Source organism: Bos taurus, chromosome 19, assembly GCF_002263795.3.
Source record: "Bos taurus isolate L1 Dominette 01449 registration number 42190680 breed Hereford chromosome 19, ARS-UCD2.0, whole genome shotgun sequence".
NCBI lineage: Eukaryota > Metazoa > Chordata > Mammalia > Artiodactyla > Bovidae > Bos > Bos taurus.
The window spans coordinates 29,329,019-29,401,107 of record NC_037346.1 but is presented as its reverse complement, the minus strand read 5'-3'; the positions used below and the strand labels follow the sequence as shown (position 1 = coordinate 29,401,107).

Sequence of the window (72,089 nt, the reverse complement as noted above, 5' to 3'; positions counted from 1 at the left end):
TATCACTGACACACCTATTACAATGGCTGAAAATCCAAGTGTTAACCGAGAGGTAGAGGAACTGGACTTCTCACACCTGCTAGTGATCATGTAAAACAGCACAATCACTTTGGAAAAAAGTTTGCCAGTCTCTTAAGAAGTTAATTATCCATTTGTTCCCATCATTCCACTTTGATGTATTTACTCAAGAGAAATGAAAACCTATGTCCACACAAAAACCTGAACACAAATATTCACAGCATATTTATCTGTAACAGCCCCAAACTGAAAACAATCCAAATGAGCATCAACAGGTGAACAGGCAAACAGATCATGGTAAATTTATATAATGTAATACTTGTTGTTTAGTAGCTAAGTTATGTCTGACTCTGTGACCCCATGGACTGTAGCACACTAGGCTCTTCTCTCCATGGGATTTCCTAGGCAAGAATACCGAAGTGGGTTGCCATTTCCTTCCTGTTCTAAAGAACAGGTGGGGTTCTTTACCACTGAGCTACCAGGGAAGATTAAAATAAACTGTTAACAAACACACACCCCCACACACAAATGGATGGATTTCAAAATAATTCTGCTGAGTGAAAGTAGTCAGACCACAAAGTGTAGACTCCATTACTCCATTCATACAAAATTCTAGAAGCTAAAAATGAAACCACAGTGGTTGAAAACTGACCAATACAGAGATAGGGATAGGGAGGTGGGATTTATGGGAGGTACAGAAGGGCAGTAGGACATACTGCAAAGGCCCAGGAGAAAACTTTGGAGGATAAGGCACACGTCCATCATCTTGATTCAGATGATGGTGTCACAGCGTACACATATGTCAAGACTCTTTATTATTTTTTTTCTCAATGAAAATAGAAAAGTATTTTATTTTTTTTAATTTTATTTTATTTAACGTTACAATTGTATTGGTTTTGCCATATATCAAAATGAATCTGCCACAGGTATACATGTGTTCCCCATCCTGAACCCTCCTCCCTCCTCCCTCCCCATACCATCCCTCTGGGGATGCACCAGCCCAGTGCACCAGCCCCAAGCATCCAGTATCGTGCATCGAACCTGGACTGGTGACTCGTTTCATATATGATATTACACATATTTCAATGCCATTCTCCCAAATCATCCCACCCTCTCCCTCTCCCATAGAGTCCAAAAGACTGTTCTATACATCAGTGTCTCTTTTGCTGTCTCATATACAGGGTTATTGTTACCATCTTTCTAAATTCCATATATATGCATTAGTATACTGTATTGGTGTTTTTCTTTCTGGCTTACTTCACTCTGTATCAATTATATACCCATAAGGTGTTTAAAATTTTTCACTGTGGGGGAATTCCCTGGAAATCCAGTGGTTAGAACTCCACTCTCTCACTGCCGAGGGCTCCGGTTTAACCCCTAGTCAGGGAACTAAACTCCCATAACATGTGGGGTAGGGGTGGAGGGGAGCAAAAGAAGGAAATTTCACTGGGGAAATACCGCAACTACAGTGCTTTGCAAAAATAATAATTAGGACACTGTATGTCTAAAGCCAGAGTTAAAATTTTGGATAGGAATCGCATGTATTTACCAGTTTGGGGAAAACTGACTTATTTACTATGTTGATTCTGCCAATTCATGAATAAGTTATGTTTTTCCATTTATCTATTCTTTGATTTCTTTCTTTCTTGGTTTATAGTTTCCAGTACACAAGTCCTGTACATGTTTTGTTAGATTTACATCTAAATTTTTCTTTTACTTTTTTGTTTTTAAGCAATTGTAAATGGTATTGTACTTTCAATTTGAGGGCTCACATGCTTATTGCTAGCTTAAAGAAATAAAACTGACATTTGTGTGTGTATCTTATATCTGGAAACCCTACTGAACTCACTTCATAGTTCTGAGTTTGGGGGGAAGGAAGTTCCTTGGGATTTTCTACATGGACAATCACGTGCCTCAGAAATCACTTAAAGTGAATCTAAATTAAAACTAAGTCCAAAATTACACAGTGAGGAAAAAGTCTGATTGGGGTTTTATCTTAAAATCAAGACAAGACTTCACTGGTGGCCCAAAAGATAAGAATCTGCCTGCCAATGCAGGGAACTTGGGCTCTGTCTATGGTCTGGGAAGATCACGCATGCCTCGGAGCAACTAAGCCTGTACGCCACAACTGCTGAAGCCCACAAGCCTAGAGCCTCTGCAACAAGAGAAGCCATCGTGGTGAGAAGGCCAAGCAAAGCAATGGAGACCCAGTGAAACAAAAAATAAATAATAAAAATCAAGTCAGAAGTATTGAAATAAATTTATTTGCTCCTGTACCTCACAGGATTTACACTGTAACTGCATCTCTGCTAACTCTTAGAACAAAGAATAAATCAGTGTTGGAGTTGGGAGGAAAGGGACATAGTTCCCAGGATCTTGTATGATAGGGCACCCTTTATGTTTGATTTTTGCAGTCCATCATAAAGAACGTCTTTTGCAGCAACAACAACAACGAAAAAAAAAAAGTGTGATGCCTTTATTGCCTTCCTAATCCTTTGATCCTAAACTTACTCTCTCCTGAAACACTTATTGGATCATCATCTTTGCCCATTTTCAGATCTTTAATCATTAACTAGTTCAATGCTGCTGCAACACACTGGAATTGTTTTGCAAAATTCAAGCAGATTTCTAATACCACTTTCATCAACTTCAGGAAATTCTGTAAGTTTTGCAGTATTTGTCATTTTATTTTGCAATCATGCTGCATTGACTGTTGTATGTTTCCAACACCTGATGATCAGCATGATCACATACCACAATAAGGAATAAGAAATCTGACTCTATATTAAATGTTTCTTTTACTTTAACATTTTGTATTCTATAGCTTTTGCTACAAGATAAGAATGTTTCCTGTAGCTTGAAATATATAAGATAGCCCACTCCTAAGGCTCTGATCTTTAAGGGTATAACATTTTTCCATTTGTATAGAGATAAAAAGTTGCAAAACAGAGAATAACATTTATCTTTTGGAGGTTCACAGGAACATCATGACCTGACCTACATGGACAGCTGCAAGAACAAAGGAGTCCAACACCAAGAAGTTTGCAACAACCAACCACACTCCCTTCCCTTTTAGTATAAAAGAAGCCTGAATTCTAACTCAGGTAAGATTGTTCTTGGCGGTTCTAGTCCACCACCTTCTCAGTTTGCTAACTTTCTGAATAAAGTCACTATTCATTGCCCCAACTGTCTCTCAATTTATGGGCCTGTCATATGGCAAGTAATATGAGTTTGGACTTGGGACAATCATTAGTGAATACTTTTTGGTTTTTTATGCAATATCATTATGGTGGAGACAGTAATGACAGGCACCGCACTATAGCAAACCCGAAAACATCCATAGCCTTTGCTCAGGAAGTCTATTATATGAATTTCATAAAGATATACATAAACACACGTGCACAAGTTTACTAGAATACTATGACGTAGAACAAGAGTTAATATCATGATAAGAATTTCCATAATCTAATAAGCTGTAAAGGCATAACACAAAACCATGCTTACAAGCTGATATCCCAACTGTGTATTTGTTTAAAAACACGTTTTTTTAATTAAAAAAATATTTATGTGTTTACAAACATAGGGGGAAAACGTATAAAAGGACTCACACCCAATTTAGGTAGAGATTACCTCTATGTTAAAATCTAGTAGTGATTTAAATTTTTCTTTCAGTATGTTTGATTATATTTTTCCACCTTTCTACAATGTGTACCTAAGTTTTGAAATTGTTTTAAATTCTTTTAATAAAATACAATAAATAAAAGGAACTTGCTTCTTAAGATGTCTTCATATCCACTTCTCATCAAAGACATGGGTATAACTGACAAGAGAACGGTGAAGAGGAGTGGGTCATTTGATGGATGAGACCATTAACACAACTGCTAAAAGCTGCTGCCTTTCATCCACACTCTCGCTAAGGATTAACATTCCAGGGCTAACACAGCAGCTGTCAGTGAGCAAACTTAAATTCTACCTCCTGGCTGTGACAGAGGTTTGGGTGCATGTTACACACACCAGTGTCCCCAGGCACCTTCACTGCGGACTTAAGTGGGTCACATTTTCCTAAGTAGGAAGCAGAAGAATCAGCTGTGGGCAGATGGAAAGAACCTTACTTAACGGTGGAATTTACCAGCCTGATTCCTCCCTCCTGGCTCCAAGCCCCACCAAGAGGCTGCTTCCGGAGCCCACAGAGAGAAAAAGAAAACCTCTTCGCTGATGAAGAAGAAAAATATCCCCCTTGGGGAACACACCCCAAACGTGACTTTTCTTAAATTACAGTAGCCTGACCTTCACAAGAGGTCAGGCTACTTTCTCAGCTCCTCATAAAATCTATAGCTTATGGCTCTCGCTCAGGGAAACTGAGGCACAACACAGTGGGAGCTCTCAAATTATAAAAAATATCATTAAGGGTATGGATGGGAAAGGTGGTACCTTCTGAGAAAAAGACTCAAATTTTTTTTTCTAGCATATTCAGCAAAGTAATTCAATTGATACCCACAATATTTAATACCCCAAAATGGATTTAGCTTATCCGAGGTATATGTATAAGCAATGTAATAACATGCCTATAAATGCACTGAAACGCTTCAAATGCAATTTGATGACTTGAAAATTTTCAAAAATTTCCTTGAGGCCCAGTCACCAAGATCTGGGCATTTGAATTCCCTCCCCACGTCTGGTTTCACACCCTCCTCTTTCCACACACAGTTACTCTCTGGAATCTCAGAGAGAATGATGAAGGCCTTCCTCTCTCACATACTCGCAAACACAACACTCACCAGCCAAGCTCCACCACAGGTTCCAGGCTGGTTCCAACAATGGCGGCATTGCTTCGGCCTTTCCGGAAGACATAATGGAGTGCGAAGTCAAGTGGGCCTGAGGAAGCATCACTACGAACAAAACTAGAGGAGGTGAGCTATTTCAAATCCTAAAAGATGGTTGGATGGCATCACCAACTCAATGGACATGAATTTGAGTAAACTCCGGGAGTTGGTGATGGACAGAGAGGCCTGGCATGCTGCAGTCCATGGGGTCCCAACGAGTCAGACACGAATGAGCGACTGAACTGAACTTCGGCTTTTCCTTCCTCCCAGGATGCCCTGGGGCCCAGTCCTCCCAGGATGCCCTGGGCGCACTCCTCCCAAAATGCCCTTGCGTGCACTGGAAATGAATTCCTCACTTCTCTGGGAAATTGAAACCTGATTTCTTCCCAGTTGTTATTGGGGGCTTCTCTCCAAGTCCAGGGCTACTGATTTTTTCATGTGTTTTCAATGTTGTGTTCCACTCACCTACCCCTAACTAGTTCTTAAGCTTTCTGAGAGAACCAACTGCTAATCCCTGATGCCTGGAGCTGTGCCTTTATAAGCCATTTGTTAAATGAAGAGCAGGTGTTAAACTGTTGTTTGAAAGAATGAAGCAAAGCTGAGTAGGAAAAGAGCAGATTAGAAAGAATGAAGAGACCGAGCCAAAGCAAAAACAACACCCAGTTGTGGATGAGACTGGTGATGGAAGCAAGATCCAAGGCTGTAAAGAGCAATATTGCATAGGAACCTGGAATGTTAGGTCCATGAATCAAAGCAAATGGAGTGAACATCGACATTTTAGGAATCAGCAAACTAAAATGGACTGGAATTTAACTCAGATGACCATTATATCTACTACTGTGGGCAAGAATCCCTTAGAAGAAATGGAGTACCCCTCACACTCAACAAAAGAGTCTGAAATGCAGTGCTGCTAAGTCACTTCAGTCATGTCTGACTCTGTGCAACCCCATAGACAGCAGCCCATCAGGCTCCACTGTCCCTGGGATTCTCCAGGCAAGAACACTGGAGTGGGTTGCCATTTCCTTCTCCAATGCATGAAAGTGAAAAGTGAAAGTGAAGTCGCTCAGTCGTGTCCGACTCTTAGCCACCCCATGGACTGCAGCCTACCAGGCTCCTCCGTCCATGGGATTTTCCAGGCAAGAGTACTGGAGTGGGATGCCATTGCCTAGTACTTGGATGCAATCTCAAAAGCGACAGAATGATCTCTGTTAGTTTCCAAGTCAAACCATTCAATATCACAGTAATCCAAGTCTATGCCCCAACCAGTAATGCTGAAGAAGCTGAAGTTGAACAGTTCTATGAAAACCTACAAGACCTTCTAGAACTAACACTCCAAAAAGATGTCCTTTTCATTATAGGGGACTGGAATGCAAAAGTAGGAAGCCAAGAAACACCTGGAGTAACAGGCAAATTTGGCCTTGGACTATAGAATGAATCAGGGCAAAGGCTGATAGAGTTTTGCCAAGAGAACGCACTGGTCATAGCAAACACCCTCTTCCAACAACACAAGAGAAGACTCTACACATGGACATCACCAGACAGTCAACACTGGAATCAGATTGATTATATTCTTTGCAGCCAAAGATGGAGAAGCTCTATAGAGTCAGCAAAAACAAGACTGGAAGCTGACTGTGGCTTAGATCATGAACTCCTTATTGCCAAATTTAGACCTAAATTGAAGAAAGTAGGGGAAACCACTAGACCATTCAGGTATGATCTAAATCAAATCCCTTATGATTTTACAGTGGAAGTGAGAAATAGATTTAAGGGACTAGATCTGATAGACAGAGTGCCTGATGAACAATGGATGGAGGTTCATGACACTGTACAGGAGACAGGGATCAAGACCATTCCCAAGAAAAAGAAATGCAAAAAAGCAAAAATGGCTGTCTGAGGAGGCCTTACAAATAGCTGTGAAAAGAAGAGAAGCTAAAGGCAAAGAAGAAAAGGAAAGATATACCCATTTGAATGCAAAGTTCCAAAGAATAGCAAGGAGAGATAAGAAAGCCTTCCTGAGTGATCAATGCAAAGAAATAGAGGAAAACAACAGAATGGGAAAGACTAGAGATTCCTCCAAGAAAATTAGAGATAGCAAGGAAACATTTCATGCAAAAACGGGCTCAATAAAGGACAGAAATGGTATGGACCTAACAGAAGCAGAAGATATTAAGAAGAGGTGGCAAGAATACACAGAAGAACTGTACAAAAAAGATCTTCGTGACCCAGATAATCACAATGATTTGATCACTCACCTAGAGCCAGACACCCTGGAATGTGAAGTCAAGTGGGCCTTAGGAAGCATCACTACAAACAAAGCTAGTGGAGGTGATGGAATTCCAGTTGAGCTATTCCAAATCCTGAAAGATGATGCTGTGAAAGTGCTGCACTCAATATGCCAGCAAATTTGGAAAACTCAGCAGTGGCCACAGGACTGGAAAAGGTCAGTTTTCATTCCAATCCCAAAGAAAGGCAATGCCAAAGAATGCTCAAACTACCGCACAATTGCACTCATCTCACATGCTAGTAAAATAATGCTCAAAATTCCCCAATCCAGGCTTCAACAGTACGTGAACCATGAACTTCCAGATGTTCAAGCTGGTTTTAGAAAAGGCAGAAGAACCAGAGATCAAATTGCCAACATCCATTGGATCACCAAAAAAGCAAGAGATTTCCAGAAAAACATCTACTTCTGCTTTCTTGACTATGCCAAAGCCTTTGACTGTGTGGATCACAACAAACCGTGGAAAATTCTGAAAGAGATGGGAATACCAGACCACTTAACCTGCCTCTTGAGAAATCTGTATGCAGGTCAGGAAGCAACAGTTAGAACTAGACATGGAACAACCGACTGATTCCAAATAGGGACAGGAGTATATCAAGGCTGTATGTTGTCACCCTGCTTATTTAACTTATATGCAGAGCACATCATGAGAAATGCTGGGCTGGATAAAGCACAAGATGGAATCAAGATTGTCGGGAGAAACATCAGTAACCTCAGATGTGCAGATAACAGCACCCTTATGGCAGAAAGCAAAGAAGAACTAAACAGCCTCTTGATGAAAGTGAAAGAGGAGAGTGAAAAAGTTGGCTTAAAACTCAACATTCAGAAAACTAAGATCATGGCATCTGGTTCCATCACTTCATGGAAATAGACACAGCAACCCTGACAGACTATTTTGGGGGGCTCCAAAATCACTGCAAATGGTGATTGCAGCCATGAAATTAAAAGACGCTTGCTTCTTGGAAGAAAAGTTATGACCAACCTAGACAGCTTATTAAAAAGCAGAGACATTACTTTGCCAACAAAGATCCATCTAGTCAAAGCTCTGATTTTTCCAGTAGTCATGTGTGGATGTGAGTTGGACTATAAAGAAAGTTGAGGGCTGAAGAATTGATGCTTTTGAACTGTGGTGTTGGAGAAGACTCTTGAGAATCCCTTGGACTGCAAGGAGATCCAACCAGTCCATCCTAAAGGAGATCAGTCCTGAATGTTCACTGGAAGAACTGGTGCTGAAGCTGAAACTCCAATCCTTTGGCCACCTAATGCAAAGAACTGACTCATTCGAAAAGACCCTGATGCTGGGAAAGATTGAGGGGAGGAGGGGAAGGGGGCAACAGAGGATGAGATGGTTGGATGGCATCACCGATTCAATGGGCATGGGTTTGGGTGGACTCTGGGAGTTGGTTATGGACAGGGAGGCCTGGCGTGCTGCAGTCCATGGGTTCGCAAAGAGTCAGACACAAATGAGCGACTGAACTGAACTGAACTGGGAGGGCCAGCCCTCAACAGAGAATAAGGAAGAACGCGTGGGTGCATGCTTAATCACTCAGTTGTGTGCCATTCTTTACCACTGGATGGACTGTAGCCCTCCATGCTCGCTATCCATGGGATCTTCCAGGCAAAATACCTGAGTACGTTGCCACTTCCTTCTTCAGGAGATCTTCCTGACCCAGGGATTGAACCCATGTCTCCTGCACTGGCAGGTGGATTCTTTACCACTAAGGCACTTAGGAAGCCCTATAGGAAGAATAAAGCTAGCTTTATAGTAACAGCTGGCATGTAAAACCCTATATCCTTAGCTGCATTTGCAAGACTTTAACTATCTGGCCCATGGCCACTTCTGCCACTTCATTCCTTACTACAGTATTCCTGGCTCCTTCCCCACTGGCCTTTACTCTGTTCCTGTGCAGCCAAGTTCCCCTCCCAAAGAGTTTGTGTTTGTTTCCTCTGCCTGAAATACTGTGCCTGGTTGATATTCTCCTGGCTTGCTCCTTCAATAAGTGTCTGCTCAAATATCACATCTTCAGAGAAACCTTCCTTGATTGATCTATGTAGACACCACACAGCCACTGTTTCTTTATCCTAATTTTTCTTTCCTTCAGAGAATTTATCACTAATTGACACTTGATATCTGTTGTTCCCACATACACACACTCAAATAGAATTTCCAGGAAGGCAAACTTTGCCTGTTCTGTCCTCTAGCACTTAAAATCTTCTCAGCATGTTGTAAGTCCTCAGTGGTTGTTTGGTGAATAAACAATTGAATGAGTGTCTTATAGTTTTAAAATTATCAGTTCCACATGTGATTTTTATCACTATCCTGGCTTGGTGACAGATCTCAGCTCGTTCCATTCAACCTCATCTTTACTATCATACCTTCAACAACCTTTTGGGTAGGGTGATAAATTTATCTGAGTTTGCCAAGGACTGTCCTGATTTTAAAACTGAAAGTCTCAGGAATCTCTTCAAATCCAAGCAAATTAGGGTAAAGGGTCACCCTGCTTGGAGATATCCAGGCTTCATCTTCCTTCTTTTGATTTATTGTTGTGTGTGGTATTGAGGGGCAAGCGGTAACTTAAGAATGTTCTGAGGGGATTCCTTGGTGGTCCAGTGGCTGGGATTCTGCACTTCCACTGAAGGGGACGTGGGTTTGCTCCTTGGTCGGGTAACTAAGATCCTGCATGCTGCACAGAAGAGAAAAAAAAAAAAAAAAGATGTTTTGTGCCATATGAACAAGAAAATGGGAAGACTGGATGAATAATAGTCTGGCTGTGGTCAGCTGGTGAGCCTCACCAAACAACAACAAAAAAGACACGACAGAACAACATAGAACACATTGTCCTGACTTCCAGAGCCGAATGGCACTGCCAGTGGTTGGTACATTCTCTAGAGAAAGCTCCTGGCTTCTGAGTCTCAGGCTTGCCTGTTGACATGGTCTCACCCACTCTGTGTCACTTTCAAAAAGGAGCCTATGATGCATTCATTAACTCAGTTGTCACGAGAAGCCCATGAGTTAGGTATTATTATTAGCCCCATTTTACAGATAAAGAAACTGAGGCCCAGAAAAGCAGAAGAAGTTTTGCCTTATTGCCCAAATTCACACAGTTTAAAAGGTGAAGTCTGGATGTGAACCCCAACATTCTGACTCTCAAAGTCCACTCTAAGTGACTAAATTATCATGCAGATTTTAACCATGTAAATATACATTTGGGCTCTGCCCAGCAAAGTTTTTGATCATGGTTTAGAAAAATGTTTTTATTATAGAATAAAACGGTATGAATTTTTAAGAAAAAAGGTATTAGTCATGAACAACAAGGTTCTACTGTATAGCACAGGGAACTATATTCATCCTGTGATAAATAATAACAGAAAAGAACATGAAAAAGAATGTATGTATAACTGAATTGTGTTGCTGTACAGCAGAAACTAACACACTGTAAATCAAGCATAATTTCGATCAAATAAAAATTTTAAAAAGTAATCAATCATGCTTTCCTTTGTTCTAATGAGGCTTTAAGCAACTGAAGTAATCAAAGCGCAACATAAAAGGTGAAATGATGGAGACCTTAACTCTCACAGCCATCAGTCAAAGTTACGAGGCCAGATTGAGGGAGGTCTTCAGTTTACTGAGCAGACTAATTGGTAGAATTTCTTCTCTGGACACAATGTTCCCAGGTCATGAACACATGCTCTCCAGGATGTTTTTGGAGAAGGATGCCTGGTTTGTGTGTAGTTCTGAGAAGCGTGTATAATTCTGAGAACGTTAGTGTCTTACAGGATCTTGCAAAGCCAGAAGCAGCTGTCTTGTAGTGAAAACACAAACTGGACTTGTTCTAGTTCCCATTCTGTCACTTACTAGCTATATGACTAGTCACTTAATCTCACCAAGCCTCAGTTTTCCCACCTGTAGAAGTGATAAATCTATGTCCTCATTGACTAAAGGAAAATCAATTTAAGCAATTCTCTGGATAATCTCCTATCAACTTTTTTTTTGCAAAACTGAAGCGCATACATGCTAGCAGTGCAGAGGTTATGTATTACACTGGGCTTCCCAGGCGGCACTAGTGGTAAAGAACCCACGTCAGCAGACTCGAGAGACGTGGGTTTGATCCCTGGGTCAGGAAGATCCCCTGGAGAAGGAAATGGCAACCCGCTATAGTATTCTTGCCTGGAAAATTCCATGGACAGAGGAGCCTGGTGGGCTACAGTCCTCGGGGTCGCAAAGAGTTGGGCACGACTGAGCACGCACACACACACACACACACACACACACACTGGATAATCCATCAGCTTTTTTCTTTGCAAAATTGAAGTGCATAAATGCTAGCAGTGCAGAAGATTATGTGTTGCACTTGAAAGTGTTCTGAACTAGCACTCTTGGATCTGAGAGTTAAATGGGGAAAGTTCTGTTTAATTAATTAAGATTAATTAGGTAACCTGTCCGGAACCTCAATTTCTGATTCTGTAATGTCAGAGTTCGATTAGCTAATAATATTCAAGGCATTTTCTAGTTCTGCAAGCTAATATTCTCACTCAGTGTTTTTAATTAGGTGATTAAATATAAATTTATATCCTTCACAAATGTACCTGTCCTGTGACTTTTGCCCAGAAATTTCTGTTCCTGGCGGCGGGAGACCTTCTCGCTGCTTTGTGAAATTTCATCTGTTACATAAGCTTTTAGATGGTTGTGAGGGGTGAGGGTGATCCTCCAATTAGGACAATTAATTGCCCTTTCTTCTCAAGTAGCCCTCCAAGCCACGACCTTGATTACACTTGCTTTCTGGGCCTCTCTAGTTGGCCCTGCTACCGCTTTATCCATCCAAATCATGTCCTCTGAATGCACTTCCTATAGTGATTGGTGGAGAGATTTGCTCCCAGGGAAATGAGGAAAACTTTTTCCTCCTCCTTGACACCTGTCACTCCTTAATCCTTGCCTTCAGGGCTTCCACCCCCACCATCCTGCTGACATTCATGTCAGGATCACCTCTGTGACTGACCTAATGCCCTTTTCATGGTCTTCCTTTTCTCCATCTTGCCTGTAGAGCTTTTTATTATATCCTCTCTCTTGAAAACACCACTTCCCTTGAGTTATTTTGACACAAATAAAGTCCCCGTCACTTTAGAGTTGACAAAATGATTTTGTAACAAGACTGGAGAAAGCCCTCATGGACAGAAGAGTCTTGAAGTTGGGAGAGATGGAACAATGCCGTGGGTGTGAGCTACAGACTACTACTCCAATTTAAAAAATAAATTCATATTTCCCCCTTCAGTATTGCTCCTGGGCTGGTGTCATGCCCCTAGATTTCTCAGCTGCTGTGAGGGCTGGATGAAAGGCAAGATTCTCTGATTTCATTTCCCTCCTCAAACCCAGCGGCATCAAAGTCCTGTTGGTCCTGCCTTCAGGGTATCCCTTGGGTTTTCTCTTTCCTTTTACATCTCATTTCTGTCCTGCTGAATCAAGGCCCTCTTTGTTTTCCACTATGATTATTTTTTTATATTCAATGGAAATAGATATTGTTTGCTTGCTAAGCCACTTCAGTTGTGTTCGACTCTTTGCAACCCTATAGAATGTAGCCCCGCAGGCTCCTGTGTCCATGAGATTCTCCAGGCAAGAATACTGGAGTGGTTTGCCATTTCCTTCTCAAGGCAAATAGATATTACTTGTATGTTTAATGTGGACTTCCCAGGTGGCACTAGTGATAAAGAGCCCACCTGCCAATGCAGGAGACACAAGGGATGTGGGTTCAATCCCTGGGTTTGGAAGATCTCCTAAAGAAGGAAATGGCAACCCACTCCAGTATTCTTGCCTGGAGAATCCCATGGACAGAGGAACCTGGCAGGCTACAGTCCATAGGATCACAAAGAGTCAGACACAACTGAAATGACCTAACACGCATGTATGTTTAATAAATATATTGAGTGGATTTTAAGATATTAATATAATGTGGGGTAGGGCCTCAAAAAATAAGTCTTGAGCTCAGAGAGATCTTATATTGGCAAACATATTCCTTTCACCTCCTAGGGTTCTCTCTCTCTTTTTATTTTTTTGCCAGGCCTAAGTGTGTGTGTGTACATGTGTGTGTATGTATTTACTTTTCTGCTTAAAAACCTTGAAACATTCTCCAATCATCTCAGAATAATGCCCTGATTCCTTCCAGGGTCATCAGGAGCCCATCGGAGACAAGCCCAGCCCACTTCTCCAGCTTCACCTCCGTGTTACCCCCAACCCTTCCCTCTAGGCTTGCCCAGTCCACCTTCCTGAAACACCTTCCTGAAATCTTGTTTCTAACCACAGTCCCTGCAATCCCCCACGATCCCACGATCGCTTCTGGCTCCATTGTGTACAAGCTGTGGGGCCTTTTGGTCAATCACTTAACCCCCTTAGGCCTCAGTTTTCTGTGTGGACAACAGAAATAATAATGATTATTATTAGTACTTAATAATATAAGTAATATAACCCCCTAAGGCTTGCAGAGAAAAATAAACATAATAAAACATAAAATTTGTGACCCTATGGACTGTAGCCCACCAAGCTCCTCTGTCCATGGGATTCTCCAGGCAAGAATACTGGAGTGGGTAGCCATTCCCTTCTCCAGGAGATCTTCCTGACCCAAGGATTGAACCTGGGTCTCCAGCATTACAGGTAGATTCTTTACCCTCTGAGTTACCAGGGAAGCCCCTGTAAATTGGAAAGAACCTAGATAGCATATTCAAAAGCAGAAACATTACTTTGCCAACAAAGGTTCGTCTAGTCAAGGCTATAGTTTTTCCTGTGGTCATGTATGGATGTGAGAGTTGGACTGTAAAGAAGGCTGAATGCTGAAGAATTGATGCTTTTGAGCTGTGGTGTTGGAGAAGACTCTTGAGAGTCCCTTGGACTGCAAGGAGATCCAGCCAGTCCATTCTGAAGGAGATCAGCCCTGGGATTTCTTTGGAAGCAATGATGCTAAAGCTGAAACTCCAGTACTTTGGCCACCTCATGCAAAGAGTTGACTCATTGGAAAAGACTCTGATGCTGGGAGGGATTGGGGGCAGGAGGAGAAGGGGACGACAGAGGATGAGATGGCTGGATGGCATCACTGACTCAATAGACGTGAGTCTGGGTGATCTCCGGGAGTTGGTGATGGACAGGGAGGCCTGGCGTGCTGCGATTCATGGGGTCCCAAAGAGTCGGACACGACTAAGCGACTGAACTGAACTGATAAAAAGCATTATTATCATCATCTCCACAATCACCAGCCCCTTCAGAGCTCTCCTCTCTTCCAAAGTGGTACCATTTCATTAGTAAGAACTCTGATAATATTTTACATGCACAACATACCTTATGGGTTTCAAACACCTTGTCCATACATCTAATCCACTGGGCATCCCACTCATCTTGGCGCTAAAGTTTACCTTGGAAAAATAAATTGTACTTTTTGTGTCTCTGTACTCTCTTCCCATGTCCATTACCAACCACCTCCTTTGGGGCAGAGTCCCTATTTCATGTCTCCATTCCTCAGTATGCCAGCACTCAAAAGTGCTGGGCTTGCAAAAGCGAAAGGTTATAGGCATTGGCTCTAAAGCCAGAGAGGATTTGAATCCCATTTCTGCCACTTGCTGGTTGCATGGCCTCAGGCAGGTTACTGAAACTCTCAATGGCCCAATTTCTTCAGCCATAAAATGGGGATAATGTTAACACCTACCTCCCAAAACTATTACAAAGCGTAAGTGAGCCAATATGGATAAAGCCTGGGTACGTGGTGAGCTCTTAATAAAAATAAACTCTCACACTCATGGTGGATTCATGTTAATGTATGGCAAAACCAATACAATATTGTAAAGTAATTAGCCTCCAATTAAAATAAATAAATTTAAATTTAAAAAATAAATAAATAAAAATAAATATAAACTCTTACTCTTAAGTGAGACTCAGTCTGATTCCATTCTTTTCCACTGTATCACTCTGACCCTCTTTCAACACAGATTCCCCATGAATTGTCTTGACTGGTTTATTCACAGGAACAACATTTACTGAGCATCTGCTACATACAAAAGAGGCTGTCCCTTGAATAAAAGCGGCTGTGTGTTTGCCTGATCGCTCTCTGTTGCTTTGTTCTAGGCCAAATGTTGCTAAGAAACAGAGACAACTCTATGGACTGCAGTCTTCAGCCTTCTGTTCTCGTTTTCTTGAGCAGGGAGTAAGATGGTGTTCCAACAGCACATCACTAGTTACAAGAAAGTTCTTCATGGTTCTTTACTGGTAGGCTTCTCAGATTCCTTACCATGCTAATATTTATGGTGAATTTCCAATAGCAGGGAATAGAGTTGGCCACATTTCCCAAACTCATTTAACCACAGAACCTTTTATTTCACAGTTTCTCTCAGAATCAGCATTCTGTCAAATCTGCTTTAGAAAATGCTATTGTGGAAGTTTTATTCCTATCTGCTTCTTCCTCTGCCTACAGTTTCATTTTCACTAATGCACGTTGTCATTTGGAAATGCCTTACTTACATGAGACTACCCACTGGAAAACTAGAGAATCTTTTTTTTTTTTTTTAATTTAAGGATAGTTGATTTGGGCTTCCCCAGTGGCTCAGGGGTAAAGAATCCACCTGCAATGCAAGAGTCGCAGGAAATGCAGGTTCGATCCCTGGGTTAGAGGAGGGCATGGCAACTCACTCCAATATTCTTGCCTGGAGAATCCCATGGACAGAGGAGACTGGCCGGCTATAGTTCACAGGGTTGCAAAGAGTCAGACACAACTGAAGCGACTTAGGACACAGGCACGCATAGTTGATTTACAATATTGTGTTAGTTTGGGCTATATGGCAAAGTGATTCAGTTATTTTTTTTCAGATTACATTCCATTATAGGTTATTAAAAAATATTGAATAGAATTCAGTACACATTGATCATATACAACATAAACAAGTCAGACTGTATTACTGTAAATGGCTCTAACTTCTAATATGTATGGTTATTCCTACATATTCAAGCATCACTTCCGTCTCAGCCAAAAAAACCTATGCAAACATAAGAGTTGTCACACAGACTATGTATTTTCATTAGAACTTCTAGAACTTTATGACTTTTTTTTTTAATTTAAGCTTGCTCTTAATTTTATAATGGGGCTTCCCAGATGGCTCAGTGGTAAAGAATCGCCTGCCAATGCAGGAGACACAGGAGATGCAGGTTCAATTCCTAGGTCAGGAAGATCCCCTTAAGAAGAAAATGGCAACTCACTCCGGAATGCTTGCCTGGGAAATCCTATGGACAGAGGAGTCTGATGGGCTAAAGTCCATGGGGTCACAAAGAGTTGGATGTGACTGAGAGACTAAGCATAACAAAGCAGAAATCATCATATTAAGTCGAAGTAAGCCAGACAAATATCATGTGATATGGCATATATGTGAAATCTAAAAAAAAAAAATTGATACATACAAACTTATACACAAAACAGAAATAGAGCCACAGACATAGGAAACAAATTTATGGTTACCAAAGGGGGAAATGGAGGGAGAAAAGAATAAATTAGGAATTTGGGATTAACAGATACACACTACTTTATAGAAAATAGATAAACATCAAGGACCTACTACATAGCACAAAGAACTATACTCAATATTTTGTAATATAAGGAAAACAAATCTGAAATATAAATACACACACACACATATATATATATATAACTGAAATACTTTGCTATATACCTGAAACTAACACAATGTTGTAAATCAACTATACCTCAATTTTTTCAATGTTAAAAAAAAGAACGGATATGTTAAATGGCCAATATTATGTTTTCTGGAAATTTCTGAGAAGAGGCACACAGTATCTCATGTTTACAGTCCTTGGTAAAGGAGACGTAATTAGTATCCATGCTATTGATCACCCATTGCTTGACAATTCATCCTGTGTCTCTGCCCTTCACTGACCTTCTCAACACACTCTGCCCCAGTTCTACTCAGTCCCTAGTACTCTCTAAGTCTCAAAGATCTGTGTCCAACGTCAAAATCCCTACGCAGCTGACTTGGCATTACACAGCCTCCGCTGGTCATTTATCCAAGTAACTTAACAAGAGTGAGAGATCAGTGCTACGACGCATTTACATCTAACAAGTAAATGGTGATCCCCAAATATAGCCAAGCTAGAGCGCTGGGCTTGCAGATTTGGGGGTATAAAGGGAGCCCCGCGGGTCACGCTTCTGAAACCGCTTTGACCGCAGCATCGTGAGGTAAGTGCTCACCAGTGCCCACTTTTCTGCTCCATGTCACTCTGATTATACCTGATTAGGTTATGCGGAAAGAAGAAGAGAAAGCAATACAGTAGCCTTTGCTGAGGACCTAGTAAGTGCAAGGAACTGTGTTAAGCGCAGTATGGAAGACAAGATGACAAAGCCTTTCAAGAAGCTTCTACAAGGAGTAAAAAGACAAGAATATAAGCAATTATGAGACCAAAAAAATTACCTTGCAGGATATGAAGCTGAATACAATGCATACTTACCCTTCTAATTGTTTAAGTCAATATTATAACATGCAGTCAGCAAATAAACCTGCTAATTTGTGATATCTCTTCTGCAATTGCCTTGAACTATTATTTGAAATTTTTGTGATCATTTAAATGTTTTTCTTATGTCAGGATATCTGGAAGATAATTGTGGGAAGAAATCCTCTCATGCATTTTATCCATCTCAGAATGCATCCTTAGTCTGCTTAGGAATGACTGGTTTCCAGATTGCTCTTGCACGGTGTGCCCGGTGGACTTTGGGCTGGGTCATGTCTGACCCTGCAGAAGCATTTCTCAGAAGAGACTTGGGAGGCTTTGATTTCTGGCCACCATCTTCACCAGAAAGCCTCCTGTCATACATTCACCTAGCTAAGAGGAATCTTGAGATTTTCTGGTCTGTCTCATTTGACAGAAGGGAACCAAAGCCCAGAGACATTACAACAGCTACTTTACAGGACTGGCATTAGAAACCTAAGGTTCTGCCTCCACGTCTGGTTTCTTTTGAACTGAGGGTTCAAAATAAAATACTTAATCATTTAATTGTTTCTGGAAAAATGTGGGAGAATTTTAGGATGTAGCTAGAAATCTTTTAAAGACTCATCAAAGAAAAAGATAAAAGGAGGCAACCAAAGTAGTAAAGCAAGTGTTGAAATGTCTGTTTCTACCTAAATGGTATTTCATGACATGATTCTCTGATTCTATAGCAGTACTCTATGGTAAATGGGAAGTTGAAGGCAGATTTTATATGGGAAATTATTCAGACTCTTATGATACCTTGAGATCTTCATGCAGGTTATAAACTTGTGGACTGAGGTTAGTCCCAAATAAGTTATCAGCTGACGTACCTTCATCTTCTCCAACAGAATATAGTATATTTAAGAGAGTGCCCTTCCTAGACCTCTTAAAGAAGTCTTGCCTATAATTCACAACTTTTCTCCCATTGCCAAAGAACTCAACTAACTGATCTAAAGATTCAGGTAACAGTCTGGATGATTCTTCCTCTTCCTTTCTTCCCTGACCCCTCACAGCCCCCTACACTCAGCCAGAAGCATCATCTCTGTAAGTCCCCTAACATTTCATTTAGACTCTTACAGAATTTGCATTATTCTTCCTTGTATAAGGATTTATTTGACCACTTCTCTTACCCTGTACTATATTTTGCATTATTTTAGAGTAGAGACTGTCTTTATCCTATTTTATACCTGCTTAAGGCGCTAACTCCTGGAGAAGGAAAAGGCAACCTACTCCAGTATTCTTGCCTAGGAAATTCCATGGACAGAGGAGCCTGGGTGGGCTACAGTCCATGGACTTGCAAGAGTCAGACATGACTTAGCAACCAAACCACCAAGGAGCTAACATGGTACTTGGCACACACAGAAGATACTCAAAAAAAATTATTAATCAATATTGTATTTAACCAATTATTTAAAGAATAAAGAACTTAACCAAAAGGAAAATGGAAAATTTATTTCCATACCACACCATCTACTGTGTACCCATTTAAAAGTAGATAAATTTAGAACAAGCACAGTTCCTAGATTTATTTAACTCTTCATAGTTCATTTTTCTTTGTTTTTGTTTGGTTTTGATTTCTGGAACCACCACCCAAGAAGATACTTCATTTCTGAAGGACACTGACGGTTGCTTTGGGAACCAAGAAGGTAAGAGTTACTATTTCGGTTGGGAATACAGTAATTGATTGAAATTAGCAAACATTTTATACATTGTCATCCTTGTCGCACTCATAAGAAGCTAAAAATGGTGAAATTAAAATCATTTACTTAAGTATTTCTAAAGGCAGATTACAAATGTGCAAATTGTATCTAAGGACGAATGGCTTCCCAAATTTGCCCATCATACTGAGAATAATAAAATACACTGCAGAACTCTGACATGTAAGCTCCAAGCCAATATACTTAGTTGGCAATGAGCATGATGTTCATAGGCTCAAGATTCAGTCTTCACACAAGTCTAACTTTGAGGTTTTTTGAGCAGGGTCCACACCCCTGAGTCCACTCAGCTATGCCTTTACTCACAAATAATGCTGAGAGAATAAGGAGAAATGGATTCAACCTTATGTCCACTATAGTAATAAAAACACTTCCCCCTTCAAAATCTGCACTTTTGGAGGTAACTCTAGATGAATCAGGACCAAGGAAAGCAAAGTATAATTAAGTCATGACCACACCGCTGTTGACAAGATACAGTAGCTGAGAAATCCCCAGGAGAAGGATGTAAGTTGAGATCAGTGTCATGTACACTGACAGCAGAAAGAGGGGGTGGGGAGCAGTAAAAAGGTGGTGATAGAGGTTAGGTAGACCGGAATGACTATCTCCATTGGAAGACCCTGAAGGCTGGAACAGAGTGGATGGTTGAAGGGACACAGCTGTGTAGGCTTGGAAGTAGGTTAAGCTCTTAAAACCGAGGAGAAGCTAATTAGGGGACTTTCTGGGGGTAGAGCCTCCAGGGACACCACAAGTCATGCCAAGGGTGTTGGATCAGACCTAACAAGGCTAAGTTTATCAGCCAAGCATAAATGGTTTTAGCCTGGGCCCCAGAGTACAGTTGTATAAATATGGGGACAAGATCTGACTTAGCAACCACACGTAGGCAGCGGATCGAGGGGCTTTGCTGGACAGTGACTAGTGAGTCAGCAGTGTGATGAGACTGCCAGAAGGCAGTCACCACCCCAGGCGTAACACCTAGGTCAGGAGAGGTGAGTGCAATGCTGACGGAGAATGACATGTGGTCTGGGTGCCACACCTCGAGAGATTAACAGGAGTGAGCTCACCGTGACTGTAAAGGAGGTGCCAAAGCAGCAGAAGAAGATGGAGATGGTCCTGGGCTTATTCAGCCTGGAAAAGAAAAAGCTAAGGGGAACCCAGAGCAGCCATCAAATTGGTGTAGAGTTGTCTTCTAGGAAGAAGATTTGAACTCTTTTTGTTGTTACCAAGAACGGGAATGAGGATGGAACGTCCTGAAGTCACAGAAACCCAGATTTCAGTTTAAAGCAAGAAGAATCTTTGGCCTGAGAAACCTTTCCCAAGTGATTTTCAAAAACTTCCAAAATTTTTCCAAAATGGAAAATAGTCATCCTGGAAGGTGTTCGAGTAGCCTGGACAACACATTTGCCAGAATATCACGGAGACAACTCATGCATCATCTACGCAGGGTAATAGAGGAAATGAAAAGATACTGGATTTTCAGTCACAGTTGGAGTTGTGGGTAGAAAAAGAGAAATCTCCACCTCAAGACTGGTCATGACCTGAATCCCAGATGGAAGGTCCTATTTTTCTAGGAGGCCTAAAGACATAGCTTGACCACAAGCTAAGCTTGACCACCCACCTTCAGACTTCAGTCTTATGCAATCATCACAAAGTTTTCAATATTCACGTAATACCAGAAACCAATTCATTTAGTATTTTGACTTGTTTCCTTTTTTTTTCTTAAATGTGTTTTTCAAAGCTACCTTATATGCTTGCTATGAAAGTGTGAACCATCTATATGAGTGTCAGCTGAGATATTTAGATATTCACAGTCTCAAACTGTACTCATACCTGCTGAATCACAATATCCATTTCAACAAGACTCCCAGTTGGATTCCTACACACCAAAGAAGAGAAACACTGCTTTCCATCACTATATAAACAAATACTTCGCAGTCATACTACCCTATGTTTTTTCTTCAGTGTCGTATCTTTTTGCCTTTTCCTACTGTTCATGGGGTTCTCAAGGCAAGAATACTGAAGTGGTTTGCCATTCCCTTCTCCAGTGGACCACATTTTGTCAGAACTCTCCACCATGACCCATCCATCTTGGGTGGCCCTAGACAGCATGGCTCACAATTTCATTCAATTAGACAAGGCTGTGGTCCATGTAATGAGTCAGTTTCTTCTGATGCAAAGAACTGACTCATTGGAAAAGACCCTGATGCTGGGAAAGATTAAAGGCAGTGGGGAAAAGGCGGCAGCAGAGGGTGAGATGGTTGGATGGCATCACTGACTTGATAGACATGAGTTTGAGCAAGCTCCGGGAGTTAGTGATGGACACAGAAGCCTGGCATGCTGCAGTCCATATGTTTGCAAAGAGTCAGACATGACTGAATTGACTGACCCTATTTCATAAGTTCTAATTTTCTTCGCAATTTTCACAGAATATTATCTCTACACTTGGGATGCATCTTAGAAGCAATGAAAAAAGTATCATAATAGAGAAGGTTTTATCCTGTATTTATGGGATGTAAAATTGTTCATGGCATTGTAGATTTTGTAGATATTTGTAGAATAAGGTAATAAACTTTAAAATAAACATATCACTATTAAAATTAAGAAATAGTTGCCTAAATCACTTTGTGTATGACCATTGGGACTATGCCATGGTTTTAGAAAAGCAAAATAATGTTCCCAAACATCACTGTGTTTGAGGCCCCTGGGAAAAATTCGGTTTCCTCAGTCTCAACCACAGAGATTCTGTGGCAGGTGATTTTGATATGGATCAACTTTCAGCACTTTGGGTACCAGGCTGAAGTCAAGCAGCCTGATGAGATTTCTTCATGCTCTGGTCCAACCATTCTCAAAATGTTACCCATGGGGACTTCCCTGGTGGCCCAGTGGTTAGGAGTCTGCCTGCCAACGTAGTGGACATGGGTTAGATCCCTGGTCCAGGAAACTCCCACAACCGCAGAACAACTAAACCCAGGCACCGCAACTACCGAGTCAAGCTCTAGGGTCCATGTGCCGCAACTACTGAAGCCCAAGCACCCAGAGCCTGTGCCCCACAACAGGGGAAGCTACTGCAATGAGAAACCCGTACTCCACAACCAGTGTAGCCTCCCACTCATGGCAACTGGGGAAAAGCACTCACACAGCTACAAAGACACATCATGGCCAATTAATTAATCAATTTTTTAAAAAGAAAAAAACGTGACCCATGGATCCTTGGAGATCCATGGAGAGGTACCTTGGAGAGGTACATGAGGTCAAAAAAATTTTAATATAATACCCAGACACCATTTGCCGTCTTCACTGTGTGGACGTAATGATGCAAAAGCAAGGATGGATAAAAGTTCTACTGCTTTATTACAAACCAAGACATGGCACCAAGCTGTGCTAGCAGTCGTAGAAATCTTCACTGCCATATACTGACACTGGAAAAAAATTTTCTTTATTTAAAAAGCCAACTTCATTGAAAAAAATGACAAGTTTTGCAGCAGTGGAAATGATTGGTTTTGTCACACCTCAACTTCATCCACGTCTTCATAATATTCTATGTAATGGAACAGGAAGTCCGCGTGACAAGCTCTCCTGCTGCACACTGGACTCTGAGGGTTGTCTGGAGGGAAAGCACGTGTGCAGTTGTCTCAGCTGCAAGATGAACCAGCCACTTGTTTCATGAAGCATCCTTTTTCCTGGAAAGAATGACTAGTGGACAAACTATGGTTTCCCAGACTTTGATATTTGGCAGACATTTTCTCAAAAAACAATGAAGTATGCTTATCCAACTTCAAGGAAAACAAGTATTTGTTACTAATGATAGAGTTGAGCTTTCAAGCAAAAATTGAAATTTTGAAAGACTTGTGTCTACCACCATTAGCTTGACAACATCCTAATATTTGAATTTCCTAATGAGTGCTGATATTAATGACTGTGATTTTTTTATATTGTGCAATGAAATATGTTGATATTTGGAAGTGTTGTAGAATTCAGTGAACAAGGTTTCTCAAATGATTGATGTATGATGTTTATACATAGGTAAAAGTTTCATTCAAAGTTCAACACAGACCAACAGATTATAAGGTAACAGGTACCAAATGTTTGTTGATGTGGTTTCCAATTCTATGCTGCGACTAGCCTTTAAGAAAGTACCACAGAAACTATCATGTGTAAGTTTTGGTACAGTATCTAAAAAGAATATCCACAATCATTTGAAAGGACAATTAAAATACTTTCCTCTTCCAAATTACATAATTGTGATAATTTCTACTAGGATTTATCAACAGTCATTCTTCTTAGACACCTTTAAGATTTGGGAATGACACAGAGATCATGAGGCTCAAATATGATATTGAATAAGGAAGCGTTTTCTGAGTTCTCTTTTATTGAGCTCAGCTTAGATTCCTCTAATTGGTTCAGACTTCCACACTTGGAGCTGGACTTAGAGCTGTTCCAAAATCAACACTCAGAGTTGAAAGCAACCCCTCAAAAATTTTTCTTGGAGTAAAATATCCCCTTTAGCTTGCCCCCACTTGCCTGCTCTAGGCCCCCAAACCTGGGCCTAGATTCCGCAGGAACTGGGTTAATCCCAAGAGCTTTTGAATCTGGCCCCTGTTTGAATAGAGATAATAGGCCGGGCCCCTCAGCCCCCGCCTCAGCAGCCCTGGTGTCCCCAGCCCCTGCAGCCATGAGTTCTGATGCGGAGATGGCCATTTTCGGAGAAGCAGCTCCCTACCTGCGGAAATCAGAGAAGGAAAGAATCGAGGCTCAGAATCGCCCGTTCGACTCCAAGAAAGCCTGCTTTGCAGTGGATGATAAGGAATTGTACGTGAAGGGTATGATCCAGGGCAGGGAAAACGACAAAGTCACAGTCAAGACCCTCGATGACCGGGTAAGTGTTCATCTCAGACGTTCTTGCTAACGTGGGCATCCTCCTTCATCCTCTGGAGTAGAATATTAGAAATTGCATGCTGATCCATGGCAACCTGATAACAGAACAAGACTTCCATTGATCTACTTTATGGTGACACGGCAGGTGAACACTGCTTTGACACACACCTTTGCCCCTGTCTCTTCCTTTCTCCAAGGATTTGAGCTTTGAGAGTTTTTGTGAGGTTTGCTCTGGGGAAAGGGGAAGGCGGTGGTGAAAGAGGTTGGACTATTGAAGGGAGAGATGGATGAAGACTGCTGCTGGATTGGTGAATATTCCACATAGAACTCTCTAGGCTGCGGTGTGACTTAGAGAGGGAGCTCCAGAGGCAATGTCTAGTTTACTACAGAGAATTACAGAGCACCGTTCAAGGTGGCTGAGATGGTAAAGAATCTGCCTACAATACAGGAGACTCAGGTTCGATCTCCAGATTGAGAAGGTCCCCCGGAGAAGGGAATGGCTACCCTCTCAGTATGCTTGCCTGGAGAACTCCATAAAGAGGAGCCTGGCAAGCACATGTGTCCATAGGGTTACACAGAGTCAGACATGACTGAGTGACTAACACTTTCACTATTCAGTTCAGTACTTACTGGACAACTACCACATCTAGGTCACAGTGTCCATCACTTTGCAAAGGTGAGAAAATCTCAGTAACCATTTCCCCAAAGTTTATCATCCAGGATAGGTATCAAGAGTACATGACGGGTACAAATCGCAGTTCACAAATCCAAGCATACAAAACAGGTGATTACTATTGTTGTTGACTTAACCTCTGATGTTAGTCTCTTTAAAAAGGGCCAGAAATAAATTTTCTTGAGTTACTATTGGGTCCACTCCCAAGAGTTGTGCCACATTTTCAGTAATACCATATTGGGTCTCACTGTCCCCCTAAAGGATCTGCTAAGAAGCAAGCCCTGAATCTTCAAGACTCACAGATTTTTCCATCTCCCTTGTGCTACTCTGGGTGTCTCTCTCTTTAGTGTAGGGCAGTGGGGCAGAAGGGCCTAATTTCCTCTAGAGATGTGGCCTTTACCAGCAAATCTCCTCCTTTTTTCAGTAAAACCCTCAAAGCTCTTCTAAGGATATAGGCTTATGGCAAAGACTAGAAAGCCTTACTGGCTGTTTCTCTTTTATGCACTAGTTTCTACCTTTCCTGAGTAATGGAGTGCCAGCTGTATGCTTAAAAGGAGGGAAAAACAGATAAGGGAAAATTAGGTATTAGTCTCAAAATACTGTTTGGCCATACATGGCCATATGGCCATGGACCATACTCCAAGTCCAAATGTTTGAACTATTAGAGCAGAGGTGCAAGGAATTCTGGAAGCCTTGAAAAGACAGGGGAGAGCAGAGACAGGTCATGGATGAGGGAGCACCTAAGAAGAGCTCTGAAGGTAGCTAGACATAATTTCAGTGTAGATATTCTAGACAAAGGGACCCATGTGAATAGAGATATCGAGGTGGAGATGTACCAAATATGCTGGAAGAGTTCTTTCCAGTATTCCAAGCTTGAGCTCACCGTAGTACTCACAGCAAATGGGGTACACAGAGACAAGCTTCTCTGGCCTTGGCCATCCTGAGTACCCCTGGCCACCCTGAGGTTGAAGGGCTCTACAGCTTTGCACAGGTGTAAGCCACTCCTGGTGCAGAATGGCACACTGACTTGGGGGCATCAGACCAGAGCTGGTTACACAGTTTGACCACACGTAGATTCAACAAGAACAGGTGTTTATGGACCATCTCTGGGCACAGATATGATCCATGATGCTATCCATGGTAATGGGGTCATCGCACCACAATACCTCAGCACTTTCTCCACACTGGTACCATGGATACTGAACATCAGCTCTCCCACTCATCACCTGCCTTTCCTCTCAATATCCAGACACTCACTCTCAACAGCGAACAGGTGTTCCCCATGAACCCTCCCAAGTTTGACAAGATCGAGGACATGGCCATGATGACCCACCTGCACGAGCCTGCTGTGCTGTACAACCTCAAAGAGCGTTATGCAGCCTGGATGATCTACGTGAGTTTGTTCTCATGGCCCCTGTTCATGCAGGCGGTTAACATTTTGAAAACCAGTATTAATGTCCTCATGAAATAATTATATTCCTTTTTTTTATGGTGCAGACATATTCAGGTCTCTTCTGTGTCACCGTCAACCCCTACAAGTGGCTGCCGGTGTACAACCCCGAGGTGGTGGCAGCCTACAGGGGCAAAAAGCGCCAGGAGGCCCCGCCCCACATCTTCTCCATCTCTGACAATGCCTATCAGTTCATGCTGACTGGTAATTTCCGTTTTTTATGTATTTCTTTTTGGCTGTGCTGGGTCTTCTGGAGAAGGCAATGGCAACCCACTCCAGTGTTCTTGCCTGGAGAATCCCAGGGACGGGGGAGCCTGGTGGGCTGCCATCTATGGGGTTGCACAGAGTCGGACACGACTGAAATGTCTTAGCAGCAGCAGCAGCAGCAGTGCTGGGTCTTCATTGCTGCACACTGGCTTTCTCTAGTTGCTGCGAGCAGGGGTCATTCTCTAGCTTTGGTGCTCAGGCTTCTCATGACGGAGGCTTCTCACCTACTCCAGTATGACTGCATCTTTAAAGACATCTGCAATGACCCCATTTCCAAATAAGGTCACATTTTGAGGTATTAAGGGTTGGGACCTCAACCTATGAATTTTGCAATTCAACCTATTGTAAATGGAAAACCATTGTCACCTTCAAGTAAAAGCGAAAAGGAAAAGAAAAATGCAGTGACAACAAATAAGCAACCATAAGTCGAATTATTAATAAAAGCTATGGATTCTTACAAGTTCTGGGTCTGAGACTTGCGTTTTTGTGGTTGCTGTTGTTAAAAATGGAGATAAGAAAGTGCTAGTGAGGAGATAAAGATCTGTGAACGTGAAGAACTTTCACACCGTGGGACTCACTGTTCACGTCCCATGCTGCCCACATTACACATCCTACATTTGGGAAATCTGCACAAATTGTCTCAAAGAAGATTGTGTATGTTTAGTTGCTCAGACATGTCTGACTTTTTGTGACCCCATGGACTACAGCCTGCCAGGCTCCTCTGTCCTTGGGATTTCCCTGGCAAGAATACTGGAGTAGGTTGCCAATCCAAGGATCAAACCTACATCTCCTGCTTGGCAGATGGATTCTTTACTGCTGAGCCACTAGGGAAGCCCTAAAGATTAGATATACCCAAATCATCACACCACTAGTTATGGCAAACTCAGAACTGGACCTCAGGGGCTCTACCCACCCCTACCCAGTGTTGCCTTATTTGTACATCCTGCCTCTTGGTTGGTCATTGATTCTGTTCTGCTTCCCTCTGTATTTCTAGATCGAGACAACCAGTCCATCCTCATCACGTGAGTAACCCATGTCTGCTCTAGGATGACTTGGAAGAGGGCCATCCATCCCTTCCACTCTCCTTTATCTCACTTACTTTTTTAAAATATATATTTTATTCAAGTATAGTTGATTTACAATGTTGTGTTAACTTCTCCTGTACAGCAAAGTGATTCAGGTATATATGTGTATATATTCTTATAGATACAATTCTTATATATGCAATTATATATATACAATATATTTCCATATTTTTCCCATGGTTTATCACAGGATATTAAATATTGTTTCCTGTGCTATACGGTAGGACCCAGGTGCTTATCCATCCTACATATAATAGTTTGCATCTTCTAATCCAAAACTTCCGGTCCATCTGTCTTTCATCTCCCCTCTCCTGTTGGGCCTCTTTCCACCCATGGGTCTGTTCTCTATGTCTGCATATCTCACTTTTAAATCAACAGTGGAGAATCTGGAGCTGGGAAGACGGTGAACACCAAGCGTGTCATCCAGTACTTTGCAACAATTGCAGTCACTGGAGACAAGAAGAAGGAGCAGCAGCCAGGCAAGATGCAGGTGAGCAGCCTCCTGCCCCTGGAAGCCTTCTGGAATAAGTACAACTTAAATCTTGGGTGAGCACTAGGTATTCTGTGCAGGGCTCTGTGCTCAGCACAGATGTACAGGAAGAGGTCTTGCCTGGGAGTACTTAGGGGACAAGACAAGAAATGGCTCCACCTCGTGGACTCAGGCTCTAGCACAGGCCCCATTAGCAACAGCCCAATGACCTTGACCATCTTCACACCCTCCTCTGGAGAAGGAGTGGTTTAGGCCAGAGGTTCTCAGAGGATTGCTAGGCTCCCGGCCCAGGATTTCTGCTTGAAATTCCTATCTCACCTTCACAGTCCTGGCAGGTTGCATTTCTCTCACTTTCCCACTCTTCATGCAGCTGGTCTAGGGACCACACTTTGAGAACCACTGGGCTGGACAATAGTTTCCAGAGAGCCAGAAAGATAAGCAATCATGCATGGAAGGGGGAGAGTGAAAATTCTGCTTTCCATAAGAGGGCTTTTAAATAATAATTTTCATGAAATATTTTATGCAACTTAAAAATATTTTCAAGAATCACTGTTTCTATCATATGGGTCACTTTCGTTGCTCACAGTCTAAATTCTACTTCTGAACCCAAATATCTATATAAATGGACCTGGTGCAGGCAGTAACACAGGTCTGTACTCCAAAAATCTGTATTTTATAATGAAATGTTGTCAGAGAAAAAAGGCAATCTGGGAAATTGAGATGGAGTGGATAGTACTCCAAACAGGAATCTGGTGTGGCCAGAAGTCACTGTGATGCTGTGCTAAAACCCTTTCTTGGATGAGACCTTGAAGCCTCCTTCAGTAGAGTAGAGATAGGCTTCTGGGTACTTCTACATTCTGCACCGGCCACCAGCCTGGACTGTGTGACATCTCTCCCTAATCCCTTCCCAGAGCAAGCATACTTTAGAGTCACTAAGAAATTACTTCAGAAGATGTCCAAAGTCCTCCCTTTTCCTCTTCTATTATTTTTAGGGAACCCTGGAAGATCAGATCATCCAGGCCAATCCCCTCCTGGAGGCTTTTGGAAACGCCAAGACTGTGAGGAATGACAACTCCTCGAGATTTGTAAGACTCATTCCAACTGTCAACAGCCCCCAGAAACCAAACCCTCTCCTCCGGTGCTGGATGTGAGAAAATGGCCACACAAACTAGGGTATTTCCGGCTTCATCTACCCTCAAGTGATTCAGATCAAGCTGCCCAACCGGGATATTCTGATACACTTCCAAGAACATGCTGGCTTGTTCCCAGCACAGGGAGGATTTAGCTATGCTTCCCTAACTAATCAACAGCACCTTGGAGCATCCTGGGGCTTCCCAGGTGGCACTAGTGGTAAAGAATCCACCTGACAGCAGGAGACACAAGAGAAGTGGGTTCGATCCCTGGGTTGGCAAGATCCCCTGGACGAAGGCACAGCAACCCCCTCCAGTATGCTTTCCTGGAGAATCCCATGAACAGAGGAGCGTGGCAGGCTACAGTCCATGGGGGTCACAAAGAGTCAGACACAGCTGAAGCTACTTAGCACGCACATACACGCCCAAGAGCATCCTGAAATCACAATGACTCAAATTCCACAAGTACAGAGCAATTTCTTTATGCAATAATTGGTCTTTTGGAGTGGAATCATTTTAAAATGCAGAAGTCCATTGAGCAACATCCACTGACTTACTAGCCATGAAAACCTTAGTGTGAAGTTAGTTAGCAGAATTGACCTTCTCCAAGTCAGCAGGACGAAAAACCTGGTGAAGGCAGCAGAGATCAAAAATTGGGGAAAAATTTAAATCGAAGGCTATGTCCCATCCTTCAACATTTCACTTAGAATTAGCTCAACCAAAGAGGCATTTACCTCCGACATTGGCAAATAAACAAATATCCAGTCTTCTATCAAATTTCACTGGCCAGAGGAGCAAGTGCCCAAAGGCACTTCCATTAAGGAGCTAAAACTCCTGAGAACCCAACACATAATTCACATAAACCTTGGCTGATCCTTCATTAGCTCTGCTTTAGGCTTCATTCAGAAAATACTGAGAATATCACTGAGTACAGTAGATTCCAGCGTCTGTGGGTGAACAAGCAAGGCAGTATTTTTGCCCTCGAATCTGCTCACAGAATGGCAGAGACCAATTTAATGAACAATGTAAGGAGGGAATATACACACACATACACACGTGTACATTCACACACACACACACACACACACACACACACACATATATATACTATATGTAATTTCACCTCTGACTACCCCAAACTGAGTGAACCCAGGTGCTGAGTGGGTCTTTAGGGAGCCAGCTCCTCCTGGGAGCTAGGTTTGCCTGTAGTAAACAGTAAGGGGATATGAGGCAAGAAATCTCAGAAGTAGCACCCAGAGGCAAAAAAGAAGTTAGTTATTCCAACCAGGTTATCAATGCAAAGATGTTATGGAGAGTTTGAGCAAGACAGAGACCAAGGAGGCAGTCAGGTGAGAGGTGGTCCCAAGAGAGAGTTGAGAGGGAGCTCACAGGCATCCCCAGAGCTAAAGGGACAGAGCCATGGGCTTTGGGCAGAGCTATCTGAGGCTTGGCTGAGCTGGTGGGGGGACCGGATGCCAAGCAAATGGAGAGAAGGAAGTCCTCAGGCTTCTGGCATCACCCTTGCTGACCCTACATGTCCCACCATCCACAGTCTCACCTAACAGAGGCTGCAACAATACCATGCAAATAGAATGGCCACGTGTCAGTCTCTCAGTGGTTCTCTTTGCGACCCCATGGACTGTAGCCCATCAGGCTCCTCTGTCCATGGGACTCTCCAGGCAAGAATACTGGAGTGGGTAGCCCTTCCCTTCTACAAGGGATCTTCCCGGCCCAGGGATTGAACCCAGGTCTCCCGCATAGCAGACAGATTCTTCACTGTCTGAGCCACCAGGGAAGCCCAGAATAACCTTGGTGTTTGTCAATCTGTCGTTGGACAGGGGAAGTTCATTCGGATTCACTTTGGAGCCACAGGAAAGCTGGCATCAGCAGACATTGAAACCTGTGAGTCCAAACACACACCTTGAATTTGGCCCCAGGGTCATCTCCTGGGGAACACAAAAATCATATTGCTTTTTGTTACCTTAGATCTCTTAGAAAAATCCAGGGTGACATTTCAATTATCCAGTGAGAGAAGCTATCATATTTTTTACCAAATCATGTCCAACAAGAAGCCAGAACTCATCGGTAAGTTTCCTTAGTTACAATTCTTATCTTCCAAACCAGTCTCATTGGAAAAATCCCAGAGTCATTTGTGCATTAGACGCTAAAGGGATCTTCCTGCTCCACAGACCTGCTTCTCATTTCAACCAACCCCTTTGACTTCCCCTTCGTGAGCCAGGGAGAGGTCACCGTGGCCAGTATTGATGACAGTGAGGAGCTGTTGGCCACTGATGTAAGTATTCTGTGTGTTTATTTACTTAAGTGAGGAATTGTTGAATTTATGAACTGGGAGGCATCCATGATCTCATAAAGAAGCTGGGACAAAAGGATGCTCAGTGATTAGACCCAAGATCTTGGAGAATTTGTACAGATGGCACCCTGCCCCCACTTCAGAAAACTCCAGAAATGGGAATAACTGAAAGTTCTCCAAAACAGGCCTTCAGTTCCATTCTGCAGCCTTTCAGGGTATAACGTTTGCATGGATAATGGATAAGTTATTGTTCAAAGTCTTCAGGATACAAGACCATCTACATGGTTCTTTAAGAAAATCTAGAAAACACAGAAAAGTCTAAAGCAGGAAAATTCAGCCCCACTCTGCAGTAGCTGCCCCATTCCCCCGTCTATCTGCCCTTGGGCTCACAGGAAGCACACCTGTCAGGCCTCTGGCCTTTAGCCCTGGGGAGCATCTCCAGAGTCAAATATAACTAAGTGCATTGAGCACTTACATGTGCTGCTGCTGCTGCTGCTGCTGCTAAGTCGCTTCAGTTGTGTCCGACTCTGTGAGACCCCATAGACAGCAGCCCACCAGGCTCCGCCGTCCCTGGGATTCTCCAGGAAAGAACACTGGAGTGGGTCGCCATTTCTTTCTCCAATGCTTGAAAGTGAAAAGTGAAAGTGAAGTCGCTCAGTCGTGTCCAACTCTTCGCGACCCCATGGACTGTAGCCTACCAGGCTCCTCTGTCCATGGGAGTTTCTAGGCAAGAGTACTGGAGTGGGGTGCCATTGCCTTCTCCCTTACATGTGCTAGGAACTGAAAAAAGCTTTGCCTGCATCGTCTCCTTTAAGCATCAACAAAACCTCTAGGATTGGCCCCACTGTTGCCCCCATTTCATAAAGGTAGAAGCTGAGTCTTAGGGAAATAAAAACTCACAATTTGCCTGAAGACAGTTTGTAAACAACTGTCTGAACCCAGATCTGCCCAACCCTGAACTTACATTTTTAACTAAAATACATCTCAGTGTAGTACATCTCTACCCCTGAGTGGCTCCACCCTCTCGGAAGCTGTAAGAGCTTTTAGAGAAGGGTCTTATCCAATAGCCCAGGGGCCCTGTCCAGGGCCCAGCTCCCTGGCCTTCATTTTCTGCCATTTCCAGGTGATGCTGATTGTTTTTAAGGCAAGGAGAAAATGCTCATGATCAATAAACTTCAGTTAACGTCAGTCTGGCTATTGTATATTTTTAACCAGGTTTCCTCACCAGGTTTCTCCAGCCTTTACCACCTGGGCAGGAAGCTTAGTGACTGACACAAGGCGTCCCAGCACCCCGCCACCTCCCGAAAGTCCCTCCTGTTGTGTTGGCCACTCAATCATGTTCTCCTCTCTGTGATTCCATGAACTGTAGCCCGCCAGCCTCCTCTATCCATGAAATTTTCCAGGCAAGAATCCTGGAGTGGGTGGCCATTCCCTTTTTCAGGTGATCTTCCCAACTAGGGATCAAACCCTGGGCTCCTGCATTGCAGGTGGATTCTTTACTGTCTGAGCCACCAGAGAAGCCAAGGCCCTCCTAAGGAATTCTAAAAATTCCCAAAGTAATATCTCAGGTCCTCACAGGAGACCCCAGCTGTCAAGGGCTGCCGTTGCTCCCCCCTCCCAAGGAGAACATTCAGGGCAGTGGTTTACCTATGGCCAGAACGGAGGGGGACAGGTGTCTCCAAGAGACTGCGTTCTCTAGTAATGCTTTCACCGGCGTCCTTTTAGCTTTTAGCCAGAGTTCTTTCTCTCTTTATCTGTAGCCACCCGCTCCTAGGACACAGACATGCACCAGCTGGGGTGGGATACGGATTCTAGGGCCTCAGAATCTCCCCTCCCTCAGTTTCTTATGCTGATTCTCCCTCCCTCACAAGGGAGTGCCACCCTGGAGTGCCTCCCTCTGCAATACCGTCCTACTGACACAGACCTGGTCTGTACCATCAGCTCCCCAGACACATCCAGACCTGTTTCAAATCCATCCCTGCACATTGCTGCAAACTCTCTTAGAATATCAATTCTTCACCTGGTTCAGTTCAGTTCAGTCGCTCAGTCGTGTCTGACCCTTTGAAACCCCGTTGAATGCAGCACGCCAGGCTTCCCTGTCCATCACCAACTCCCAGAGTCCACCCAAACCCATGTCCATTGAGTCGGTGATGCCATCCAGCCATCTCATCCTCTGTTGTCCCATTTGCCTCCTGCGTTCAATCTTTCCCAGCATCAGGGTCTTTTCAAATGAGTCAGTTCTTCACATCAGGTGGCCAATATTGGAGTTTCAGCTTCAACATCAGTCCTTCCAATGAACATTCATAACTGATTTCCTTTAGTATTGACTAGTTGGATCTCCTTGTAGTCCAAGGGACTCTCAAGGGTCTTCTCCAACATCACAATTTAAAAGCATCAATTCTTCAGCACTCAGCTTTCTTTGTAGTCCAACTTTCACATCCATACATGACTACTGGAAAAACCATAGCTTTGACTAGATGAACCTTTGTTGGCAAAGTAATGTCTCTGATTTTTAATATGCTGTCGAGGTTGGTCATAACTTTTCTTCCAAGGGGAAAGTGTCTTTTAATTTCATGGCTGCAGTTACCATCTGCAGTGATTTTGGTGCCCAAAATATTAAAGTCTGTCATTGTTTCCCCTGTTTCCCCATCTATTTGCCATGAAGTGATTGGACCAGATGCCATGATCTTAGTTTTCTGAATGTTGAGTTTTAAGCCAACTTTTTCACTCTCCTCTTTCACCTTCATCAAGAGGCTCTTTACTGCTTCACTTTCTGCCAGAAGTGTGGTATTATTTGCATATCTGACGTTATTGATATTTCTCCCAGTAATCTTGATTCCAGCTTGTGCTTCACCCAGCCCAGTGTTTTTCATGATGTGCTCTGCAAATAAGTTAAATAAGCAAGGTGACAATGTACAGCCTTGACGTACTCCTTTCCTGATTTGGAACCAGTCTATTGTTCCATGTCCAGTTCTAACTGTTGCTTCCTGACCTGCACACAGTTTTCTCAGGAGGCAGGTCAGGTGGTTTGGTATATCCATCTCTTGAAGAATTTTCCACAGTTTGTTGTGCTCCCCACAGTCAAAGGATTTGGCATAGTCAATAAAGCAGAAGTAGATGTTTTCTGGAACTCTCTCACTTTTTCAATGATACAATGGATGTTGGCAATTTGATCCCTGGTTCCTCTGCCTTTTCTAAAACAAGCTTGAACATTTGTAAGTTCACGGTTCACATACTGTTGAAGCCTTGCTTGGAGAATTTTGAGCATTACTTTGCTAGCATGTATGATGAGTGTAATTGTGTGGTAGTTTGAGCATTCTTTGGCATTGCCTTTCTTTGGGATTGGAATGAAAACTGACCTTTTCCAGTCCTGTTCTCAGCCACTGCTGAGTTTTCCAAATTTGCTGGCATATTGAGTGCAGCACTTTCACAGCATCATCTTTTAGGATTTGAAATAGCTCAACTGGAATTCTATCACCTCCACTAGCTTTGCTCATAGTGATGCTTCCTAATGCCCACTTGACTTTGCATTCCAGGATGTCTGCCTCTAGGTGAGTGATCATACCATCATGATTATCTGGGTCATGAAGATCTTTTTTGTATAGTTCTTCTGTGTATTCTTGCCACCTCTTCTTAATATCTTCTGCTTCTATTAGGTCCATACCATTTCTGTACTTTATTGTGCCCATCTTTGCATGAAATGTTCCCTTGCTATCTCTAATTTTCTTGAAAAGATCTCTAGTCTTTCCCATTCTATTGTTTTCCCCTATTTCTTTGCACGGATCACTGAGGAAGGCTTTCTTATCTTGCTATTCTTTGGAACTCTGCATTCAGATGGGTATATCTTTCCTTTTCTCCTTTGCCTTTCACTTCTCTTCTTTTCACAGCTATTTGTAAAGCCTCCTCAGACAACCATTTTGCCTTTTTGCATTTCTTTTTCTTGGGGATGGTCTTGATCACTGCCTCCTGTACAATGTCACAAACCTCCATCCATAGTTATTCAGGCATTCTGTCAAATCTAATCCCTTGAATCTATTTGTCTCTTCCACTGTATAATCATAAGGGATTTGATTTAGGTCATACCTGAGTGGTCTAATGGTTTTCCCTACTTTCTTCAACTTAAGTCTGAATTTGGCAATAAGGAGTTCATGATCTGAACCACAGTCAGCTCCCAGTCTTGTTTTTGCTGACTCTGTAGAGCTTCTCCATCTTTGGCTGCAAAGAACATAATCAATATGATTGTGGTGTTGACCATCTGGTGATGTCCATGTGTAGAGTCTTCTCTTGTGTTGTTGGAAGAGGGTGTTTGCTATGATCAGTGTGTTCTCTTGGCAAAACTCTATTAGCCTTTGCCCTGCTTCATTCTGTATTCCAAGACCAAATTTGCCTGTTACTCCAGGTGTTTCTTGACTTCCTACTTTTGCATTCCAGTCCCCTATAATGAAAAGGACATCTTTTTGGAGTGTTAGTTCTAGAAGGTCTTGTAGGTGTTCGTAGAACCATTCAACTTCAGGTTCTTCAGCATTATTGGTCAGGGCATAGCCTTGGATTACTGTGATATTGAATGGTTTGCCTTGGAAATGAACAGAGATCATTCTATTATTTTTGAGATTGCATCCAAGTACTACATTTTGGACTCTTTTATTGACTATGAGGGCTACTCCATTTGTTATAAGGGATTCTTGCCCACAGTAGTACATATAATGGTCATCTGAGTTAAATTCACCCATTCCAGTCTGTTTTAGTTCACTGATTCCTAAAATGTCGATGTTCACTCTTGCCATCTCCTGTTTGACCACTTCCAATTTGCCTTGATTCATGGACCTAACATTCCAGGTTCCTGTGCAATATTGCTCTTTATAGCATCAAACTGTACTTCCATCACCAGTCACATCCACAAATGAGTGTTGTTTTTGCTTTGGGTCTATCTCTTCATTCTTTCTGGAGTTGTTTCGCAACTGATCTCCAGTAGCATATTGGACTACTGTTCATGGGGTTCTTAAGGCAAGAATGGGAGAAGGCAATGGCACCCCACTCCAGTACTCTTACCTGGAAAATCCCATGGACGGAGGAGCCTGGTAGGCTGCAGTCCATGGGGTCGCTAAGAGTTGGACACTACTGAGCGACTTCACTTTCACTTTTCACTTTCATGCATTGGAGGAGGAAATGGCAACCCACTCCAGTGTTCTTGCCTGGAGAATCCCAGGAATAGCGGGGCCTGGTGGGCTGCTGTCTATGGGGTCGCACTGAGTCAGACACGACTGAAGTGACTTAGCAGCAGCAGCAGCAAGGCAAGAATACTAAAGTGGTTTGCCACTCCCTTCTCCAGTGGACCATGTTTTGTCAGAACTCCCCACCATGACCCGTCCATCTTGGGTGGCCCCTACATGGCATGGCTCATAGTTTCATTGAGTTAGACAAGGCTGTGGTCCATGTGATCAGATTGGTTAGTTTTCTGTGATTGTGGTTTTCATTCTGTCTGCCCTCTTATGGAGAAGGAAAAGAGGCTTATGGAAGTTTCCTTATGGGAGAGACTGACTAAGGGGGAAACTGGGTTTTTACCTGGAAATCTTGAAAAATCTGTGCACCTATAAGGTTTTCATAGGGACTTAATGAGATAACACAGGGATGGTGTTATTCATTTTAAAAATAGTCACCACCTAAAATGTTGAGAGTTATGTTTTATTCGGCAGGAATTTTTAGGACTTCAAGCCCGGGAGGCAACATCTCAAATAACCTGAGACAACTGCTCGAAGGAGGCTGGGGGGCGGGGGAGGGGGGGGGGGGGAGGGGTGATGGGGGAGGTTGAGGGGGGAAGTCAGGTTATAGAGAAGCTTTACAACAAAGGTCGGGTAGTCTGAACATGAAAAGATGATTGTTAATTTAAAAAAAAAAAACAGATATCCAAACTTAAGGAATGTAGGGCTTTTCTATGTATGGGAAGATGCAAGAGTCTGGACTCACTGAAATCATTCCTTTCATATGCACCTCAGCTCTCTGGAGCCAGTATCCTGTATTTTCACATCCTGAGTTTCCTTAGAGCTTACTGGCTCTTGAAGGAGGGCTGCTGTCGCTGATGGCTGTGATATCTTTTGCTTACTGATATCGCAGGAAATATTCCATTTATCAGTGCCTAGTGCCCTCCCTAGCTCCTTTCACATTTGAAAAATTTGCCTTTTCCCTTCCAGTTCTAATATTCTATGATGCCATGTCATTGCTATTCTGAACAACACTGGAATTCCTAGATGGCAACGCCAAGCTCACAAGCTCTTGGATAACATCCATGAGCCTGCCTCCTCCCAGAATCACACAATCGTTCCCAATGGCCTCGTCCAGAAAACAGCCTCAAATCTATGCACATTAGGACAGGACTCAAATCAGTGCTCACTGGATGGAAGCAAACAGATAATTCACATTTTCTTCCCATAATCTCCACCCACCCACACAAACATGGTCAATGAAAGAAATGGTTTTTAACCCCTAACTTACCATACGCCACCTGTCATCCACTTATTGGGGTAATGCCGTCTCGTGTGCTCTACAAAATGCCAGGAAAGAGCTGCATTGGGATCCCTGAGGTCTGCTGTGACGGCTGTCCTTCTCTCTAATTCCCAGAATGCCATTGACATCCTGGGCTTCAGCTCAGAGGAGAAGGTCGGGATCTACAAGCTGACGGGCGCTGTGATGCACTACGGGAACATGAAGTTCAAGCAGAAGCAGCGAGAGGAGCAGGCAGAGCCGGACGGCACAGAAGGTATCACACATGGGAAGGGGATGAGGTTCAACTCTCCACGCACAGAGTCGGACACAACTGATGCAACTTAGCAGCAGCAGCAGCAGCAATCAGAATAATGGTAGAAAGTGAAGTCGCTCAGTCGTGTCCAACTCTTTGCGACCCCATGGACTGTAGTCTACCAGGCTGCTCTGTTCATGGTATTTTCCAGGCAATAGTACTGGAGTGGATTGCCATTTCCTTCTCCAGGGGATCTTCCCAACCCAGGGATTGAACCCAGGTCTCCCACACTGTAGACAGACGCTTTACCATCTGAACAAAGAGTGAAACACGCAGTTGGTCTCTTAGTAAGTCCTTAACAAACACTGCCCTGAATTTTATTAACGTGACTCCCCAACCAGCAATGAGGTGATGGTCCCAACCAAGGAGGAGCTTGGGAACCAGCATGCTTCTACTTCTCAATGAGCTCAAGGCAAGAACCCAGGCTCATTCCAAAGTCCACCGAACTAGTGAACTTTGTGAAATTGCCAGTATTCAACTGAACTTGACCATCTCCAAATACTTGCAGGCAAGATTTTGTACTTCTCTCTCAAGTATTTGCATGGCACATTGAGCTCCCCTGGTGGCTCAAACAGTGAGGAATCTGCCTGCAATGCAGGAGACCTGGGTTTGATCCCTGGGTCAGGAAGATCCCCTGGAGAAGAGAATGGCAACCCACTCCAGTATTCTTGTCTGGAGAATTCCATGGACAGAGGAGCCTGATGGACACGACTGATGATTAACACTTGTAAAAATTAGGAACGTGTTCAACTTATATTAATTGTCCAAATGGTGCTTCCTTTACCTATACACCATGTTGTTGTATTATCAGATTCCAACAGTACTAAGTAGCTATATATTTTTTGTTGAAATTTAAATTTCAAGTTTGTCAAAACTGACCTATTACTAAAGACTATCTATTGTAGAAAGCAAAATGAAAGTTCTTGAAAACCCAGGACCCTGAATTATGGGATCAAAACTCCAGTGCAGGCCTGGGACTTGTAGGAAAACATAAAAACATCCAAAAGCATTATAGACAATACTTCTGGGAGGACCCAAGGCCTGACTGGATGTTTTAGCAGCTGCTGGCTGTGTGACACTGCGTCTTCTTTTCCTTCAGTGGCTGACAAGGCTGGGTACCTGATGGGTCTGAATTCCGCAGAAATGCTGAAAGGCCTGTGCTGTCCAAGGGTGAAGGTTGGGAATGAATATGTCACAAAAGGACAAAACGTCCAGCAGGTAAATGGAAATGCTCTAAATCCAATCAACTCGAGTGTTTTTCTATTTTCAATCTCATCCTGAAGTTCTTTCAGTTGCAGGGGTCAGAAAAACATATGCAACTGGCTACAGACAGCATGGAAAAGGAATTCATTCTTCAGGCTCAGGGTAACTCGAGGAGGGCCTTGGTGCTATGAGGGCCTGGGACCAGGCAGTGAAGAGCCCTCTGGAGCCAGGCAGCCTCCTTCTCAGGGACTGTAGACTGTCTTCTCTCTCCTGCTCTCTGTTCTCACTAGGCGGATAAGCTTTCCTTACCTCCCCTACCGTGACCACCCCAGAGCTCCCAAGTTTACATCTTCGTGGTTCCATCCACATCCTGAGACCAACATCTTTTTGATCCCAATTCCAAATTCTCAGGAGAAACACTCTGTTTAACCCAACTTGGAGCAAATGTCCACATCTGGTTCAATTAGGTGTGGCCAGGGCTAGAGTCATGTGTTATATCCATGCTTGGTAGAAAACGAGCTTTGTAAATGAAATTGACCTCATGTACTGAGAAAATGCCTTGAGATAGATTTAATGTTAGGTTAAACTGTATGAAATTGCCAGTGTTCTGCTGCCTTTCAAGGCATCCACTTTGTAGGTTTCATAAAAATACTAATTTGAGGGTTGAGTGAATGATCCTTTTTCAAGGTGACCAATTCGGTGGGCGCTCTGGCCAAAGCCGTCTATGAGAAGATGTTCCTGTGGATGGTCACCCGCATCAACCAGCAGCTGGACACCAAGCAGCCCAGGCAGTACTTCATCGGGGTCTTGGACATCGCTGGCTTTGAGATCTTTGATGTGAGTTGTTTGGGTAAATGTTAGACCTCAAGGGGCCCTTCTGCTTTGTGTCTGCTCTGTTGAATCACCCCTGGATTTTCCAGACTCACTTAAATTATTTGGTATCTGAAACACCCAGTTCAACAGCCTGGAGCAGCTGTGCATCAATTTCACCAATGAGAAACTGCAACAGTTTTTCAACCACCACATGTTCGTGCTGGAGCAGGAGGAGTACAAGAAGGAAGGCATCGAGTGGGAGTTCATCGACTTCGGGATGGACCTGGCCGCCTGCATCGAGCTCATTGAGAAGGTAAGAAACACTGCTCCCTGGGGCAGCTCCTCATCGGCTGGGCCACCCCCTCTTTGCTCTAACACTTCTCTGCTAACAGACTGGCTCCCTAAACCCATGTCCCCAGGCTCTGAACCTTCAGAGAGCTGAATTCCCAGTGCAGAAAGGGTAAATGTTTGGAAAGCTCCCAGAATCTGTTCAGACAATTAAAAAGATATGTGAGCGATTAAGATCCAAGGGCTCAGTGATCCCCAAGAATGTGAATGAAGCCCAGGGGTGACTGGGCATTTCATACATACCTGAATTGTCCAAGGAGGAGGGACCATGGAGCAGTGGGCTTCCTGGAGGAATGTTACTATGAAAAGAGGATGATATTAACTTTTTAAAAAGGAATTCCCATCACATTTTGAGCACTGGTTGTGTTGGAAGCTTGTCTTCCTAAGGTGGCTACTGAAAAACCCAGATTTTATTGCTTAAAGTATTACTCATATGATTTTTATGTCTATGTATGGAAGGAAATGGCAACCCACTCCAATAGTCTTGCCTGGAGAATTCCATGGACAAAGGAACCTGGCAGGCTACAGTCCATGGGGTTGCAAAGAGTCGGACACAACTCAGCAACTGTCACTCACTCACTCATGCAACTTTACATTTTTTGTAAATTTGTTCCTAAAAGGGAGTAAGTCAGGGAAATATAGCTTTTTTTTCCCTTCCTATGTAGGGAAAAACTTAGTTCTTCTCTGCTGTGTGTTTCTCTTCTATGAATTTGCTTTACTACTCACACAGAGCACTTCATTTTTGATATTTCTGGTCACCAAACATATGGAGGTTTTTCCTCACGACAGCAAGCAATCCTCTGCAACATTAACTGGTCAACCTACAATTTCACTCAGTTCTGGCACTCTCTACCCAGAGAGGCCAAGTTCAAGCAGTAGGTCCCCAGGTGTCCTATAACTTCTCACTTCGTTGGCTTTAAATCAGTTTCTCACAACCCTGTCCTCAGGTTTAATTAATTTACTAGAGGGGTTCACAGAGCTCAGGAAAACAGTTACATTTACCAGTTTATTAAAGGGTTTGATAAAGAAAACAGATGAGGGACTTCCCTGGTGGTCCAGTGGTTAAGACTCTGTGCTTCCAATCCTGGGCACCCGGGTCTGATCCCTGGTTGAGGAACTAAGATCCCACATGCCACATATTATGCCCAAAATAATAAATAAAATAAAAAGTAAATAAATTAAAAAAAATTTTTTTAAGGGTACAGATGAAAAGCCAGATGAAGAGACATATGGGACGGGATCTGGGAGGGTCCCAAATGCAAGTGTTTCTGTCCCCCACCCTCCCAGTGTGGACATGTTTGCCAACCTGGAAGTTCTCAAAATCACCTACAACTAGGATTTTATGGAGGCTTCCTCATGTAGGCATGATCAATCATTAGCTGCATTTCCAACCCCTCTCCACTCTCTGGTGGATGGGGGAGGGGATGAAAATCCCAAGCTTCTCATCACGGCTTAGTCTTTCTGGTGACCAGCCCTCAGCCAGGGGCCCTCACCCCAGAGTCACCTCAAGAGAACAATAGATGCTCTAGTACTCATCACTAGGACACTTTACAAAGGCTTTAGACGCTCTTTGCCAGGAACCAGGGACAGAGACCAGTATATATATTTTCTATCATCTCACAAAGAGCTGCACTTACATACGTGCAATTTCATCCCATGCTTTTTTTGCTCAGCAAACATTAAATAAGCACCTACTATGCTGTTGTGCTTAATGTCAAGCACTATTCTGTCGGCACCAAGCAGACTGACAGCCTTGTTCTCGCAGCACTGACATCCCAGTGTTCCTAGTAACAGTGACGGCACCAAAGAAGTTGCCCTTGGCTCCTCCCGAAGATGGAGTCATGGGGCTGTACTAGTGAACGCTGAGGACAGTCTATTATCCTCCCTCCAGCCTATGGGCATCTTCTCCATCCTGGAAGAGGAGTGCATGTTTCCCAAGGCCACGGACACCTCCTTCAAGAACAAGCTGTATGACCAGCACCTGGGCAAGTCCAACAACTTCCAGAAGCCCAAACCTGCCAAGGGCAAGGCTGAGGCCCACTTCTCCCTGGTGCACTACGCGGGCACCGTGGACTACAACATCGCCGGCTGGCTGGACAAGAACAAGGACCCCCTGAATGAGACGGTGGTCGGGCTGTACCAGAAGTCTTCGCTGAAGCTGCTGTCCTTTCTTTTTTCCAACTATGCTGGTGCAGAAGCAGGTGACATCCTTTTTTAAAATCCCCCCTTGTGGAAACTATGTAATCACTCACAGCTCATGAAGAACCAGTAATTGGACATGAGCTTCAGGATGACTTTGATTTGCCTGTTTCTGTGTTTCTTTCTCCTACTTCTATTCTTCCTCTTCCTTAAGAGATTGAGTTCTAATCATATGACCCACAATTCTACTCCTGGGTATACATCCCCCCCAAAAAACACTAATTTCAAAAGACATATGCACCCCAATGTTTATAGCAGCATTATTACAATTGCCAAGGTATGGAAGCAACCTGTGTCTATCACCAGATAAACACATAAAGAAGACATGGTAATATCTTGTATGTGTGTGTACACACACATATAATGGAATATTACTCAGCCATAGAAAAGAATGAAACATTGCCATTGCAGCAATAAGGATGGAGTTGGAGGGCCTTAAGCTAAGAGAAATAAGTCAGACAGAGAAAGACAAATACTGTATGATATCACTGACTTGTGGAATCTTAAAAAACCAAAATCATAGAAACAGAGATTGGATTTGTGGTTGCCAGAGGTGGGAGGTGAGAGCTGGGGAAAAATTGGGTGAAGGGGGTTAAAAGGTGCATACTTAAGATTATAACATAAATAAGTTCTGTGGTTGCAATGCACAGTGTAGCAACGATAGTTAGTAATGCTGTATTGTATATTTGAAAGCTGCTAAGAGAGTAGATTTTAAAAGCACTTAACCCAAGAAAAAAATTAATTATGGAGGTGATAGACGTTAAGTAGCAGTGATCATTTTGCAGTATATACAAATATCAAATCATTCCTTTGTACACCTTAAATTTATGCAATGTTATATGTCAGTTACAGCTCCATAAAATGGGTGGGGGTGGGTAGGAAGGCCACCACTGTGTCCTCAGGACTCACCAGACACACCTGCCTTTGTCTGTCTGTCTCCAGGCGACTCCGGGGCAAGCAAGAAGGGCGGGAAGAAGAAGGGCTCCTCCTTCCAGACCGTGTCCGCCGTGTTCAGGGTTGGTTTTTCACACCTTCCACATTCAGTTGCTTTTCTGCCCAGTGAAACAGCCTTTGGAAAAGTAAACGTGCTTCTTCTGGTTTGTGTCCCAGGAAAATTTAAACAAATTGATGACCAATTTAAGGAGCACTCACCCTCACTTTGTGCGATGTCTGATTCCCAATGAGACTAAGACACCTGGTGAGTGAGAACCCACCAGCACAGGACTCCCTGAAACATAAGCAAAATCCTGCGGCGGGTGTGCACACGTGTGTGTGTGCACGTGTCGGCGAGTCTGTGTGCATGTGTGTGTGTGCTTCCCTGAGGACGAGGTCGTGATAGCCTTTATCTCTTTTCGGTCTATGAAATAGGGCTCCCAGATTTAACAAATTAAAAATATGAGACCCCTCCCCATTAAATTAAAATTTCAGATGAGACAGTGAAAATTTTCTTAGTATAAATATGACCCATGCAATATTTGGGATATACTTACACTGAAATAATTATTTTACTGTTTCTCTGAAATTCAGGTTCAACTGGGCGTCATTTATTTCACCTATATCCCTACTATGAAATTATTTCCAAAATATTATGTATTGGGTTGGCCAAAAAATTTGTTCAAGGATTCCATAAGATGTTACATACAAACTCTTTGGCCAACCCATCATCAACTCAATGGACATAAATTTGAGCAAACTCTGGGAGATAGTGAAGGACAGAGAAGCCTGGCGTGCTGCAGTCCGTGGGGTCACAAAGAGTCGGACATGACTGAGTGAACAACAACAACAACACATATATAGGTACATTATATTCATAACTTTCATAAGGTTCTTAGAAACTCCCCCTCCCCCTAAAAATGAAGAGCCACTATATTTGGCAAATAATCAACTTAGGTCTTTCATAATAAAAGCAGAATCAGTAACAACTGTTTTCTGAGCACACTACAGTCACATTATTATGTTACGTATTATAACAGTATTATGTCACTGCTTATAACAGTTCACTGCAAGATAAGTGTGCTTATCTCCATTTCATAAGTGAGAAAATCGAGAATCAGAGACCAGGTATATAGACATAGCACTGTGCAGTACAGTAGACCTTTAACCATCCCCAATCTTGGATTCACAAATATTCTTGGAGTAGGGCTGAGTTTCAGGGCTCCTTGTCACAAAGAAAAGAACAGACCATCACATACACTGTGGCTATCAGCCAAGCTGTTCCATCCCAAAGGCTGAGGTTCCAGCATCAAGTCCTGCTTCAGCAACATTACAGGAAAGCAGATGATGTAGGAAAACAGCTCAGCTCCACCTGCAACTGCTCAAGGGCCCGCAGCCGAGTCCTTTAGCTTTCTGGTCTATAAAAGGAGGCTTGAATGGCACTTTACTGATTCATCGACTTAGTTATTTACTCACTTATTTACTGAGTGAAAATGATAGTCACTCAGTCATGTCCAACTCTTTACAGTCCCATGGACTATTATAGCCTTCCAGGCTCCTCTGTCCATGGGATTCTCCAGGCAAGAATACTGGAGCTGGTAGCCATTCCCTTCTCCAGGGGATCTTCCTGACCCAGGGATCAAATCCAGGTCTCCTGCATTGCAGGCAGATTCTTTACCCTATGAGCCACCAGGGAAAATTAACCCCCTTCACCCTCCTTAGAGGGTTGTTGTGAGAATTAAATAAGCCAGTACATGTACAGCATTTAAAACAGGGCCAATCATAAGAGAAAAAATTGTAACTGTGTATGGTGATGGGGGCTAACTGGACTTCTTGCAGCAATCATTTCATAATTGTATACAAATATGGTTGTACACCTGAAACTAATAAAATGTTATATGTCAATGATGCCTCAATTTTTTTAAAAAAGTGCTAGTAGATAGCACTACAACAGTAGTTGTAGGTGAATTTAAATAAACTCTGTCAGCTCATGATTGATGAGGCAGACGAAAATATGTAGGCGTGCATGCAATATAATAAATTATACGGTCAACCTCGTCAAAATATCAAACACAGCAATGACAGAGGAGGCTTCTTCTTTGCATATTCTCATGAAACCCTTACACATGATTACTTATTAGGCCACCAAGGAAAATAATAAAAACAAAACAATATAGGGAAAATACATTATGAACACTCTGCAAATGTTGGCTGTCAATTATAGTAATAATAAAAACTGTTGTTACTATGAGAATAATAATGATGAGAGACATTTCTAGACCAAGACAACCATTCTGTCTTCACCAGAGTCAAGAGCGATGAACAGGGCAAAGATTAATATTTTGGCTTTTAGTCCCATGGTTATGTGGTGCTAGAGTCTCCCCAGGATGTTGAGATTATTTCTACTGGCACCAAACCTTCCCATTCGAGTCTGGGTATCCAGGGGTCTCATGGTGCCCAGATCATCAGAGAAAGCAGTGGAAACGCCGCTAACAGGCCCTGGGCTCCTCTCTCCCCAGGCGTGATGGATCACCACCTGGTCCTGCACCAGCTGCGCTGTAACGGGGTCCTGGAGGGCATCCGCATCTGCAGGAAGGGCTTCCCCAGCCGGATCCTCTATGGCGACTTCAAACAGCGGTAGGTCGCCTGCCTTTGCAGCTCTCTCCTTTGGAGGGTACCTTCTGCATCCCCCAAAGGCACTCCTGCAGCTGGGTGTTGGGTGAGCTCCCAAGGTTTCCATAACATTCTTCTGCTGGGGCGACGAGCCTTTGCACAGAGCAAGGGCTGGACCAGCCCAAAGTAATCCCAAGATCAAGCCCAGACCACTCGAGCCTGTCTGGGACTCCAGACCAGAGTTTCTCAACCCCTGCACTGTGGACATTTGGGGCTAGATAATCCTTTATCGTGAGGACTGTCCTGTGTGTTACATGATTTTAGCAGCACCCCCGGCCTCGACCCGCACCGCCTCAATCTCAGACATTGCCCAGTGTTCTCCAGTTGAGATTCCCTGCCCTAGACCAAGGCTCTCCTCCCGACTGCCATCTGGGCCCACAAGTCCAGGTCTTGCCCAGGGGGACAGGTGAGAAGAGGACACTCTAGAATGACCACTAGCCTGCAGGTCACAGCTGATTTCAAGGCTCTATAAGTCAGATAAGTCATCTCCTCTGAAAGCACCATCCCAGCCATGCACTCAGCTAGCCTTGCTTCCATACATTTCTCTCCCTCCTGCCACAGTTGGCTGGCCTAAAATCAACTCCTAGATTCCCCTCTGCCAGACTAGTCACTGTATAATAATCCATTTCCATGGCTGGAGCAGGAGAAGGTTCTGGAAGGCCTGGTCTCAGGCACAGAGCCTTTCGTAGGAGTTGATTCCATTGGGAAATTTTGCCCCTCGACTGAAAGCTCCACCCTCCCCAGAACTGCCCGGATGGTGGGGGGATGTAGGTAGGTGCCAGTCCTGATCTGGACTGCAGTGCAGGTGAGGCGTCTCCTCGGCTCCCGTGTGCTGGGCCCGCTGCTGGCATGGCCTTGTCCCCTCAGCAGCAGTGGCTCCCTGGATTCTGCCTCCCAGACTCCACCCTGGGTACAAGGGACACCACCTCCTCCTGTCCCAGAGAGACCGGGCTGGGACCCCACTGGGCTCCGTGGCCCCAGGGCCTGAGCAGGCAGGAGCAGGAAACAGCAGCCCCTCGGGAAGCAGCGGGCCCAGCACCCTCCCGGCTCCACCCAGGGCTGTGTCACCAGAGGCTCTTCTCCAGACCACTCACACCCAGGCCCCACGCTGACCCCTCCCCCTCCCTCGTCAGGTACCGGATCCTCAATGCCAGTGCCATCCCAGAGGGCCAGTTCATTGACAGCAAAAACGCTTCCGAGAAGCTTCTGAACTCCATCGACGTGGACCGGGAGCAGTATAGGTTCGGCCACACCAAGGTGAGCACAGGTGGGGCAGGGATGACCCCCACCCCAGGTAACCCCCAGGCCAGTGGGGTTAACCCCCAAACCCCCTTTTGAACTGTGGTGTTAGAGAAGACTCTTGAGAGTGCCTTGGAAGGCAAGGAGATCCTACCAGTCAATTATAAAGGAAACCATTCCTAAATATTCATTGGAAGGACTGATGCTGAAGCTGAAGCATCCAATACTTTGGCACTTGATGTGAAGAACTAACTCATTGGAAGAGACCCTGATGCTGGGAAAGATTGAAGGCAGGAACAGAAGGGGATGACAGAGGATGAGATGGTTGGACGGCATCACCGACTCGATGGACATGAGTTTGAGCAGGCTCCAGGAGTTGGTGACGGACAGGAAGGCCTGGTGTGCTGCAGTCCATGTAATCTTAAATAATTGCACACAACTGAGCAACTGAACTGAACTGGGCTGCTTGTGAGCTGATGGGAGGAAAGGTTTCTCTTTCCCATTCCAAAAAGCCTGACCATCCCTTGCCCAGAAGCCCAGGCCAAGAGAACTCTGTCCAGGAATAGGAAGCTCTCTCTATGCTGATTTTAAGTGTCTAGAGGCTTAATTGGAAGCCCCAGCTCCAGCCCCAGCAGCCATAGAAGAAATCAACAGCAGCAGAGAATGAGTGCCCAAGGGGAGAGGGAGCCCAAGAGATCAGAGAACACAGAATTCCAGGGACCATGAGGTCCTGAGAAGAATTATAACCAATAAAAATGATCACCGTTATTGAGCACATGTACATTGAGACCTGTGACATGCCTTCTATACACATTTTACCGAATCTTTCAGATCACCTGATGGTGATAAGGGTGATACTTACCTCATGAGGTTACTGGGAGGCTCCCAGAGGACAAGAGACTTGTTCGAGGTCGCATGGAGAGTGGGTGACAAAGGGCAGCTGCAAATCCTGGCCTGACTCCAAAGCTCCGTGTTCTGAAAGGGGCCAGGGGACCATCAACCCCATTAGGGAAAAGCCTGCAGCCCCCACGGGTGCCCTGCTTCCCGGGAACATCACAGGGGCAGAGGAAGCCCTGCAGGTGTGGGCAGTGCAGGGAGGGGCCCCGAGGGTGGGACCCACCTCCTCAGCTGGGCGGAGAGATTGGAAGATGAGGATGGGGAGGCAGAGGCGTCTGTGAGTCCCTCCTGGTCTGCATCTGTGATTACATTTCTGCCCCATCCTTGCTTCCTGCACATGAACTCCATCAGAATCTGTCTGCTTGGGCCAGCGGGGCCTGGAACATACCTTGGAACAGGACACAGAGAGGCTCCTGCAGAGAACACAGCCTCCAAAAACAGAGTCCTGGGAGCCAGATGCCTGCTGGTCCCAAGCCAGGGCTCTGAAGGCGAGGGCTGGGGCTAGACAGAGATAGCCCCCCTTGAGCACACAGGCTAAGGATGAAGCAGGGCCCATCTCTCCTTTCACACAGGTATTCTTCAAAGCTGGGCTCCTGGGCCTCTTGGAGGAGATGAGGGACGAGAAGCTGGTGACCCTGATGACACGCACGCAGGCTTTATGCCGGGGCTACCTGATGCGGGTAGAGTTCAAGAAGATGATGGAGAGAAGGTGATGCAAGCTCTCGCCTCCCTGCCCTCCTCCCGGGAGCTGACCATCGCTTCGTGCTTTAATCTTAAGATGTTCACTAATTTGTCCCACATTTACTGAGCCACGGTTCTGTTCTGGGGCCTCTGCTTGACACTGGGGAAGCAGAAATGATCCCTGGCCTCCAGGAGCCCACAGAGGAGTGGGAAGCAGACACCTGCTCGGCTAGTTTTGTGGACGGATTGGGGGCTGGGGTTGGCATGAAAGGGCAGCAAAAAACAAAGAGCTTTCCAAAGGAGGTTTTGCATGGCTGGAGGAAGGGTGGCCTGTGGGTTGGGGGGAGCAAAAGCAGGACACTTGACTGAAGCGAGGAGAGGCTGGCAGTGGAGGTCCCCACCTGCCACCTTGAAGAGCCCAGGTTAAATCTTCCTCTTGATGGGGAGCCATGAAGATGAGTGAGAGGATCGGATTTGTTTCAATAGCTCAGACAGGTCACCTGGGGGACTTTCCTGGCAAGCCAGTGGTTAAGACTCCATGCTTCCACTGCAGGAGGCACAGGTTTGATCCCTGTTCCAGGAAGTAAGATCCCGCTTGCCACACGGCGTGGCCATAAAAAAAAAGCACACATACTCAGAGAGGTCACTGGCAGCCGCAAGAAGAGCAGGCCTGAAGGCACAAGAAGGGGAAGGCCAGGCTGTAGCAGAAGTCCAAATAGAAGATGACAGGACCTGAATTAGCAAACAGGATGGAAAGGATCGAATGAAGCTTGGAGGGCCTTCGTCCTTCAGTAATTCAACAGGAGGAACAGCAGCACTGTGGGCCAGTCCTGTGCGGGGATTCCCTGCGACCCCTTCCCCCTGATTCCCTGTATTCCCCTGTCCTTCACTACCTCCCGGAGTTTGCTCAGACTGACAACCTTAGGGTGAGCATTTTCAGTAGGGTGGTGGAGGTGGAAGCCAGGTGGATGGCACCTCTCTCACCTCCTAAATTTGCACATGCTGTTTCCTCTCCTCTTCGTTTCCAGAACAGACTCTGGAGCTCATGGGATGGGTGCAGCCAAGCTGCACCTCTTCCCACCTGACCCATAAGGGTGAAGGTCTTGGGCCCCACGGGGGCAGGCGGGTGGAGACTGCACCTTGCTGTGGTCCATTAACCCCAGTCCTAACAATACACAGGGACTCCATCTTCTGCATCCAGTACAACATCCGATCTTTTATGAACGTCAAGCACTGGCCCTGGATGAACCTGTTCTTCAAGATCAAGCCCCTGCTGAAGAGCGCGGAGGCCGAGAAGGAGATAGCCACCATGAAGGAAGACTTTGAGAGAGCCAAGGAAGAACTGGCCAGATCTGAGGCTCGCCGAAAGGAGCTGGAGGAGAAAATGGTGTCCCTGCTGCAGGAAAAGAATGACCTCCAGTTGCAGGTCCAGACTGTAAGTATCCCCCTGAGGCCAGGAGGATCCATCAGTTTATTCAAGCGATAGTGGTGCCACCCAGTGGGCTTGTGGGGTATTACATCACTGCCCTGCTAGTAAAAGGAGGCCAGCCCGGGCTTGTGGACTCAATACACTGCAGAATACATCTGCAAAGTGAATTTGTGCTCACTTTATTTCTCCCTGTCTTCTACAGCAGAGTCAGATGTATTTTGCTGTGGGATGAGGGCGATGTGTCTGTCCTAATAAAAAATCTGTCAGTGATGTACCAAGTCTTTTTAAAAATCATGTAACTAAATCACTGGGAGTTTCCTGGTGGCCTAGTGGTTAGGATTCCAGGTTTTCACTGCCATGGCCTACGTTCAATTCCTGGTCAGAGAACTAAGATCTTGTAGGCTGAGTGGTTCAGCCAAAAAATTTAAAGATAAAAACATTTTTAAAAATTAAAGATATGCATATTTTCAAAGATATAGGGAAAATGAAGCTGTATATCTAGTACATAACACTCTGGCAGCATAATGGTCTCATTTCAGAGAGCCAAGACATTTAGTGTTTGCTCTTTTTAATAAACTCCCAATACATTTACCTTTTGCTTAAGTGCACAGCACCTCCTCCTCCCCTTTCACCTTCCCAAGCACGGTGAGCACAAGAACAAGTTTTGGAACCAGATATCTGGGTTTACATCCCAGATCCTCCACTTGGCAGCTGTGTGACCTCAGGCAGGTGACTTATCTTCTTTGTCCCTTAGTTTTCTCAACTGTGAAATGGGCACAGCAATAGCCCCTCACCTCTTAGGGTAGCTGGGAGGCTCAGATGAGTTCATGCATGTAACACAGGACATGTTCAGTAAACACAGAAGGCTATTCTTGCCGGACTCTTTTCATCCATTACCTTGAAATGCGTGTCCAGTTCTCACAACACTGAGAAGTAAGTAAGAGAGGATATAATGTGTTTACATTTAACATAACATAATCAGCTAATCGTGGCCACTCCAAGAGACTCATTGCAGAGCCTTCTGGGGAATGTACATATTTAATCACTTGTTTCTGTCTATTTGGGGTTTTCTGTTCTGTGGCTTAAGGAAGCAGGCCTCAGGAATTGTAAGAAGCACTAGCTGTGGAGAGTTTCAAAAGGTGGTCAAGTTTGGGGAATATTAGTTAGCGTGTGAAAGCACAGAGTGGATGCGTTGATCTTCAACTCGTGTAGGAGGAAGAGGGAGATGGCCGGGCGTCCAAATGTGACAAATTTGCAGAGGCTTCATGAATGCTACGTGCGCCTTTGCTTGAGAATTTCTATTAAGTAGATGACACCATTAGTGGCTAAAAAAAAAGTATTTGGATGACATACATGAGTACGTGCATGCATGTATGCACACATGTGCACATATGTGTGTGTGTATGTGTGTTTGTGGCGATGATCCATTCCTTGACTTGGGTTCAGATAATGGGCTTTTGGAGGGTAAAGCCCTTCCCTCTGGGGTTGGTCAAAAGGCTGATTAAAAGACAATAGTCTGTAAATAACATGATCCTGCTGTATAGCACAAGGAACTGTATTTAACATCCTGTGATAAACTATAATGGAAAAGAATATGAAAAAGAACGTGAATCTGTGTGTAAATGAATCACTTGGCTGCACAGCAGAGACTAACACAACACTGTAAATCAACTATCCTTCAAAAAATAAATTAGAAAAAACAATGATCTGTTTGGTTTTTTTTTTAAGGAAACAGAAAACCTGATGGATGCTGAGGAGAGGTGTGAGGGACTCATCAAAAGCAAGATTCAGCTGGAGGCCAAGGTGAAGGAGCTGAACGAGAGGCTGGAAGAGGAGGAGGAGATGAATTCTGAACTGGTTGCCAAGAAGAGGAACCTGGAAGACAAATGCTCCTCCCTCAAAAGAGACATTGACGACCTGGAGCTGACCCTGACCAAAGTGGAGAAAGAGAAGCATGCCACGGAGAACAAGGTGGGCATCCCCACCCCTCCTCCCAGGAGGAGACAGGTGGGGAAGGAATTGCCCGGAAGTGGGAGGGGAATGAATCCACCTCCACCCTGTTCTTAAACCTGTGGGCTCTTCCCTCGCTCCTGCTACCTGCCTGGTCACACCACAAGCTTCTAGCCCCAACCCTTCCTCCACAAAGCAAGAGATCCTTCAGGAGAAGCACTTGGCACAGGGAAGCCAAGGAACATGCCCATAGAGCCAGGCAGATGATCAGGGAGGCAGGTGGTGAAGGAGACAGAAAACTGGACCACACCAAGGACTGGCAGGGAGGTTAGAGGTTCAGGGACCCTCATGCATTACTGGTAAAATGTAGACTAATGCAGCCTACGGGAAAGCCATCTGGAAATTCTTAGCTGAGTTAAGAATCCATGCATCCTTCAACCCAGTGATTCTGCTTCTGGGTATACAGACCAAGGAGTTCTTCTGCCAGGTCCATAAGGGGACATGTATGAGGAGGCTCATGGCAGCATTTCTTGTGGTGGGGGGATGGATGCTGGAGGCAGGATCAGGGTCCACCTGGGTGGGTGGAGAGGTGAGATGTGGAGGAGACACAACAGGGTGTACACACAGCCATTGGGACAATGAGATGGATGTAAAAGACCTCGTGCTGAGTGTGGGGACAGAGGGAGAAAATGAAACATATGGCATGAAACTGTTTATGTAGACTAAAATTACACGCACACAAAATAACACTTCACAAAAATACATGGAAAATACAGTCCATGATTCACATCATCTTTGTTGCCAGGGAGGTAGAGATGGCTCAAGGCAGTGTCGAATGGACAACTGGGTGTCAGTAGGGAGGTGACAGGGAGGGGTAGGGACTGTGGCAACCTGGAGAGCACCTGCCCTGCCCCCAGGTGGCAGCCAGGACCCAGTGCCAGCCAATTGTTGCCAGGTGGGGATGTGAACGCTGCATGGCCAGAGCTTCTGATTTTCCTTGAGGAATCAGACATCCAGATTTTAGGTGAAATCTCATTTTTTTTCCCCCAATGTTTACAACTTATTTAAAAGTTGTACACTATTATGTGGCCGGATTTGGCCCACAGGTCAGGAATTAACAACGTCTGGTCTGGAAGAGCGCTGCACGTGGGAAAAGCTCAGTTTAATGCTTTAAAGCTCCATGGTTGGTGCCCTGGCCCTGCTTCCTGACACAGGGGACTCCCCATTCTGGATTTTCTTGCGTAGCACCTCCTGCCTATTCCTCTTCCCCTTCCTGCCTCATTCTAAGCCCTGGCCAGCTAATAAACAAATTCCCATGGATATAATCTGATGAGTATAGGTTGATGTGTTGTTTTTTGGAGGCAGCATGTTTGCATGGATAATGTCCTTCTGTGTACCATATGATGTCCTCTTTAAAAAAAAAATTATCCTAAAGGGCCCTGTGATAGGCCGGTGAGGACTGAAAAACATCAGAGGCTGCCAATTTCAGAATGATGCAGCCAACACAAGGGCACCTGCTGGAGAGGCAAAGAAGCAGTAACCAAAAAAGAGAAAGTCAAAGAAAAAAAATCAATAGCCTTTGCTGGAAGCTTCTGGTTTAATTGCTTGAACTGGTTTAAACTGGTGATATACTCCCTTAGGTAAAGAATCTTTCAGAAGAAATGACAGCGCTTGAAGAAAACATTTCCAAACTGACCAGAGAGAAGAAATCTCTGCAGGAAACCCACCAGCAAACACTGGATGATCTTCAGGTTGAAGAAGACAAAGTCAATGGTCTGATCAAAATAAATGCCAAGCTGGAGCAGCAAACAGATGACGTGAGGAGATTTCATTACTATGCCCTAACATTGACGACTCGCAGAAACAAAGACAAGATGAGGTCTACACGGGATGCAGGGGCTGAGGGTTCCGACTCTGGGGTCAGAATCTCTGAGTTCAGATCTCAGCCCCTTCCAAATAAATGTGGAATGCTGAGCGAGCCACTTAAACTTGTGACTCCTCAGTTCCCACCTTGTGAAATGAGGATTCAATTAGCTTTACCTCCAAGAGTTTTCATGGAAAGCTTAGCACACAGAGCGTGTTCAGTAAAATGTCAGCTGCTAATATCACCGCCACCATCGTCATCACTATCATCATCACCCTCAGCATCACCAGCACCAGCACCATCACCACCATCATCACCCTCAGCATCACCAGCATCATCACTACCACCATCACCATCATCATCGCCACCATCACCACAATCATCACTGTCACCACCATCATCACCATCGTCATCACCATCGTCATCAGCACTATTATCCCATCACCATCAGCATCACTGTCATCACCACCATCAGCATCATCACCACCATCATCACCATCATCGCCACCGTCATCAGTACCACCATCACCACCATCACCATCACCACCATCATCACCATCGTCATCACCGTCGTCATCAGCACTATTATCCCATCACCATCAGCATCACTGTCATCACCACCAGCACCATCACCACCATCATCACCCTCAGCATCACCAGCATCATCACTACCACCATCACCATCATCATCGCCACCATCGCCACAATCATCACTGTCACCACCATCATCACCATCGTCATCACCATCATCATCACCAATGTTATCCCATCACTGTTATCAGCATCACTGTCATCACCACCATCAGCATCATCACCACCATCATCACCATCACCACCATCATCACCCTCAGCATCACCAGCATCATCACTACCACCATTACCATCATCATCATCATCGCTACCATCATCACCATCGTCATCAGTACCACCATCACCACCATCACCACCATCACCATCACCACCATCATCACCATCATCATCACCATCGTCATCAGCACTATTATCCCATCACCATCACTATCAGCATCACCATCAGCATCACCACCATCACCATCACCACCATCACCACCATCATCACCATCATCATCACCACTACTATCCCCATCAGTACCACCATCATCACCAGCATCATCACCAGCATCATCACCATCAGCAGCAGCATCACTATCATCATCATTATTAGCATCCACTTGTAGGTCCTTGGGTTCCAACAGCTTCAATCCTGTTCTAACTTTGTTAAAAATGAGTTCCATTGGTAGTCTGAAAAATCACCATCAACCCCCTCCCTACCCCCACATCACGTTACACTTTTGTTCTTGATATAAGAGCCAGGTTTGAAGCTTTAAGGTTTCACTGCCAGTCATGGCTAGAATGTTTCCAGATTGCTACAATTGTCCTGAAGCCAGAGCAGGTGTCCTCCCCAACAACTCCTTTCCCTCACCACTCCCCCCCCCAAACACACATTCTTTGCCTAAATCTCCCCACAGCTGCCTGGTGCAGGTAGGGGAGAAGATTGACAGTATATAATCTAGACCGTCCCAGGCACAGCTGGGGCAGTGCCCTCCCACAGGTGCCCCGTTGTTCTGTCTGGGTAAGAGTGTGCATCCCCCAGCACCATGTTTCCATCATGGGGCATGGGTAGGCCAAATGGGCATCAGCTGAAAGAGGCACTGGGAGGCCTCGGGGGGGACCCAGCCTTTGCCAGAGGACAGAAGAGGGAGGAGGAGGAGGCAGGGGCCATGCTCCCTCCCAGGGCAGAGGTGAGAGCTCACAGCTGCAGGATCCCAGGGACACTGCCTTTGGCTAAGAGGCAAGCTCAGCTCCCAGCATATCTCAACCCTCCCCCACCATGTCTTCCCAGCTGGAGGGCTGCTTAGAGCAGGAGAAGAAACTGCGGGCTGACCTGGAGCGAGCAAAGAGGAAGCTGGAAGGAGACCTGAAGCTGTGCCAGGAGTCGATCATGGACCTGGAAAACGACAAGCAGCAAATGGAGGAGAAGCTGCAGAAGTAGCTCTTTCATGTTCACCTCTGTGTTTGAGCCCGAAAGCTAACTTCTGCCTGTGAAGGGCTCATCATTCGGGTATTTTAAATATATATACGTATCTGTTTGCAGGAAGGATTTTGAAATCAGTCAGTTACAGACCAAAATTGAAGACAAACAAGTTCACAGTCTGCAGTTACAAAAGAAGATTAAAGAACTGCAGGTAACGTGTGGACACCTTCCCCACCGACTGGAAATCCCTGTATCAGGGACCCCTCCTTGCTCTTTCCCCTAGGTTTCTCTTTTTAAAGTATTTATATATTTGGCCGCACTGGGTATTAGGTGCAGCAAATGACATCTTGTGTTGCATCATGTGGGCTTAGTTCCCCTTAGTTCCCGGACCAGGGATTGAACCTGAATCCTCTGCGTTGCAAGGCACATTCTTAACCATTGGACCCCCAAGGAAGTCTCATCCCCAGGTTTCTTTTGCTGCTTTTTTGTCTTAGTCCTGTTGGAGCTGGAGAGAATCTCCTTCCATTTTTTTGAAGTTAATATTCAAATTGTTTAAGTTGCATATAAATAGATTTTCTTGAAGATAATTAAAATTATCCATAGACTAAATATTATTGATAAGGGTGCTCTAAGCACCACTCCTAAGTCCAGGGTCCTTCCACCTTCTCGGAAATCCACTGCATCCTCTGGATCTTTTGTACACATGGATCTATGTACACAGACACAAAGAAAAATATATAGGAGATGCATGCATGCATGCTAAGTCACTTCCGTCATGTCGACTCTTTGCAACTGCATAGACTGTAGCCTGCCAGGTTCCTATATCCATGGGATTCTCCAGGAAGAATACTGGAATGGATCTGCAATGGATTGCCATGCCCTCCTCCAGGGGATCTTCCTAAAAGGAACAAGAATATTAAATAAATATGTATATATATAAACCTCTACATAATATATATGTATATGGGGACTTCCCTAGCAGTCCAGTGGTTAGAAGTCAGTGCTTCTACTGCTATGGGCCCATGTTTGATGCCTGGTCAGGAAACTAAGATTATCCAAGCCATGCAGCATGGCCAAATATATATATACATACAAAAAATATATACACTTAAAATATTATATAGAGACTATCATTACACGAGTTGCTCTCTTCATGTAGCTGTCCATGGTAGACATGAGTGGACATCTTACTACTTTGTGGTCTCCTGGACCATGGGCTGATCTGACCATTCCCCTATTGATGGGCACTTAGATTGTGGCCAAGTTTTCTTCCAAGGATTTAATGTTATAATGTATTCTTGACTATCCTCCCCACCATGTCCTCCCCAAAGTAGGGCTGTTGCCCAACCCCCCATGACCTTCCTGACCCAGTGACCCTTCCAGGCCCGCACTGAAGAACTGGAGGAGGAGGTGGAAGCAGAACACACACTCAGAGGCAAGATTGAGAAGCAGCGCGCGGACCTCTCCCGGGAACTGGAGGAGATCAGCGAGCGGCTGGAAGAAGCCAGCGGGGCCACTTCAGTCCAGATCGAGATGAACAAGAAGCGGGAGGCTGAGTTCCAGAAACTGCGCCGGGACCTGGAGGAGGCCACTCTGCAGCACGAGGCCACGACGACCACACTGAGGAAGAAGCACGCGGACAGTGTGGCCGAGCTGGGGGAGCAGATCGACAACCTGCAGAGGGTCAAGCAGAAGCTGGAGAAGGAGAAGAGTGAGCTGAAGATGGAGATCGATGACATGGCCAGTAACATCGAGACCGTCTCCAAGTCAAAGGTATCTGATGCTTTTGCTCTCTGCAAAGGCGAGGCAGCATCCACCTGCTGGGTGAGCAGGTACAGTTCCATGCCTGCAACTCACTGCATGTTCTCAACGGTAACACTCTCTCCACTTCCATCTGCTCCTGGCTCCCCAAATTCATTCAGGTCACCAGAGCCCTGATCCAAAGATCTGCTACAACTCAAGATCTCATCATTCATCCAGTCTGTCCCAAATGCTTCCAATCCATCTCCCATTTTCTTATTTATTTATTTGTGTGTCCATGCCTGCTAAGTCACTTAAGTTGCATCTGACTCTTGTGACCCTATGGACTATAGTCTGCCAGGCTCCTCTGTCCATGGGATTCTCCAGGCAATAATACTGGAGTGGGTTGCCATGTCCTCCTCCAGGGGATCTTCCCAACCCAGGCATCGAACCCAGGTCTCTTACGTCTCCTGTAGGTGGGTTCTTTACTACGAGTGCCACCTGGGAAGTCCATTTTTTTATTTGCTTATTATTTATTTGGCTGTGTCAAGTCTTAGCTGTGACACACAAAGTCTTTTGTTGTGATGCTCAGACTCTCTAGTTGCAGCACAAGGGTTTAATTCCTCCACAGCATGTAAGAGCTTAGTTCCTGGACCAGGGATCAAACCCGAGTTCCCTCCACTGCAAGGCAGATTCTTCAAAGTGGCAACCCCACTTTGAAGCTAAACTATCAAATGATTTGATACTGGGAACCCAGGATCCATTTTTCCCATTCATGTTGGCTTTTTTTTTTTCAAGAGTAATGTGGAAAGGATGTGCCGGACTGTGGAAGACCAGTTTAATGAGATCAAGGCCAAGGATGACCAACAGACACAGTTAATCCATGACCTGAATATGCAGAAGGCAAGGCTGCAGACCCAAAATGGTGAGGATGGGCAGGGCCCCAGGGTCCCACTGCACCACAGAAGAGGGTGGTCCAAACCCTGACGTGGGCCCACATCTGTTTGCCAGGGGAGCTAAGCCACCAAGTGGAAGAGAAGGCTGCTCTGATCTCACAGCTAACCAAAGGCAAGCAGGTCCTCACCCAGCAGCTGGAGGATCTCAAGAGGCAGCTGGAGGAAGAAACCAAGGTAAGGATGGATGCCTCCGTCTAGAAAGGTAGAGTCAGGTAGGACCTGAGAAGCCATGGAGCTGGTTGAGGGCAGTGCTGTGTCATGAAGTCTGATGCTGCTCCTCTCTTCCTTGCAGTAGGACAGGAAATGTTCTTGGAGGTTCCAGAACCTTGGCATTGGATCTCCTTCTTCAGAGCTAGAAAATTCTACCAGGGTGCTCCATCCTCGGAGCCCCTCTGTTCCCCAGTGGAGGGGCTGATAAACTCCCCTCCCCCACCACTGTACTAGCTGGGCCATCTCTGCCTCTGTGCATCTTCCCACTCTGCCCAGCAATCATTCCACCCCCTTGAAATTCCCTCCTCTCTCTCCCCCATCACTCTTTATGTATCACCAGCTACAACACCAACATTTAAGAACCCCCTCCTCCAAAAGGCTGGTTGGTTTGGAGGCGCTCTTGAACATTTGCATAAATGCAAACACCATCATCATGTTCTTGACGTCAATATCAAGATATTTATAATTCACATCCCCCAACTAATCTGTCAACTCCTAGAGGGCAAGAATGATTTTTCCCCACTGTAGTAGTTAACAGTAGTTACAGCACACAGCAGAACAGTGCACACAGTGGGCGCTTAGTAAATGTTGTCGATGTGTGTTTGAGAACTAAAACACAAAACCAAGAGTGCCCAAAACTGCATATATATAGTTCTGGGGTTGCCATGTGCCAGCTAAAACTTACAGGGCACTTTTCTGGAATTCCAGCAAACTCCATCTGCCTCTCCTAAAAAACAAGAAAAGTGCTGTATTTGTCTCCCATCTTTCTAGTATATGGTTGGGGTTCCTGGGGGACTTGTGGGACAGAGGGAGTGGAGAGAATCAGAGCCTGAGAAGGCCCCTTCCAGGAGCAGGGCTGTCCTTTGGCCAGGATGCAGAAGGAGCTAAGCTTTCCTTCCTGGGAAAAGTTTGTTGTTTATTTGTGTCTTTGTTGTTGTTGTTCAGCTGCTAAGTCGTGTCCTACTCTCTGAGACCCCATGGACTGTAATCCATCGGGCTCCACTGTCCATGGGGTTCTCCTGGCAAGAATACTGGAGTGGTTGCCATTTCCTTCTCCAATTTGTGCCTTTAAAAGTATGCAAATATATGAGTTACTGCACTGGGCCAACCAGAAAGTGTGCTGTGACCATTATGATGAGAGCACCAGTTTCCTCCCGACCAGGTAGAAGTGAGTGATGGAGGCCTCCGCCATGTCCCCCTTCTGCTTGGGAAGTGGTGGCAGGGCCGTGGAAACTGCACAGCTCATGTCAGAATTCCCAGGTGGGGACACAGCCCGCTGATGACACCAGAATACACTTTTGGGGTTTTCATGGTCACAGTATTCCGAAAGACTGCATTAAGTAGTGAGAAGATCAACCCCTTTCTGATTCTCCTCCAATTATTCTGATTAAATAAGAAAAAGGTCTCAATTCGGATGTTGTTGTTTAGTCAGTGAGTCGTGTCTGACTACTCTGTGACCCCATGTGAGCCCGCCAGGCTGGTTAGTAGTCCATGGGATTTCCCGGGCAAGAATACTGGAGGGGGTTGCCATTTCCTCTTCCAGGGGATCTTCCCGACTCAGGGATCAAACCCAAGTCTCCTGCATTGGCAGGCGGGTTCTTTACCCCTGAACTAGGAGGGAAGCCCCTCAGTTTGGATACCATCTCTCTCACACTGGTGCATCCTCCTTACCAAAACACAAGAGCGTAGGACTAGGAGACAGGGTCACAGCCGCAAATTACTCAGCTAGAAGGTGGTAACACTGTCTTACCTCCATTGCATTTATTCGATTACCTTCTGTTTACCGCAAGTGTTAATGGTTTTCCACTTAAATATAATAGTCTACTTTTTAAAAAGTGAAGTAAAACAGGAGCTATGCTGCTCCAGCGAAGTTTGTGAAGGCAGCAAGCGAATGGTTCAAGTTGGGAAACACTGATTGAAACAAAATTACTTACCCTGGAAAATGACCAAACGGTTTTGCAATTTGCCACCACGGCGATTCCGCAGGCCAAGAGCGCCCTGGCCCACGCCCTGAAGTCTGCCCGCCACGACTGTGACCTGCTGCGCGAACAGTACGAGGAGGAGCAGGAGGGCAAGGCCGAGCTGCAGAGGGCGATGTCCAAGGCCAACAGCGAGGTGGCCCAGTGGAGGACCAAGTACGAGACGGACGCCATCCAGCGCACGGAGGAGCTGGAGGAGGCCAAGTAGGGGCTCCCAGGTTACACTAGGACAGACGACCTTAATACACAAGGGAGAGACAGGTGACAGGCCCTGTCTTCCTCCCTAGGCCTTCAAGTTTTCCTAAGCACACAGACCGGGTCTCCATGCCCTTCCCCCTGGGTCCTGTCCATTCATTCCACCTGGTCCCCTTGGCACCTCCTAGGTGACTGCTTTGCCACCAAACATTTTGGGGTTCTTCAGGTGATACTTAGCTCCTATCCAATCATCAAACTCTAGCCCTTGGTCTTATCAAATTCCAGTCCTTTATAGATGGCTCCATTCCCTCCTTATCTGACAGTTACTTCTGAAAGAGTCCACCTTTCCCAGCAACAGTAGGTCTGATCCTCTTAGGAAAAAACTGGCCCAGAGGCTCCAGGAAGCAGAGGAAAACACAGAGGCTGCGAGCTCCAAGTGTGCATCCTTGGAGAAAACCAAGCAGAGGCTCCAGGGAGAGGTGGATGATCTGATGCTGGATTTGGAGCGGGCCAACACCGCCTGTGCCTGCCTGGACAAGAAGCAGAGGAACTTCGATAAGGTCCTTCCCCAACACTCGATGCAAGAGATGTGTGAATGCACACACCTTCGGGGTAGCGGGAGGTGCAGAGAGCATCAAGTCCGGAGTGGAGAACTTGGGGCTTTGCACTGTCTCTTGATTTTGTGATGGTCCCTCTGAAAGGAATTTTATTTTCCATCAAAGTTAATTCAGATTACTTTGAGACCAGCATATCTTTCAGAATACAGCAGATGTCTGTAGAGATATCAGAGTTTAGAACCCCTGAGTTTGGGGAATCCCTTGTTTCTTTGGTCTCTAAAGATGGGAGGGTCCCACTTTGGCATCGCTGACATGACTCACTGTTAACATGACTCAGTTCCTGGCCTTCTCGGCTCTTGATGGGTCCCTCTGTCACCTCCTAGGTCATCTCAGAGTGGAAACAAAAACTAGATGAGAGTCAAGCTGAGTTGGAAGCAGCTCAGAAAGAGTCCAGATCTCATAGTACTGAAGTCTTCAAGATGCGCAACGCCTACGAGGAGGTGGTGGATCAGTTAGAGACACTGAGACGGGAGAATAAAAATCTGCAAGGTGAGCACTGCCCCTCGCAGGGGTAAGACAGCCCCCAGCTCTCTCCCCTCACTCACAGGAGTGCGACAGTCCCCCCTTCTCTTCCAGCCACCTCTCCCCGACTTAGCCACGGCCGCCTCCTTCTCACTGCCCCACAAAATCCTCACATCTACTCCGTGACCCCAGGACCCAAACTCCACCAATGGAAGGCATAGTGGCAGCCAAGCCTCTATGTTCTCAAGAGCAGAGGGCTCCTGGGCTGCCAAGCTCCTACGCTGCTAGAGAACAGATCTTCCATGAATTCTGTCTCTACGTGGCTTTGTGTCCTCGGGTCTGACACTAAATCCCTTAGGGTCTCAGACTCCTGATCTACAAAATTAGACCAGACCCAATGCCCTCGAGAGCCCCTTCTATTTCCGAGACTGTGATTCTATGCACACTCTCCATGATTTCCTCCCTGGTCCTCTCCGTGACCATTTTGTAGACTGTGTGAAGATGCAGGGTCACAGTGTTCAGCTGTTCCTCCCTCTGCCCCTCCAGGTGAGGCCACACACCTGTGTCTTACCGACACCTCCCCCGAAAGGCTACACTGTATTTGTTCTTTCCTGTATCAATGTCATGAATGAATTGCCAGTCCCTCAGTTCCCTGCCAAAATTTGATCCTGTGCGATCAAACAGAACCTGTGGAAGTAGCCTGAATCAAGCCTGTCCTTTGCAGAAGAGATTTCCGACTTAACCATGCAGATTGCGGAAACAAACAAGAATCTTCAGGAAGTGGAGAAGACCAAGAAGCAGGCGGAGCAAGAAAAGTCAGACCTCCAGGCTGCCCTAGAAGAGGTGGAGGTAAGTGCCTGGGATGTGATGGAGAAGCACAGAGCACCACGGAAGGGGAACTAGACCATCTCCCTGGGCACCCTTCCGGCACTGGAGCTTTGCTGGAAAGAACATTCAGCTGCCTGCACCCCACGGTGGGGGTGGGAAGGGCAGCTGTGTCCTGCTGCTTCATCTCCTCCAAGTCCTCCAGTCCATCATATAATATTTTCCCTATTGAATAAATAAACCTGTCTTTATGTCCTCAACATCTCAGAAAGCAAGAACTCCATCACCAAACATCCTGAAAGCCAGCTCCAAATGCCTTAGCTTCAGCAAAGAGCTATGCACAGTCATATTTGGCCACTGGGAATTCCATGTGGCCCAAAGAGTGCAATGTCCTGATTTAATCATCCATGGTAGCCAGTGCAGGACAGATGGTTGAGATGTTTCTAGGGAAATTTCCACGACTCAGGGTAACAGGAGAGCAATTTCTCTTTCTCTGTCTTTTTAGAGATGAGGTAGGCTCCTGATTTATGGTCACTATTTTTTTTTAACAAAGACACAGTAATCAAATTTTTACTAATTCAAAGAGATGCTCTGTCCTCAAGACATAAGGCTGTTTGTTTATAACAAAGTTTCAGCTCTAGTTTCAGCACTAGTCACAACTTGGGAGCGAACCGTTTGATCTCTTTGAGCATTGTTCTAGTCATTTGTAAAACGAGCATAACGGCATCCATTTTATCAGGATGGGGATGAAAAACCTCGTTCCAGAAGGTGGCTGCCCCAGCACTCCCAGTCTCTCCTTTGCTTTTATCAGGGTTCCTTGGAGCATGAAGAGAGCAAGATCTTGCGTGTCCAGCTAGAGCTGAACCAGGTGAAATCCGAACTCGACCGCAGGCTCACTGAGAAGGATGAAGAAATCGAGCAGCTGAAAAGAAGCAGTCAGCGGGCGGCGGAGGCCATGCAGAGCATACTGGATGCTGAGATCCGGAGCAGGAATGATGCTCTGAGGCTGAAGAAGAAGATGGAGGGAGACCTCAACGAGATGGAGATTCAGCTGGGCCACTCCAACCGCCAGATGGCTGAGACCCAGAAACACCTGCGCTCAGTCCAGGGCCAGCTCAAGGTGAGTGGGCGGCCCACGGGGGACCTGGCGGGACCTCATCCTGCCCTGGGCTCCCGTCTCACCCCTGGCTTCCCTGTGAAGGACTCCCAGCTACACCTGGATGATGCCCTGAGGAGCAACGAGGATCTCAAGGAGCAGCTGGCCATGGTGGAGCGCAGGAACGGCCTCTTGCAGGAGGAGCTGGAGGAGATGAAGGTGGCCTTGGAGCAGACGGAGCGGACCCGCAAGCTGTCGGAGCAGGAGCTGCTGGATGCCAGTGACCGCATGCAGCTTCTTCACTCCCAGGTGAGTCCGTTCTTGCTGCACTCAGGGTCCACCCTGGGGGTCAGGCGGGATCCAGGCTCTGTGGAATGGAGTTTCCACCACTCCTCCCAGGCTAGTGGTCAAGACCAACTTTCATTAGGCTTAGTTCTTGGGATAACACTGTCTCTAGATGGAAGATGGCTGAGCTTTCTTTTATCCAAAGATAAAGAAGGATGAATTATTGCATAAAGGGGCTGGAGAAGGCTTCACAGATGCAGTAACATTTAAGCTGCAAGCTTAGATAATTAGGGCTTCCGTGTGGCTCAGACAGTAAAATATCTGCGTGCAATGCGGGATACCTGGGTTCAATCCCTCAGTCAGGAAGATCCCCCGGAGAAAAGAATGGCAACCCACTCCAGTATTCTTGCCTGGAGAAATCAATGGACAGATGAGCCTGGTGGGCTACAGTTCATGGGATTACAAAGAGTCGGACATGACTGAGCAACTAACACATACACACACTTAGATAATTAGGGTCGTCTTTTGAAATAATTTTTTTAAGAAAGTTACAAAATTCCTTGTTTTATTTATTTATTTTTGGCCATCCCACATGGCGTGTGGGTTCTTAGTTCCCCAAGAAAGTGAAAGTGAAAGTCACTCCGTTGTGTCCAACTCTTTGCCACCCAATGGACTATGCAGTCCATGAAATTCTCCAGGCCAGAATACTGGAGTGGGTAGCCGTTCCCTTCTCCAGGGGATCTTAAACCAACCCAGGGATGGAACCCAGGTCTCACACACGGCAGGCAGATTCTTTACCAGTTAAGCCACCAGGGAAGCCCCAACCAGGGATCAAACCCTTGCCTCCTGCAGTGCAAGCTCAAAGCCCTAATCATTGGACCATCAGGGAATTCCGAAAAAAAAATTCCTTGCTTTAAAAACTAGAGAATACAAGCCAAAACACAGAAAAATACCAACCATATCGTTAGCATTTGGGGATCTTTTATTCTAGACTCTTGTTTCTATACATAAATATGATTTTTTTAGTAAATGTCATCAGTCTTTTTGTGATTTTTTTTTTCGTTTAACAATGTCATAAGCACATTTCTATATTTTAAAATAATTTTCCATGATACAGTCTTTTTAATGGCAGAAAAGTAGTCCATTTTAGTTGTGTATTACGACACTTTTATATAATCAGTCTTCTATGATTTGGTATTTTTAGATTGCTCCCAATAAAAGTTTTTATGATTAGAAGACTGCTATGACAAACTTCTTCATGTACATCCATGATTACTATTTCCTTAATATTCCTAGAAGTAAATAAACCCCTGGAAGCCCAATTTCATGGTCAAAACAGTAAAAGCATTTATATGCTATAAATTGCTCTTTAACAAAGTTGTTCCAATTTTTATTCCTATTGGGAAAATATGTGAGAGTGCTTAGCAATTATTTGTTTTAATCTTCACTAATATTTATGCTTGAAAATGCCTCACTTTAAAATTTCATATTTCTTTGATTACTAAAGAGGTAGAACATTTTGTCATATTTGTTGGTTATTTGTATTTCGTCTGGTGTGTCTTAGCTATTTGTACTTTTGCCCTTTTTTCTTAATGGTTTATCTTATTTACATATTAAGGAAGGAGATATTTTTTCAGCAGTGCACATTGCAAATGCTTTCTCATTTGTCATCACATTTACAACCCTATGGATAATGTTTGGATAATCAGAATTATTTTTCATTTCATATAGTGAAATCAACCATTTCCTTGTTCCAACAGCATTAATTAAATAATCTATCCTTCCTCAAATATTTGAAAACCTACCTTAATTGTTTATTGTTATTTTACCTACAATTCTTGAATCTGATTTGGGACTTTCTGTCTGATCAATAATGAGTCTTTTTTAATATTTTTCACGTGAAAAATAAGAACCAGAACGTCCTCAACATTAGACTTCCTTCCCCACCCAACTCTCTCCCTTCCAATCACTGTAAGTGTCCATACGCAGCCTGAACCTCTGGTATCTAATTTTTCTTGTAGAACACGAGCCTGATAAATACCAAGAAAAAACTGGAAGCTGACATAGCCCAATGCCAGGCAGAGGTGGAGAACTCTATCCAGGAGTCCAAAAATGCGGAGGAGAAGGCCAAGAAAGCCATCACAGACGTGAGCTCCATTCTTTCCTCTCAGAGACACTGTCTGGAGATAAGAAAGGGGCTTCTAAGCCAGGGCCTGGCGAGTGGGTCTCCTCTCCTCAGCCCTGCAGTCAGTCAATGGTGGCTTCCTGGAGAGATGGAGACGGGAGGCTCAGCAGAGGCAGAGTGGGAGGGGAGCTGAGGGAGGGAGGACCAGCCTCACAGCATCCTCCATGTGCCCGGGGAGGAGGGTGGGTGGCCCACAGACATTTCCTGTGAACCACAGGCGGCCATGATGGCCGAGGAGCTGAAGAAGGAGCAGGACACCAGCGCCCACCTGGAGCGGATGAAGAAGAACCTGGAGCAGACGGTGAAGGACCTGCAGCACCGCCTGGATGAGGCTGAGCAGCTGGCCCTGAAGGGCGGGAAGAAGCAGATCCACAAGCTGGAGAATCGGGTAGGGGGGCCAGAGGGGACTCTCATTCCCAGAGTGACAGAGGTTCAGCTGCCTCTGGCAGAACCACAGTCCCAAAACTTAGGTGGTGGGGAAGTGGGCACTGAGTTGATTGCAAGTGCCGTTTGAGGGCCACATGTGAAATTCCCTGTGAGCCAGATGTCCCTCCCCCTCCTTCCTCTCTGCCCTACACCCCAAGACATATACAGACCCACTTCAGAAAGGGTATCCCTCAATACCTGCAGTGCAACGACATACCACATGTTCACGGTCTATTTTTATTTAGATTCAGATCGATATTAACTGGGATGGGGGAAACATACTTTGCCGTCATAAGATCATACATTTGGGTGTAATTCATCAAGCTGCACTTTGATAAGGGGCTTCTCTGGTTGCTCAGTGGTAAAGAATCCACCTGCCAGTGCAGGACACTCAGGTTAGATCCCTGGGTTGGGAAGATCCCCTGGAGAAGGAAATGGCAACCCACTCCAGTATTCCTGCCTGGAGAATCCCATGGACAGAGGAGCCTGGCGGGCTACAGTCCATGGGGTCGAAAGAGTTGGACATGATTTGGTGACTAAACAACAATAAGCACTTTTATAAACAACAGCCCATCCTACGTAAAATCTGCCACTTTGGCTTCCAGTCCCAGGTCTCATTCCCTTCCTGGCTTTCCTAATGTCGATTTCCTACTGTCAAAATACAACTTGCGATTCTGGTGTCTTTCTCACTCCATCCAAAATGCAGGGCGATTGGCGCTTCCCCCAGGCTAACTCTCCAGCAACTTGCAATCCATACGCAGAACAGGATTGCTTTGTCTTGATCTGGGAGCATATTTTGTAGTTTTCAGTTTCTTTCCTGATGATTCCCTTCGTTTCCTGTACCCTTTGCTTTTCCCTTTCGACCTGGGATGGTTCATTTTATTTGCTTTTTAAACCGGGCTGCATTACCTGTTGGCAGTTTGGAGGAGGCCTTGGAGAAGGATGTGAAACTGTCTCTGTTGTCCCCGAGAGAAGGGACATGAAAGAGGCAGACAGGATGAAGAGGTGGCGAAGAGAAGAAAACCACTTCTCCCACAGGAAAGACCCAAACGCATTCTTGATGCCAGCCTCCCAAAGATGTGGTCACCACACTTGTACACTTTAAATGTAGCCATTTTTTAACACCATAGTTCAAAATCCTCAATTCTTCGGCACTCAGCTTTCTTCACAGTCCAACTCTCACATCCATACATGACTACTGGAAAAACCATAGCCTTGACTAGACGGACCTTTGTTGGCAAAGTAACGTCTCTGCTTTTTAATATGCTGTATAGGTTGGTCATAACTTTTCTTCCAAGAAATAAGCGTCTTTTAATTTCATGGCTGCAATCACCATCAGCAGTGATTTTTGGAGCCCAAAAAATAAAGTCAGCCACTGTTTCCACTGTTTCCCCATCTATTTCCCATGAAGTGATGGGACCAGATGCCATGATCTTCGTTTTCTGAATGTTGAGCTTTAAGCCAACTTTTCCACTCTCCTCTTTCACTTTCAGCAAGAGGCTTTTGAGTTCCTCTTCACTTTCTGCCATAAGGGTGGTGTCATCTGCATATCTGAGGTTATTGATATTTCTCCCGGCAATCTTGATTCCAGCTTGTGCTTCTTCCAGCCCAGCGTTTCTCATGATATGTTCTGCATATAAGTTAAATAAGCAGGGTGACAATATACAGCCTTGACGTACTCCTTTTCCTATTTGGAACCAGTCTGTTGTTCCACATCCAGTTCTAACTGTTGCTTCCTGACCTGCATATAGGTTTCTCAAGAGGCAGATCAGGTGGTCTGGTATTCCCATCTCTTTCAGAATTTTCCACAGTTTATTGTGATCCACACAATCAAAGGCTTTGGCTTAGTCAATAAAGCAGAAGGATCTTAAGTTCACCCTAAAAACAACCAGCACAGAAGTGGTGAGAAAAGCCTGGGAGATGTGGCCTGACCCCTGTGCTCTCTTCTGGGTGCAGGTACGGGAGTTAGAAAGCGAGCTGGATGCTGAGCAGAAGAGGGGGGCTGAGGCTCTGAAGGGCGCCCACAGATATGAGCGAAAGGTCAAGGAGATGACTTACCAGGTAGGCAGTGACTCTCCTGAAACCCCAGCAGGCATCCTCTGGATCCCACCTGCAGAAGCAGCAGAGAATGGGTCTGGCATGGACCTTGTGTTTGCAGGCAGAGGAGGACCGCAAGAATATCCTCAGGCTCCAAGACTTGGTGGACAAGCTGCAGGCCAAAGTGAAGGCTTACAAGAGGCAGGCAGAGGAGGCTGTGAGTATGGGGTCCATCCCAGTCTCATAGGGTAGTCTTTATCCCACCCACCCTGACTCACAGCACTGCCCCTGACTCACTCAGAACTCCCTGCCCCTGTGAGCTGACCTCAAATACCTGGTCTTAATTCATGTCATCCCATCCTTACCCCTGGCCCTGGCCCCCACCACCTCCATCCTTCCTCAGCCTCCCTAACTCCCACTCCCCAGTTCATGCTTTCAGATCTACTCTTGAGCAAACAGTGGAACCAACAGGGAGGAAATGGTTTGGGCTGAAATGAGCACTTCCCAAATACCTTCTGGGGACTCAAGGTCTGAAGGGCTTTAATAGCAGGAAGCTGGGGTGGCAGGGAGGAGAGGGGTGGGGTCTTTCTCTTTGATAGATGAGAAATCCTTTAGGAAACTCTGGGTTCCACAAAGTTGGAGGGTTGCTTTACTTCAAGGGTTTCTCAGATTTTGCAGATGACGCGGGATGGACCTCATAGTGGAAGAGGTGTTCTGAGTTGTAGCATTTCTCACCCTTGATGGAACATGGCATCTCTTTTTAGTAAACAGAGCATCTCACAGGACTTGCACCCTGAGAGACAAAATCTGGGGGCGCCTGCTCCAGATAAATGATGGAAGATGAGGCTTCTCTCCCTGCCCTTTGTCTTCCCTGCTCAAGAGGCTGGGGCTTCCGTCCTGACCTCTGGGAAGCCGGTCTGGACTGGTTAAATGGGAGGAGGATTAGCACAGCTGCAGCAGAGCTGGCCAGGGGCCCAGCAGGCCACTTTCATCAGAAACCCTTGGATGGTCCTCAACCAGACCCAGCCTGACCATGGGAAGCCAGCACTGGGAGCAGGCACAGGGCAGGGGCAGGCACAGGGCAAGGGGGCATGGACCGTGAGTCTCTTGACACCTCTATGTGCCTTGGGAGACTTAGTCTCCTCTAAAGAGCTCTGAGGGGTGGGGATGGTACAGAGGAGGGGCACAGGGGAACAGGCAAGCATCCTAGGGGCAAAGTGACATGTTAATCACTCAGTCATGCCCGACTCTTTGCAACCCCATGGACTGTAGCCCACTCCTCTGTCCATGGGATGCTCCAGGCAACAATACTGGAGTGGATTGCCATTCCCTCCTCCAGGGGATCTTCCCCACCCAGGGATTGAGCCTGGGTCTCCTGCATTGCAGGCAGATTCTTTATCATCTGATCCACTGGGGAAGCCCAGGAAGCCCTATCCTGGGGGCAGCGGACCTCCAGGTGACTGCGCGGTGCACATGGTCAGGAGCTGCGGGCATCATCCTCACTGCTGGAGAGCTCAGCTCTCCCTCCTCTGACCTCAGGGAATCGGGGCCCAAGCTCTCCTGGCACCCCCGTTCCCACAGAGGCCGTCAGGGACCCAGGGCCTCAGAGCCAGAGGGAGGGGCTTCCTCAGCCTCCTGCCCCTTCGGCCTTCCCTTCAGGAGGAGCAGGCCAACACACAGCTGTCCAGGTGCCGGAGGGTCCAGCATGAACTGCAGGAGGCCGAGGAACGCGCCGACATTGCTGAATCCCAGGTCAACAAGCTGCGGGCCAAGAGCCGAGATGTGGGAGCCCAGGTGAGAGCAGACTCCCCACTCCAAACACCCTGAGACTCAGGACCAGGCAGCAGCCGCAGAGCTCAGAGGGTGCTTGTCAGTGTCCCTCCCTGGCTGCCGGCTGTGCCTTCACTGAGGTACTGCTTTAGCCAGGTCCCCGGGGGTTCCAGCTCACAGGAGCAGTGAGGGGCTGGGAGCCAGATGCCCTACTATCCCTGCCCCTCCCTCCCTGTTGCAAAAGGCAGTGCCCAAGAAGCCCCTGCTTTGGGGGGATTCGCCCCATCTCCAGGGGCTCGACTGGTTTGCTTTTACAATGTACAAAGGGAGACAAAGCCACGTCTTAATGTTTTCCTTAGACTCCAGCCTCCCCAGTTACCCCACTTGAACACGAGGCCCAGCCTCACCTTTGCTTTGACTCATTTCCTGACTCATTTCCTATGTACGATTCTTTTTCTCCCCCAGAAGATGGAAGAATGAGCCCCTCCCAATGCCTGTTGCCATGGGACACCTTGGGAGAGCAGAGGGATGGTGTCCTGAGAAATAAATTCTCCTGGCAACTCAGATCTCTGGCTCCGCTATGTTTATTATCACCGTCCGTTCTTCCTCCGTGGGGTGGTTCTCAGATTCTTGCCAGGTCTATTGTATAAACCATAAAGAAAGAGATGTGAA

General features: G+C 45.3%; 1 protein-coding gene across 1 annotated transcript; it reads left to right on the top strand.

Annotated features, from left to right (window-relative positions):
• Positions 1-23,995: 23,995 nt before the first annotated feature.
• On the top strand, positions 23,996-71,489 carry MYH13 (myosin heavy chain 13). The gene is made up of 37 exons (XM_024980790.2): positions 23,996-24,214; positions 26,136-26,279; positions 26,384-26,540; positions 27,598-27,625; positions 28,067-28,178; positions 29,171-29,263; positions 31,147-31,210; positions 31,295-31,393; positions 31,498-31,601; positions 38,235-38,373; positions 39,512-39,630; positions 40,303-40,452; positions 40,571-40,741; positions 42,668-42,977; positions 43,918-43,991; positions 44,086-44,173; positions 46,428-46,545; positions 47,715-47,838; positions 49,290-49,426; positions 50,578-50,833; positions 52,556-52,798; positions 54,418-54,594; positions 56,503-56,648; positions 56,755-56,845; positions 58,018-58,407; positions 59,173-59,299; positions 59,386-59,504; positions 61,527-61,723; positions 62,091-62,274; positions 62,655-62,820; positions 63,518-63,642; positions 64,430-65,023; positions 67,021-67,146; positions 67,402-67,572; positions 69,567-69,671; positions 69,769-69,864; positions 71,307-71,489. Exons 1-37 carry the CDS (start codon positions 24,011-24,013, stop codon positions 71,472-71,474), a joined length of 5,916 nt encoding a protein of 1,971 aa, XP_024836558.2. The 5' UTR covers positions 23,996-24,010; the 3' UTR covers positions 71,475-71,489.
• The last annotated feature ends 600 nt before the right edge of the window (positions 71,490-72,089 follow it).

Excerpts from the sequence above, each read along its gene's own strand:
- MYH13 (XM_024980790.2), top strand. The coding sequence starts at position 24,011 with ATGAGTTCTGATGCGGAGATGGCCATTTTCGGAGAAGCAGCTCCCTAC. Across the intron at positions 62,275-62,654 it reads AGCAGAGGAACTTCGATAAG|GTCATCTCAGAGTGGAAACA; the intron begins GTCCTTCCCCAA and ends GTCACCTCCTAG. Across the intron at positions 63,643-64,429 it reads CTGCCCTAGAAGAGGTGGAG|GGTTCCTTGGAGCATGAAGA; the intron begins GTAAGTGCCTGG and ends TGCTTTTATCAG.